The sequence below is a fragment of the Phyllobates terribilis genome, unplaced genomic scaffold, assembly GCF_046119375.1.
Source record: "Phyllobates terribilis strain yellow unplaced genomic scaffold, ASM4611937v1 Scaffold_10__3_contigs__length_209671492, whole genome shotgun sequence".
NCBI classification, from domain to species: Eukaryota; Metazoa; Chordata; class Amphibia; order Anura; family Dendrobatidae; genus Phyllobates; species Phyllobates terribilis.
The window spans coordinates 163,123,484-163,195,572 of record NW_027362770.1 but is presented as its reverse complement, the minus strand read 5'-3'; the positions used below and the strand labels follow the sequence as shown (position 1 = coordinate 163,195,572).

General features: G+C 45.2%; 2 long non-coding RNA genes across 5 annotated transcripts; both read left to right on the top strand.

The window, feature by feature from the left end:
* Nucleotides 1-26,952: 26,952 nt before the first annotated feature.
* LOC141164200 (uncharacterized) lies at nt 26,953-49,385 on the top strand. Of its 4 annotated transcripts, none has more exons than XR_012250876.1 (4): nt 26,953-27,140; nt 35,511-35,602; nt 45,976-46,057; nt 49,292-49,385. It is a non-coding gene; the product is annotated as an uncharacterized lncRNA (long non-coding RNA). The 4 variants fall into 4 exon arrangements; XR_012250873.1 differs by lacking the exon at nt 26,953-27,140 and adding an exon at nt 35,258-35,383; XR_012250874.1 differs by lacking the exon at nt 26,953-27,140 and adding an exon at nt 35,258-35,387.
* A 102-nt stretch (nt 49,386-49,487) lies between these two features.
* On the top strand, nt 49,488-50,275 carry LOC141164199 (uncharacterized). Its single transcript, XR_012250872.1, has 3 exons — nt 49,488-49,585; nt 49,691-49,794; nt 49,891-50,275. It is a non-coding gene; the product is annotated as an uncharacterized lncRNA (long non-coding RNA).
* The last annotated feature ends 21,814 nt before the right edge of the window (nt 50,276-72,089 follow it).

The window sequence follows — 72,089 nt, the reverse complement described above, 5'->3', positions numbered from 1 at the left end:
ATTTTTTATTTTATTCTTTTTTTTTTTAACGGTACCTGGGTCTGGATGAGAGTCCTCTCCTCCACACCCGGGTACCATCCGCACATTAGACCGCATGAAAAGCGCATCAACATATACAGTGATGCGGATTCCATGCGGTCTAATGCAAGTCAATGGCGGCAAAAGAGCAGCGTTTCCGCAAAATTAATTGACATGTTGCGGATTTTTGACCGCAGCATTTACGCTGCGGAAAAATCCGCATCATGGGCACAGCACATGCGGATTTCAATTGGGGAACATTGCTGCCCTTCTGCCATGCGTTTTTCATGCGTTTCCGCGGCGTTTACGCAACTGCAAAAACGCCGCGAAAACGCATGAAAAACGCATCGTGTGAACTCAGCCTAAATGTGGAAAATGCCAAGGACACCACTTTGTTGGAGCAGTTCGGCAGGGTTGTAAAAATATTTCTCCAATTTATTAACTGTGAAATAATGTTATATATTTTTTTTTATTTTAATTCCTTCACACATTAATAGATTCCGCTCGCAGGGGCTGAGGAGCTTTAATGGGGAAGTCATTAATGATAAAGCATTAGGTCTATAATTAGTTCAGCATTATGTCGTCAGGGTAATTAGCAGCTTAATATAGCTGCAGAATATTCCAGGACAGTTCTTGTGTAAACTCTGATAATATAATTTATATATAAATATATATATATATATATATATATATATATATATATATATATAGTATTTATTATATGATAACGATTGTTTTCATTTATATATACACTGCTCAAAAAAATAAATGAAACACTTAACCAACACAATGTAACTCCAAGTCAATAACACTTCTGTGAAATCTACCCATCCAGTTATGAAGCAACACTGATTGTGAATCAATTTCTCCTGCTGTTGTGCAAATGGAACAGACAACTGGTAGAAATGATCGGCAATTAGCAAGATACCCCCTATAAAGGAGCGGTTCTGCAAGAGGTGACCACAGACCATTTCTCTGTTCTCATCCTTTTTGGCTGCTGTTTTGGTCACTTTTTCATTTTGCCATTGCTCTCACCCCTAGAGGTACAGTAGCATGAGGCGGTGTCTACAGTACAACCCACAGAAGTTGCTCAGGTAGTGCAGTTCATCCAGGATGGCACATCAGTGCGAGCTGTGGCAAGAAGGGTAGATGTCTGTCAGCACAGTGTCCAGAGCATGGAGCAGATACCAGGAGACGTGGAGGGGGCCGTAGGAGTGCAACAACCCAGCAGCAGGACCGTTACCTCCTCCTTTGTGTAAGGAGGAACAGGAGGAGCACTGCCAGAGCCCTGCAAAATGACCTCCAGCAGGCCACAAATGTGCATGTGTCTGCACAAACTATTAGAAACCGACTCCATGAGGGTGGTATGGCGGCCCGACATCCACAGATGGGGGTTGTGCTCACAGCCCAACACCATGCAGGATGCTTGGCATTTGCCACAGAACACCAGAATTGGCAAAGTCGCCACTGGCGCCCCGTGCTCTTCACAGATGAAAGCAGGTTCACACTGAGCACATGTGACAGACGTGACAGAGTCTGGAGACGCCGTGGAGCGCGATCTGCTGCCTGCAACATCCTTCAGCATGACCGGTTTGGCAGTGGGTCAGTAATGGTGTGGGGTGGCATTTCTTTGGAGGGCCGCACAGCCCTCCATGTGCTCGCCAGAGGTAGCCTGACTGCCATTAGGTACTGAGATGAGATCCTCAGACCCCTTGTGAGACCATATGCTGGTGCAGTCGGCCCTGGGTTCCTCCTAATGCAGGACAATGCCAGACCTCATGTGGCTGGAGTATGTCAGCAGTTCCTGCAAGATGAAGGCATTGAAGCTATGGACTGACCCGCCCGTTCCCCAGACCTGAATCCGATTGAGCACATCTGGGACATCATGTCTCGCTCCATCCACCAACGTCACGTTGCACCACAGACTGTCCAGGAGTTGGCGGATGCTTTAGTCCAGGTCTGGGAGGAGATCCCACAGGAGACCATCCGCAACCTCATCAGGAGCATGCCCAGGCGTTGTAGGGAGGTCATACAGGCACGTGGAGGCCACACACAATACTGAGACTCATCAGGAGCATGCCCAGGCGTTGTAGGGAGGTCATACAGGCACGTGGAGGCCACACACAATACTGAGACTCATTGTGACTTGTTTTAAGGACATTACATCAAAGTTGGATCAGCCTGTAGTGTGTTTTTCCACTTTAATTTTGGGGGTGACTCCAAATCCAGGCCTCCATTGGTTAATAAATGTGATTTCCATTGATGATTTTTGTGTGATTTTGTTGTCAGCACATTCAACTTTGTACAGAACAAAGTATTCAATGAGAATATTCCATTCATTCAGATCTAGGATGTGTTATGTGAGTGTTCCCTTTATTTTTTGAGCAGTGTATATGACTCGCCCCCTGGGCCGTGGGGCACTCGGGACCGGGCTTCAGGGCAATGCTGGGAGTAGTAGTGGCGACCCGATCCCGTGGCTCAGGGTAGTCAGACCAGTGGCAGTCTTTTATATGTTTTAGGTAATGTCCGACTACGCCACCCGTGGATTGCGGTCAGGGCTAACCGCCACTGCAGTGCAGACCGCTGAGGCCGGTGTTGTGGGTGCAGCAGGGAATAGTACGACTCCCCACGGGAGGAGTGTAGCCTCAGGGCAGCGAGGTGTAGATGGTGGGGGTGATGGTGCAGGGAGTCCCAGTACCGTTAGTGCTGGCGAAGTAAGAAGCACAAAGACAACATGTTGCAGTCCAGGGTCTTTTACTCACAGTTCGTATACTCCAAGCCACTTCTGCACAGGTAGTGACTGCCCGAGCCGTGCCGTGTCCACCAGGTGAGGGGCTCGGTCAACCCCCAGGCAAGTCCGGAGTACGGCACAGGACTCCCTTCTATCCTTCCTCTGGCTCGTGCCCCACCAGTGACCAAGCTTTTGTCCAGCTGCTGCGGATCTACGCGGGTAAACGTGGGCCCCGTTTCCCGCTATCCTATATGGTGCCTTCCTAGCAAGGTTTAGTAGGGGGTCACACCAAGTAATGATCACGACCTCCGGTTCTTGGCAGAGGGTAGTTTCTCCTCCACCAATTTGAGATCCGGTACCCTTTTCTCGCCTGACCCGTCACCCGTAATTTCCGGGGTCCTTAGGGTCCCTTCTACCTTCTTGTTCCTGAGCCCTTCTACACTTTGGGTACTTCTCTTCCTTTTCTGCTCCTTCATGTTGATGTTCCTTTCTGTTCCTGTTCTCCTCTCCTCTCTGACTCCGGCCTTCACTCCAGGCCTGCCAAGTGGAGCTGGGCCAAACCTGAGCCACAGCTCCCTGTCAGCCCTCTCTGGCTGAACTCCTTCTCTCCCTGAACTCAACCCAGAACTAAGATGGTGCCCACCTTATATACCCTCCCCTAGTGTGTGAGCTCAGGTGACCAGCAACCAATGAGCTCCTTCCTATGCTCAGAAACCGTCCCCTTCTGCTCCTACATCACAGGGTGTTCCTCCCCCCTCCCCACTCCAGCCAGGGACAGATTCTGTCGTGCCTGCATTACTGTACTAATGGGAGCACCGTTGAGCTGTCCCCCGGAAATGGGGTGTGTGTGATGCATGCAGCTAACTGAGCCCTGGCCCATACTCCATCCTTACCCGGGAGTGGAATATCACACCTCAGGCAGAGGTGCAATACCCCTGTAGCGGCCGAACCCTCGGGGCGCTACATATATATATATATATATATATATATATATATATATATATATATATATATATTTTGTTTGCTACGTATACCCCTTTTAAACATTTAAAGTGCCATGGAATTAATGTCACTGTAATAATACATAATAATATATATATAGTTTTTCATACACTGGTTACTTTTTCATATGGCCATGGGGGGTCCCTGATACAGTACAGAAGGGGCAATAATGGATAATGATGTTAAATCTTAAGTACAGCAATTATCTTTAACATACATTGTTAAGGCACAGAAGGAAATCCATCATTTATATCTCCTCCATGCTTTATTCTGCAGCTCTGCTTCTTCAGATCAGCTGCAGTATAGAAGCACAAACTCGCTAAAATACATACAGTAATTAATTCACCAAAAAGATCCATGTAGAGTAACACAATAACTGAAAAGGCGGGGAGGAGGGGGATGCTGCTGCAGCTTCTCTTTTACTGTATGCTGTGAGAGGGGGGAGGGAGCAAAGGCAGAAATCATTTGCTTGGGTGAGAGCAGTTCTTATATCCCACCGTGAAGTTCAGCGAGCACAGAGAGGAAAGACTATTAGAATATATTTATTTACTTGCAGGTTGTAACGAGTTGTGCTGATGATTTATATTCCCTCCCAAGCTGACACTTTGGGAAGTTCACATTTTTGGGGTTTCCCATGTAGATGATTTTTGCTACGAGTGCAAGATGGCAGCCAAATGGCAGCTGCTCGGAGTCCAGCAGATTTCCTGTTTCGCTGTGTTCCCTGGCAAGGCTCACACTCTCCACATATGGATGATGGTGAATACTGCAGCCGATTACAGCTGGGGAAAAAGTAGATAATCTAAAATATATATGTGTGTAAGCATTTATGTGTATATTAGTACTATTCATGTCTATGGTATATATGGTATAGTGGTACAATTTATATTTATGGTATAGTAGTATTATTTATGTGTACGTATATATGCATATATATGTGTGTAAGCATTTATGTGTATATTAGTAATATTTATATGTATGTTATTGCGGTACTATTTATGTTTATAGTATAGCAGTATTGTTTATCTGTATGTATATATGCATATATACAGTATGTGTGTAAGGATTTATGTGTATATTAGTACTATTCATGTCTATGGTATATATGGTATAGTGGTACAATTTATATTTATGGTATAGTAGTATTATTTATGTGTATGTATATATGCATATATATGTGTGTAAGCATTATGTGTATATTAGTAATATGTATATGTATGTTATTGCGGTACTATTTATGTTTATAGTATAGCAGTATTATTTATGTGTACATTAGCACTATTTATATGTATGGTATTGCAGTACTACTTATGTTTATAGTATAGCAGTATTATTTATGTGTACATTAGTACTATTTATATGTATGGTATTGCGGTACTATTTATATTTATAGTATAGCAGTATTATTTATGTGTATATTAGTACTATTTATATGTATGGTATTGCGGTACTATTTATGTTTATAGTATAGCAGTATTATTTATGTGTACATTAGTACTATTTATATGTATGGTATTGCGGTACTATTTATGTTTATAGTATAGCAGTATTATTTATGTGTAAATTAGTACTATTTATATGTATGGTATTGCGGTACTATTTATGTTTATAGTATAGCAGTATTATTTATGTGTATATTAGTACTATTTATATGTATGGTATTGCGGTACTATTTATGTTTATAGTATAGCAGTATTATTTATGTGTACATTAGCACTATTTATATGTATGGTATTGCATTACTATTTATGTTTATAGTATAGCAGTATTATTTATGTGTACATTAGTACTATTTATATGTATGGTATTGCGGTAATATTTACATTTATAGTATAGCAGTATTATTTATGTGTATATTAGTACTATTTACATGTATGGTATTGCGGTACTATTTATGTTTATAATATAGCAGTATTATTTATGTGTACATTAGTACTATTTATAGGTATGGTATTGCGGTATTATTTATTTTTATAGTATTGCAGTATTATTTATTTGATTTGATTAAATTGTAGGTTTTTATGTCCGTGTGTGTGTGAATGTGCGAAAACTTATATTACCTTGTTCTCCTTTGTTTCCTGTTTCTGCCAAGGCTGTTTCTAGCCCAATCGACCATTTACACATTTATTCTGTCCCATTGGTATTTTTAGTATGATTGGAGAATGATGAAGAGGATGAAGGGTGGGCAAAGTAATTCAAGGGCTCATTCTTTGATACAGGAGGCCTAAAAAATTAGAAGCAGATTTTTAGGATTTTTATTCTAGATTTCCTGCCATGTTGTATAAGACCACCAAACCAGACAAGCTTCCATTAAAACAATATATTGTACCAGGAAAGAAAAACCTGATATTCTTAAAACTGTGGACTAACACTAGTACCGGGCTGATTTACAGCTGAGAAGATCTCCAGAGCTTAGTCCTGTAATCAGCATTTTTTGTTCTCAAATAAAAACCTCAAGTGCTCGTGATTTATTCCAGTATTCAACCCTGATTTACATTGTGCAGCTTAAAAGGTATTAAAATGCATGAGGCGATCTCTGGTCTGTATCACCGGGGGAGGGCTGGAATGTTGTAGAACAGGACAACCTGAGAACATTTGGAGCAGAAGTCAATGCTGGTTGGGGGCCATCCTGGTGTAATTTACTACTCATTGCTCCATAAAGAGGACCTGCGTAATACCTAGTTACACCATTGGTGGCATCTAGAGTGAATTTGAACACTTAAAGTGGAACCATCATTTTAATTTTTATTTCTCAGATCAATAGTACACATGAAAATAAGCAACTTTATGATATATCTTATCGGAGAAATCTACTTTTTTTCACCTCCTGGATGGATCTTTCACTTTTGATTCAGGGAAAAATCAGTATACAGTAAAAACGGATTTTCCCGTTACTGAGATAGGAGATGACAGTTGGTGCTTATAAGATTCTATGGAGAGGGAAGGAGCTAGAGGCCGACACAGACATTATAGGGAGAAGCTAGAAGCCGACACAGAGACTCTAGGGAGGAGCTAAAGGCAGACACAGACATTCTAGAGAGAAGCTAGAGGCGGACACCAACATTCTAAGGAGGAGCTAGAGGCAGACACAGACATTCTAGGGAGGAGCTAGAGGCAGACACAGACATTCTAGGGAGGAGCTAGAGTCAGACACAGACATTCTAGGGAGGAGCTAGAGGCAGACACAGACATTCTAGGGAGGAGCTAGAGGCAGACACAGACATTCTAGGGAGGAGCTAGAGGCAGACACAGACATTCTAGGGAGGAGCTAGAGGCAGACACAGACATTCTAGGGAGGAGCTAGAGGCAGACACAGACATTCTAGGGAGGAGCTAGAGGCAGACACAGACATTCTAGGGAGGAGCTAGAGGCAGGCACAGACATTCTAGGGAGGAGCTAGAGGAAGACACAGACATTCTAGGGAGGAGCTAGAGGTGGACACAGACATTCTAGGGAGGAGCTAGAGGCAGACACAGACATTCTAGGGAGGAGCTAGAGGCAGACACAGACATTCTATGGAGGTTCTAGAGGTGGACACAGACATTCTAGGGAGGAGCTAGAGGAGGACAAACATTCTAAGGAGGAGCTAGAGGCAGACACAGACATTCTAGGGAGGAGCTAGAGACAGACACAGATATTCTAGGGAGGAGCTAGAGGCAGGCATACATTCTAGGGAGGAGCTAGAAGCCGACACAGAGATTCTACGAAAGAAGAGCTAGAGGCCTTCTAGGGAGGAGCTAGAGGAGGACAGACATTCTAGGGAGGAGCTAGAGGCAGACATTCTAGGGATGAGCTAGAGGCAGACACAGACATTCTAGGGAGAAGCTAGAGGCCGACACAGACATTCTAGGGAGGAGCTACAGACCGACACAGACATTCTAGGGAGGAGCTAGAGGAGGACAGACATTCTAGGGTGGAGCTAGAGGCAGACACATACATGATAGGGTGAAGCTAGAGGCACACACAGAGATTCTAGAGAAGAGCTAGAGGTCGACACAGACATTCTAGGGAGGAGCTAGAGGCAGACACAGACATTCTAGGGAGGAGCTAGAGGAGGACAGACATTCTAGGGAGGAGCAAGAGGCAGACACAGACATTCTAGGGAAGAGCTAGATGCAGACATAGAAATCTAGGGAGGAGCTAGAGGCAGACAGACATTCTAGGGAAGAGCTAGAGGCCAACACCGACATTCTAGGTAGGAGCTAGAGGCAGACACAGACATTCTAGGGAGGAGCTAGAGGAGGACAGACATTTTACGGAGGAGCTAGAGGCAGACATTCTAGGGAGGAGCTAGAAGCAGACACAGACATTCTTGGAAGGAGCTATAGGCAGACATTTTAGGAGGAGCTAGAGGCAGACATTTTAGGGAGGAGCTAGAATCAGACACATACATTCTGGGGAGGAGCTAGAGGCTGACATCGACATTCTAGGGAGGAGCTAGAGGCAGACACAGACATTCAAGGGAGGAGCTAGAAGCAGACACATACATTCTGGGGAGGAGCTAGAGGCAGACACAGACATTCTAGGGAGGAGCTAGAGGAGGACAGACATTCTAGGGAGGAGCTAGAGGCAGACACCGACATTCTAGGGAGGAGCTAGAGGCAGACACCGACATTCTAGGGAGGAGCTAGAGGCAGACACAGATGTGGCACCCCTGAGAGTTCAGTCGCCACAGAGGTACTGCACCTCACCCAGATGTGTGGTGTCTCCTCTCAGGTAAGGAGGGAGTGCTGCCCGGAACACCAACACCCATATTCAACACTATACTACTCCAGGCCGGCTGGAAGGGCAAGATGCACTGTGTTTCTGCTGAGCCCTGTCCCTGGCTGGAGTGGGGGGAACCAAAGGGAGGGAGAACCAGTAGTGGGTGTGGGTGGAGGATGTAGAGTAGGGGAGCACCATAATAGGAGGTATATAAAGGGAAGCCATCTTAGGGTGGCAGAGGAAAGACAGAGAAGTGAGTGAGCAGTAAGGAGGGGAGCAGAGTTTCGTCAGGAGCTCTGCTCCACAAGTGGGGCCTAGTGATAGAGGCCCAGGAGGGGAGCAGAGGAGAAAGGCTCCGTTTTACAGAATTGATCCCAGGGGGTATGGTGAGTGCAGGACGGCACCCCTATGCCCCGAATCTGCCAGGTGTCAGAGGGATCAGGCCGCAAGAAGGGGACCGGCCCCTGGACCAGCCATGTTACTCCAGGTCTCGGCTGGAAAAACCGGAGGCTTCTGCACTTCCAAGGTGCAGTTGCCACAGTCTCACCCTAGTCACCGTGAAGGGCATCAAGTAGGTCCGGGAACTCCAGGTTGCCCAGAGGGACTTCAGAGAACCCGATCGGGACTGAGTGTGGGGAAGCGCAGGGCAGGAGGGAGAAGACCCAGCATGAGAAGTCGGTCTAGCAAGGAACATAAAGAACGCGGGGTTCCGTCAAGCACTCCTGATATATCTGAGAAAGTGCTGAACCCCTGGTCTGGTAGACGCAGTGCTACGCGGAGGCGGACACCCGTACAGGTTACCTGAAAACCTTGAACAAGAACTGTGAGTAAAACTTGGATGACTGCACTCCACTGCCTCCGTCAGTTATTTCAGCTGCGCCATCCCGACTGCACTACAAGCCCCGGCATCACCACCCACCATCAAACTCTACACTGCCCTGAGGCCCGCTCCACCTGTGGGGAGCTGTTCCATCCTAGCTGCCCTATCAACTGCCTCAGAGGTCTGCGGCAGCGCTGGTACAAATTACCAGAAACCACAGGTGGCGTCACGATCAAACTACAAATCCCATATAAACTATCCCCTTTTTGTTGACCGCCCTGGGCCACGGACCGGGCCAGCCACTGTGACATATTCCCCCCCATCAAGATCCATAGGCCCGGACACCGAGTACCCCACTGCCCTGGGGGCGCGTCACAGACATTCTAGGGAGGAGCTAGAGGCGGACACAAACATTCTAGGGAGTAGCTAGAGGGAAACACAGACATTCTAGGGAGGAGCTAGAGGCAGACACAGACATTCTAGGGAGGAGCTAGAGGTAGACACAGACATTCTAAGGAGGAGCTAGAAGCAGACACATACATTCTAGGGAGAAGCTAGAGGCAGACACAGACATTCAAGGGAGGAGCTAGAGGCAGACAGACATTCTAAGGAGGAGCTAGAGGAGGACAGACATTCTAGGAAGGAGCTAGAGGCAGACACCGACATTCTAGGGAGGAGCTAGAGGCAGACACAGAAATTCTAGGGAGGAGCTAGAGGCAGACACAGACATTCTAGGGAGAAGCTAGAGGCACACACAGACATTCTAGGGAGGAGCTAGAGGCAGCCACACATATTCTAGGGAGGTGCTAGAGGAGGACAGACATTCTAGGGAGGAGCTAGAGGCAGCCTTTCTAGGGAGGAGCTAGAGGCAGACATTCTAGGGAGGAGCTAGAGGCAGACACAGACATTCTATATAGAAGCTAGAGGCCGACACAAACATTCTAAGGAGGAGCTACAGACTGACACAGACATTCTAGGGAGGAGCTAGAGGAGGACAGACATTCTAGGGTAGAGCTAGAGGCAGACACATACATGCTAGGGGGAAACTAGAGGCACACACAAAGATTCTAGAGAAGAGCTAGAGGTTGACACTGACATTCTAGGGAGGAGCTAGAGGAGGACAGACATTCTAGGGAGGAGCTAGAGGCAGACATTCTTGGGAGGAGCTAGAGGCAGACACAGACATTCTAGGGAGGAGCTAAAGGCACTCACAGACATTCTAGGGAGGAGCTAAAGGCAGACATAGACATTCTTGGGAGGAGCTAGAGGAGGACAGACATTCTAGGGAGAAGCTAGAGGCAGACACAGACATTCTAGGGAGGAGCTAGAGATGACACAAACATTCTGGGGAGGAGCTAGAGGCGGACACAGACATTCTAGGAAGGAGCTAGAAGCAGACACATACATGCTAGGATGAAGCTAGAGACAGACACAGAGATTCGAGGGAAGAGCTAGAAGCCGACACAGACATTCTAGGGAGGAGCTAGAGGGAGACACAGACATTCAAGGGAGGAGCTAGAGGACAAACAATCTAGGGAGGAGCTAGAGGAGGACAGACATTCTAGGGAGGAGCTAGAGACAGACACAGACATTCTAGGGTGGAGCTAGAGGCAGACACAGACATTCTAGGGAGGAGCTAGAGGCAGACACAGACATTCTAAAGAGGAGCTAGAGGTGGACACAGACATTCTAGGGAGGAGCTAGAGGGAGACATAGAAATCTAGGGAGGAGCTAGAGGCAGAAATACATTCTAGGGAGGAGCTAGAAGCAGACACATACATTCTAGGGAGTAGCTAGAGGCAGACACAGACATTCTAGGGAGGAGCTAGAAGACAAACATTTTAGGGAGGAGCTAGAGGCAGACATTCTAGGGAGGAGCTAGAAGCAGACACAGACATTCTTGGAAGGAGCTATAGGCAGACAGACATTTTAGGGAGGAGCTATAGGCAGACACAGACATTCTAGGGAGGAGCTAGAGGCAGACACAGACATTCTAGGGAGGATCTAGAGGTGGACACAAACATTCTAGGGAGGAGCTAGAGGCAGATACAGGTATTCTAGGGAGGAGCTAGAGGAGGACAGACATTATAGGGAGGAGTTAGAGGCAGACACAGACATTCTAGGGAGGAGCTAGAGGCTGACATTGACATTCTAGGGAGGAGCTAGAGGCAGACATTCTAAGGAGGACCAGTAAGAATAGCGGTACTGTTTATGTGTATGGTATAGCAGTATTATTTATGTTTATAGTAGAGATTATCAAATTGATTCTAAACAAATTGGTTATGAATTTCCCCCAAATTCAGATTCTAATTTGTACAAATCAAGCGAAATGTTGACCAGCCAAGTTGAGAGTGGAAACATCGGAGAGGATAGAAGAAAGCGGACAGGAGGAGGACCAGCAGAGGAAGAAACGATATGGAGAGGGCCAAATAGAAGTGAGTGTAAGGTTCTTTTTAAAACCACTTCTCAGCAGATCCAATTCACACCAAATGTATTTCTCCACCAAGTTTTAGCGAATCTACCGAATTCGAAATTTAGTTTATATTATAGCGGTGTTATTTATGTGCACCTGATGATGGTACTTCTTAAAAATTATGACTAGTGATGAACGAGCACTAAAATGCTCGGGTGCTCAAAGCTCGGGTCGAGCACATTGGAATTATCGGGTGCTCGACCCGAGCAACGAGCCCAATGTGAGTCTATGGGAAACTCGAGCATTTTTCTGGCTGCCCCCCCCCCCCCCCCCCAGCGGTCTGCAGAAGGTCAAAAATTGCCCAAATCGATGGGAACAGTGCTCAATGAAACGTCAGGCAGGCAGAATATATAGGCAGACAGGCAGGCAGGGTATATAGGAGGGTGCATGAAAAACATAGCAGGGCACTTGGAACACACTAGTGCCCTCCGATTTTCATGCACCCGTCTCTTTAAAAAAGCCGGCCGGCAATTCATCAGCGGCATACACCGGTACCCGAAAATTTAGAACAGGAAGAATAGAGCATCACACATAGATTAGATAGATAGAAACATGTCAGTCACATATATAATAAGTACAGTGATAGTGTTGGTTACTGTACTTGTCATTTAGTGTTAAAATAAAGGATTTATTAAAAAAAAAAAATTAGGCGTGGGGTTCCCCGTAATTTTAGTCTCTAGCGGAGGTTAAGCAGACGGCTGGGGCAGATGTTTGAAGCCTGGGAAGGGGGTAATACCCACAGAGCTTCCCAGGCTACTAATATCAGCCCCCAGCTGAATACCTAGCCTTTACTAGCTATTAAAATGGGGGACCCCAAAAAAAAATGACGTGGGGTCCCCCCTATTTTAATAGCTAGCAAAGTCTAGGCAGACAGCTGGGGGCTGATATTAATAGCCCAGGAAGGGTGCCATGAATATTGGCCCCCTCCCAGGCTAGAAACACCAGCCGTCAGCCACCCCAGAAATGGCGCATCCATAGGATGTGCCAATTCTGGCACTTAGCCTCGCTCTTCCCACTGCCCTGTAGTGGTGGCAGTGGGGTAATAGGGCTGGGGTTGATGTCAGCTTATAATGACAGCTGACATCAAGCCCAGGTTAGTAATGGAGAGGCGTCTATAAGACACCCCCATTAGTAACCCCATAGTCAAAGTTAAAAAAAACCACAAACATCCAGAATAAAGTCCTTTAATTGAAATTAAGACACATTCCTTTAATGTTCTAAATTAAACCATACTTACCGTATCACCCATTCCAGCTGAAGCCAACGATCTCCTGCAATAAAAATAAAATAATAAACCAACCTCATCCTTACCTTTCCATGGTTCCCTGGACTGCTCCAGCTCTGCTACATTCACATGACAGGCTGGATCGTAGCAGAACACTGCCATCCAGCTTGCCATGCCGCAGACACTGAGAAGCTCCTCAGTGAAGCTCCTCAGTGTCTCTCTGTGACGGCATCCAGATGAGCCGAGTTCATGTCCTATGGATGCGCCATTTCTGGGGTGGCTGACGGCTGGTGTTTCTAGCCTGGGAGGGGGCCAATATTCATGGCACCCTTCCTGGGCTATTAATATCAGCCCCCAGCTGTCTGCCTAGCCTTTGCTAGCTATTAAAATAGGGGGGACACCACGTCATTTTTTTTGGGTTCCTCATTTTAATAGCTAGTAAAGGCTAGGTATTCAGCTGGTGGCTGATATTAGTAGCCTGGGAAGCTCCGTGGGTATTACCCCCTTCCCAGGCTTCAAACATCTGCCCCAGCCGTCTGCTTAACCTCCGCTAGAGACTAAAATTAAGGGGAACCCCACGCCAATTTTTTTTTAAATAAATCCTTTATTTTAACACTAAATGACAAGTACAGTAACCAACACTGTCACTGTACTTATTATATATGTGACTGACATGTTTCTATCTATCTAATCTATGTGTGATGCTCTATTCTTTCTGTTCTAAATTGTTGGGTACCGATGATGAATTGCCGGCCGGCTTTTTTAAAGAGACAGGTGCATGAAAACACTATTATTTTTTTTAAATAAATCCTTTAACACTAAATGACAAGTACAGTAACCAACACTGTCACTGTACTTCTTATATATGTGACTGACATGTTTCTATCTATCTAACCTATGTGTGATGCTCTATTCTTTCTGTTCTAAATTGTTGGTACCGGTGTATGCCATTGCTGAATTGCCGGCTTTTCATGTTTCACTGTGAGCACTGTTCCCATCGATTTGGGCAATCACTGTAATGCCACAACCACCATGGCTGTGACATTACAGTGAGTGGCAGACAATCCCTGTATGATTGGTGCTCTAAATAGCGCCAGACATGCAGGACGGGGACCCGAGCTCCCGCCCGAGCATCGCGCAAGTACTCGGCGAGCTCCGAGCATCTCGAGTACTGAGATGCTCGGGCGAGTACCGAGCAGTGGCGAGCATGCTCGCTCATCACTAATTATGACGTTTCCTTAAGACATGTCAAAAGTTTTCTAAAACTAAATTATTGCACATGAAAACTTTTTAAACTTTGACCTAAACTTTGTGTGTCATTGGGTTATCTTATCACAGCTGAAGTTTTGCCACAATCGAATGTCATTCTGAAAAGTGAGCTAGACAGACTGATACGTATTTCCTGCACAGAAACATTGAATCTAATATATCAGAACAGAGAACATTTTCTTATGCAAGAGATTACCATGATGTGAATCAGGACGTATTTGATCGACTCGCTCTGGTCTCTTGACCACAAGCTGGGAAAACTGGACGGGTCTTTCCCTTTAAATGTGTAGACTGCCAGGAGTGAGTGATATTGTTGTGTCTGGGAACAATGTGTATTAAGCCACAACAGAGCAGAAATCTCTCTGGATGAGATACAAGCAGCCCGCGCTCTGATCTCCTTCCAAGGTTGCACGAAACTTGGACGCCAAAATACTTTTTGTCACTAGGAATGCCGCAGTGGTTGGCAGCCGTACTCGTTCAATAACTCCCAGTCACAGTCGTTACTATTCAGATACAAGAATATAACACAGATGTTTGACACGTACTACCGCAGGCGAGGAGGAACCGAGAGAAAGCCGGAAAATCCCGAAGAAGACTGGACAAAAGCTGAAAATCTTAAAAAAAAATCAAAAAAATTGTAAATCCTGAAGAATTACAAAAATTCTTCAACCTACAGGCTGGACATCGTAGGAGACAATCAATTTAATTTTCATATTTTCATATACTACAAGCAATCAAAAAATCACAGGCTCATGTCCCTAAGAGGTCTAAAAAATTAATCAAAAATAAAATAAAAAAGGTAAAAAAAAATGTATATACACTGCTCAAAAAAATAAAGGGAACACTCAAATAACACATCCTAGATCTGAATGAATGAAATCTTCTCATTGAATACTTTGTTCTGTACAAAGTTGAATGTGCTGACAACAAAATCACACAAAAATCATCAATGGAAATCAAATTTATTAACCAATGGAGGCCTGGATTTGGAGTCACCCCCAAAATTAAAGTGGAAAAACAGACTACATGCTGATCCAACTTTGATGTAATGTCCTTAAAACAAGTCAAAATGAGTCTGAGTATTGTGTGTGGCCTCCACGTGCCTGTATGACCTCCCTACAACGCCTGGGCATGCTCCTGATGAGGTTGCGGATGGTTTCCTGAGGGATCTCCTCCCGGACCTGGACTAAAGTATCCGCCAACTCCTGGACAGTCTGTGGTGCAACGTGACGATGGTGGATGGAGCGAGACATGATGTCCCAGATGTGCTCTATCGGATTCAGGTCTGGGGAACGGGCGGGCCAGTCCATAGCTTCAATGCCTTCATCTTGCAGGAACTGCTGACACACTCCAGCCACATGAGGTCTGGCATTGTCCTGCATTAGGAGGAACCCAGGACCAACCGCACCAGTATATGGTCTCACAAGGGGTCTGAGGATCTCATCTCGGTACCTAATGGCAGTCAGGCTACCTCTGGCGAGCACATGGAGGGCTGAGCGGCCCTCCAAAGAAATGCCACCCCACACCATTACTGACCCACTGCCAAACCGGTCATGCTGAAGGATGTTGCAGGCAGCAGATCGTTCTCCACGGCGTCTCCAGACTCTGTCACGTCTATCACATGTGCTCAGTGTGAACCTGCTTTCATCTGTGAAGAGCACAGGGCGCCAGTGGTCAATTTGCCAATCCTGGTGTTCTGTTGCAAATGCCAAGTGTCCTGCACGGTGTTGGGCTGTGAGCACAACCCTCATCTGTGGACGTCGGGCCCTCATACCACCCTCATGGAGTTGGTTTCTAACCGTTTGTGCAGACGCATGCACATTTGTGGCCTGCTGGAGGTCATTTTGCAGGGCTCTGGCAGTGCCTCTCCTGTTCCTCCTTGCACAAATGTGGAGGTAGCGATCCTGCTGCTGGGTTGTTGCCCTCCTACAGCCCCCTCCATGTCTCCTGGTGTACTGGCCTGTCTCCTGGTAGCGTCTCCAGCCTCTGGACACTTCGCTGACAGACACAGAAAACCTTGTTGCCACAGTTCGCATTGATGTGCCATCCTGGATGAGCTGCACTACCTGAGCAACTTCTGTGGGTTGTAGAGTCCGTCTCATGCTACCACGACTGTGAAAGCACAACCAACATTCAAAAGTGACCAAAACATCAGCCAGAAAGCATTGGTACTGAGATGTGGTCTGTGGTCCCCACCTGCAGAACCACTCCTTTATTGAGGGTGTCTTGATAATTGGCAATAATTTCCATCTATTGTCTACTCCATTTGCACAACAGCATGTGAAATTGATTGTCAATCAGTGTTGCTTCCTAAGTGGCAGTTTGATTTCACAGAAGTTTGATTTACTTGGAGTTATATTCTGTTGTTTAAGTGTTCCCTTTATTTTTTTGAGCAGTGTATATAGAAAAGTTTGAATCACTTCCCTTTTCTCCATTTAAAAATAATTAAATAATAATAAAAAAATATTAAATCCAAAAATTGTAAAAATTACTGTTTTTCGATTGCCAAAAAAGCAAATAAAAGAGATCAAAACATCATAAGTACCCTAAAATGGTACAATTAAATACTATGACACGGTGCGCAAAAAATAAGCCATCAGACAACTCCATCGAGGGAAAGATAAAAAATTTACCAGTCTCGGAAAAGGGAGACACAAACCAAATTTTTCATTTTTCAACATTCCGATTTTTTTTTTTTAAAACAGAAAAGTTTATTTAAGCCACTAAAATAATAATAAAAAAACTAAATGATTTTGGAAATGCCGTAACAGTAGTGACCAAAACAATCAGGTTATTTTTACCGCACAATGAACGCCATGAAATCAAAACCTCAAAAAACATTTCATCCCACTTGGAATTTTTTTCCAGTAAATTGTATGGTGAAATGAATGGCGTCATTCAAAACTACAACTCGTCCTACAAAAAAAACAACCCCTCAAAGGGCATTGTAGCGGGAAAAATAAAGGTATGTCTCTGGGAAGAAGGTAAGGATAAACCAGAAGAGCTAAAATGAAAGATTGCCAAAGAGGGAAGAGTTTAAATTGGCTGTGGTCATCCTTTTATCTACTAGGTCCATTGCACATTTTGGAAACGCCGTAATAGTAGTGACCTAAAGAATCATATTATTTTTACTGCACAATGAGCGCCATAATATGAAAACCTCCCCAAAAAAACAATGGTGGAATTGTGGTGTTTTTACCATTTGATCCCACTTGGAATTTTTTTTCCTGTTTTCCTGTAAATTATATGGCAAAAGGAATGGCGTCATTCAAAACTACAACTGGTCCCGCAAGAAAAACAAGTCCTCATAAGGCTATGTAGCGGGAAACACACAGTAATGGCTCTTGGAAGAAGGGAAGGATAAAACTGAAGAGCAAAAATTGCCGAAGACGGAAGAGTTTAAATAGGCCGTGGTCACCTTTTAGCTACTGGGCTCCTTGCATTTTGTATTTTCACCCATAACTTGGAGCAACTTTTTGAGTTAATATAAGATGGCAGAATTACTATTGTGAGTACTGACGCGCCCCTGGGCCTGCTGTGTCGCGCAGCGTCTCGCGCACGGGGGCTTACCCGGAACCGGATCAGATGAGGGTTGTAGTCTCCGAGTGGCGGGGACCCGGTCCGTGCCCAGGGAGTCAAACTCAGTGTGTGGCAGTCTTGATAGGTGTTATTTGAGTGTTAACTACGCCACCCGTTGATTTGCAGCTATGGAGCTGCCGCTGCAGGGCAGACCGCTGAGGCCGGTGTAGAATTGTGCAGCGTGATAGTATAACCCCCAACGGGAGGGGTATGGCCTCAGGGCAGCCGACGTGGAAGATGGGGGTAGCAGGAACCACTCAGAGACGGTGCGGTGTAATTCAGGGTCTTTACTGGTAACAACGATAGACCCTCCCGGAGTACTTGCTAGCGAACGGGGCCTGGTCAGTCCTTGAGCAGATGGGATCTCCCCTGGCCAGGCGGAGTTGTAGGCCTCCCAAACTGACTGTACTCTTCTGGCTACATTGCTAGAAGCGGATATAAGTAGCCCACGTCCCTGAGTGTGCCGTGTGGTGCTCACCCGTATGGCCGGTGACTCGGGGCCTTCTAATGGCTTCCGCTCCACGATGGCGGTGCTGGTCCCACGCGTGTGACCTTGCCTTCGGGTTTCTGGGCCTGAGGACCTGAAATCCCCTGCCGGTCGGCTTCTGCTGCTGGGTAAGAGTTAGTCCCCACAGCCTCGGACGCCGGGTCCGGTAAGAAAGCTTCTCAGTCAGGGCGAGCTCTGCAGCTGCCAGCCCCTGACTCGTAGTAGTATTGCTCCCACGGAGCTTCTGCTGTTTCTTCCTATGACTGTTTCTCGTCTCTACTCTCCTTGACTCCTCACCCTGCCTTAGCCCCGGGTTTATATAGGGGAAGTTCCTCCCCTCCCAAGACTGGGCAGGAGGTGTGGCATGCACAGGATCCCTGACCAAAGGACCTCCCACCTGCTCTCAGACATAACATTACATTACTGTGGAAACCAGACCCCTGGGGTGCCACATTCCCCCCTAGTGAAATTTAGTACTCCGGGACTAAACATATTTTAGAAAAACATAACAAGATATAACAACAATAATAGTACAATAAGAAGAAACACATAAAGGTGGTCACGGCATGTCCGTAACCGGGTGCAGTCTTTGAAGAAAAGCAAGGTGTCCATTTCACCAAAACAGGGAGACATAACCAGGTAGGGGTTTGTCCTGCCCCGAGTCCTTAACAGTCTTTAGTCCGTCCTGGGTTACGCTCCAACTATGTACAAAGGATTCCCGGTAAATCCACCAAGGACTCCTACAAATAACTAGAAACACAAAATTATACACAAGCAACAATACACAGGTAAACATAAATAAAACAATTTATACACTTCAAATCCTCCAACGTGCGGGTAACTGGCCTCTAGTGGCCCTAGTGGACCTACGGAGCTGACTGTCTAGCCCTGAACTACAGGGTGTAGGAGCTGTCAAGGGTAAACTGGGCAGCTGTCTACCGGCTCTTTGGCTCACTAGGGATATGGCAGGCTCACTGCAAGCAGAGGGTTGATCCTCCTGGTCTGCGGGTGTGGGGTCTTCTGCCTCCTGGACCGGCTGTTCTTCCAGCTCTACCTGTTGCTCCGTAGGTGCTTGGGATGCTGGTTGGAGGAAGGTGAGTACGGGTACCACAACTGCACCATTGACTTGAGTCCAAGACCGAGGGAAGTCCCCGAGCACAGTACTAACCATATCTTCCCTTTCCTCTACGGGTCGATGGTCTTCTTGTTCCTCTTCAGGGTTCCTCAGTTGTTCGGGACACTTCTTCAGGTGTTCCCGGGATACAATGGCTGTGGTTTCCCCTCCGTCTTTACTGATGGTACAAACCTTCGGGTTCTCGTGGCTTGAGGGCAGTACGGTGTACGGGTCCTTCTCCCACTGGTCGTCCAACTTGTGGAGCCGTCTCTTCCTCTTCAAGACCTGCTCTCCGGGTACCAGGGGAACAGCGGGAGCATACTGGTTGTAAGTTTTCTCTTGTCTTTCCCTAGCCTGACAGAGACTTCGCTCCACGCTCTCCTGTACTCTCCGGTACTGCTGCTGCCTCTCTGTGTCCCAGTCTGCTTCTGGTGAAGTGTCCTCGGGTGTCAGGACTCCCATTTCCAGGTCAACAGGTAACTTACCAGGTCTTGCCCTCATTAGGTAAGCCGGGGTACAGTTGGTGGAACCTACCGGGATGTGGTTGTATAGGTCCACCAGATCGGGCTACTTCTCAGGCCACAGACTGCGTTCTTCCAGGGGCAACGTTTTTAGAAGATCCATTACCACCTGGTTCATTTTCTCACAAAGTCCATTAGTTTGCGGATGGTAGGGTGTCGTCCTTATCTTCCGGCAGCCATACAGATTGCAGAATTACTGGAAGACCTCCGCTTCAAAGGCAGGTCCCTGGTCCGTCAGCACTTGGTCCAGGTACCCGTGTGGACGGCAGAAGTGCTGCTGGAAGGCTCTAGCTGCTGTTTGAGCCGTTAAGTCCTTGACGGGGACGACAACCAAGAACCGGGAGTAATGATCCACGATGGTTAACGCGTAGACGTAGCCACTTCTGCTTGGGGTCAGTTTTACATGATCCAAGGCTACCAGTTCCAACGGTTGCCGGGTGACGATGGACTGCAGGGGAGTCTTCTGGCTGGCACGGTCCTTCCTTCTCAGGTTGCACGGGCCACAGTCTCTGCACCACTTCTCAATGGTTCCCCTCATGCCTACCCAGTGGAATCGCTCGCGCAGCAGGAACTCCAGCTTCTTCCACCCGAAGTGTCCAGCTCCGTCGTGGTATGCCTCCATCACCATGGCTGCGTCTCTTCGTGGCACCACTACTTGCCAGAGTAGTTCATGCGTCCGGGAGTTAACCATTCTGCGGCACAACTTCCCCTTGTAAAGGAACAGTCGACTCTTCTCTGCCCATAGTTGTTTGGCTTCCTCCGGAGCGTCTGGTTCAAGGCAAGCCTCCGGGCGAGTCAGCATCTCCTTCACCAGTCGGACGGCAGGGTCGCTGTCTTGCGTTTCCGCCCAGTTGTAGTGAGGTAAGGGGTTCAACGTAGCAGCCTGCTTACTCCTTACCCGGTGGGAATACTGGATAGTCCCATGACGGTGGAACGCAGGGAGTTCAACTTCTTCCAGTCCCTCCGGATCTTCTCCTTCGTCCGGCAGGTTGGGCATCCTGGACAGGGCGTCCGCGTTGGTATTGGAGCGTCCGGCCCGGTATTTGATTGTGAACTCGTAGTTGGACAGACGGGCCATCCACCTCTGTTCCAGGGCACCGAGTCTTGCCGTGTCCAGGTGTGTCAACGGGTTGTTATCCGTGTACACGGTGAACTGGGAAGAAGCGAGGTAATGCTTAAAGCGCTCGGTGACTGCCCATACTACGGCCAGGAACTCTAGCTTAAATGAGCTGTAATTCTCGGGGTTCCTTTTGGTGGGTCGCAGCTTTCGGCTGGCGTAGGCGATTACTCGTTCCTTCCCCTGCTGGATCTGGGACAGTACGGCTCCTAGCCCGATGTTACTGGCATCGGTGTAGAGGATAAAGGGCTGGCTATAATCCGGGTACGCCAGGATTTCGTCCCCCGTGAGGGCCATCTTCAGCTGGCGGAAGGACTCTTCTTCCAGCTCCTCCCATTTGAAGGGCGGCTTCTAGTTCTTGGCCTTCCGGGACTGGCCTATCAGGAGGTCCTGCATAGGTGCTGCCTTTTTGGTGAAACCGGGAATAAACCTTCGGTAGTAGCCTACCAACCCGAGGAACTGCCGCACTTCTTTTACACTGGAGGGGCTTGGCCATTCCTTAATTGCGGTGATCTTATCAGGGTCAGGAGCCACTCCGTCAGCGCTCACCACGTGTCCCAGGTACTGCACCTTTGGTTTCAGGAGGTGACACTTGGAGGGTTTCACCTTTAGGCCGTAACTCGCCAGAGCTTCGAACACTTCCGCCAGGTGTTTCAGGTGGTCCTCATACGTCTTGGAATATACGATGACATCGTCCAGGTACAACAGGACCGTCTCGAAGTTTCTGTGTCCCAGACAGCACTCCATTAATCGTTGGAAGGTTCCGGGTGCGTTACAAAGTCCAAACGGCATACAGGTAAACTCGCTAAGTCCCATCGGGGTGGTGAATGCGGTCTTCTCCCGGTCCGCCTCTGCTACAGGAACCTGCCAGTACCCGCTAGTGAGATCCAAGGTAGAGAAGAAGTTAGCAGATCTTAAAGCAGCCAAAGACTCCTCTATCCTTGGTAAAGGGTACGCATCCTTGTATGTGATACGATTGATTTTCCGGTAATCTACACACATCCTCATAGTGTTGTCTTTCTTTTTGACTAAAACTAGTGGGGCTGCCCAGGGGCTACAGCTATCCCGGATTACCCCAGCCTCCTTCATGTCTCTAAGCATCCCCTTGGCGTGTTGGTAATGTGCAGGGGGTACGGGTCGATACCTCTCTTTTATGGGAGGATGATCTCCCGTGGGGATGCGGTGTTCTACCCCCTTAACTCGCCCGAAGTCTAACGGGTGTTTACTAAACACTCTCTCATACTCTTGAACCACCCGGTAGACTCCCTGTTTCTGGTGGGAGGGAGTGGAGTCAGTTCCCAAGTGTAGTTGCTGACACCAATCCTCCATTACTTTCTTAGAGCCGTTACCTTCCTCCGGGTGAGATGGAGGCAAGGGTTCCACAGACTGTATAGAGTTTTGGTTGATGGTATATAATTTGGCTAGCGTGGCATACCGGGTAGGTATACTTCCCTCTTCCCGATATTTATTAGGCGAACGGGCATGGCGTACATTAACCACCCCCCGTGCTGTCAAAATGGTGGGCCTACTGTCTGAGTAAACTGGTTCTACCATTGCCTGGTAATCCCTACCTCTCGGACCAATAGCTGCCCGGCACCAAATCATCATTTCACTTTTTGGGGGCATGGCAATAGGGAAAGGGTCACACATTCTTACGCTACCAATCTCACCGCCGGAGAGTTCCACCTGTTGCCGTCGCATCAGTGCCCGGATCTCTTTCTGGAGCGCTCGCTGCTCGCCGGAGCTGGCGTTCTTGGCAACCTGTTTTAAAAGGAAAATCACCTCTGCAAGACAATTTTCAATTACATTAGTTCCTAGCGTTATCTTTGGGTGACTCTCGTGTTTGTCAATGTCTACAATAATCAGTCCCTGTGCTGCCAGTTCGACTCTACCAATTTTAATGGTCGCCTCTTTAAATCCGATCTATGGCACGGGCTGACCATTGCTGGCGATGATACTCAAGTCGTCGTCAGGGTAGCGGGTCATATCCGAGTCATTCCAGTACTGCTTGAAGAGCACGTACGGGATGGTGGTGACCTGTGACCCGGTGTCCAGTAGGGCACTCATAGGGATGCCATCCAGTACCACAGGCAAGACTGGACGTCCTCCGACATATTTGTCGCGCCAGTTCGATGGGCCTGATGATCTTTTTCCTGGGGGTTGGCCCTCTACCCCCAGGTTGTGCCAGTTTAAAGGACAGTACCTTGCCATATGTCCGGGTTGATTGCAGCGGCGGCAGATGGGTCGTCCGTCCTCGTTGTACCGGTCACTGGGTCTTCCTCTGGCCGGTGGGGTCCTCCTTGGTCGACGCCACGGGATGTTCTCCGGTCTGGATGCCAGCTGGATCTTCCCTGGAGTGGAAGCCTGTAAAGACTGCACAGTTCGGGTTAACGCAGCAACGCTTTTAGCTAGCTCTTGGACCTGATGGTGCAGGTCTGGAGCCGGGTCATTGTTCAAAGCCTGCGCATCAGCCCCTACAGGCCCTGCCGACAAGGGCGCCGCCTCCTGGTGGTAAGTGATAGCTGGGCGCCTGTGGGTCACAACGCCATCCGGTGCCGGTTCTCGGAGCACCCGGATGGCTCTGTCCTTGAACTGTGCAAATCCCAGATGAGGGTCCTGTAGGGCCATTGCCCGCAACTGGGTTCGGTGGGCATTGCAATATAAACCCTCTATAAATTGTTCAGTCAACAGCCTGTCCTCGTCTCCCACGCCGTCAGGGTCGGTCTGCTTAACGGCTCTCAGGGCCTCTTGTAGGTTCAGGGCATAGTCCCTTATACTCTCATGGGCCCGCTGTTTGCACCCGTAGAATCTAAGCTTGATCTCGGCTGAGGTGCGGGTATCAAAGGTGTCCCTCAGCCGGGTTAGTATCCCTGCGACAGTCCTCCCCCCAGGTGGCCAGGACTTTACCTCCCTTCGGGCTGCTCCGGTTAATTGGGCCACCAGGATGCTCACTTTTTGCTCTTCTGTGAGGGGGTACACCTGGAAGAGGCTATCCAGCCTTTCTCTAAAGTCCTGCAGGGTATGTGACTCCCCTGAGTACTGGGGTAGCCAGGCTGCCCCCGGGATATAGGGCATGGTGAAAGGCATGACCGCGACAGCGGTGGCGCTGGCGGGGGTTGAAGCGGTGAAGCTCTCCTCCGTATCCGACATCCTTCTCCCCCCTAGTGGACCGTGGCCTACCTTGCGATGATCCTCTTCCGTAGGCCGCGGCTCCGCAGTGGATCGTCAGGGTTGAGGACCTTCCGTCGCGCTCCGGTGACGTCGGCGTCTGCTGGGCTCCTTCCAGGACCTTACGCAACGTCCGGACGTGAGGCGGGGCTTCAGTTCTCGCGGGCTTTTCGGAGTCCACGCCCCTCTTCTTCCCGCGCGGCGTCCTCAAGATGGCGTCCAACGGCGGGAAAACTCCACGGATGGCGGGAAGAAGGCTGAAGATGGCGCCGGATGGCGGGAATCTTCACAGATGGCGGGAAGAAGGCTGAAAATGGCGCCGGATGGCGGGAATCTTCACCACAGGTGAGTTTGAAAGTCTCTTTTTCAGGCACGCAGTACCCGGTGGTTGCGGGCACGAAATCCTGCCGACTACGCCAAAAGTTGACGCGCCCCTGGGCCTGCTGTGTCGCGCAGCGTCTCGCGCACGGGGGCTTACCCGGAACCGGATCAGATGAGGGTTGTAGTCTCCGAGTGGCGGGGACCCGGTCCGTGCCCAGGGAGTCAAACTCAGTGTGTGGCAGTCTTGATAGGTGTTATTTGAGTGTCGACTATGCCACCCGTTGATTTGCAGCTATGGAGCTGCCGCTGCAGGGCAGACCGCTGAGGCCGGTGTAGAATTGTGCAGCGTGATAGTATAACCCCCAACGGGAGGGGTATGGCCTCAGGGCAGCCGACGTGGAAGATGGGGGTAGCAGGAACCACTCAGAGACGGTGCGGTGTAATTCAGGGTCTTTACTGGTAACAACGATAGACCCTCCCGGAGTACTTGCTAGCGAACGGGGCCTGGTCAGTCCTTGAGCAGATGGGATCTCCCCTGGCCAGGCGGAGTTGTAGGCCTCCCAAACTGACTGTACTCTTCTGGCTACCTTGCTAGAAGCGGATATAAGTAGCCCACGTCCCTGAGTGTGCCGTGTGGTGCTCACCCGTATGGCCGGTGACTCGGGGCCTTCTAATGGCTTCCGCTCCACGATGGCGGTGCTGGTCCCACGCGTGTGACCTTGCCTTCGGGTTTCTGGGCCTGAGGACCTGAAATCCCCTGCCGGTCGGCTTCTGCTGCTGGGTAAGAGTTAGTCCCCACAGCCTCGGACGCCGGGTCCGGTAAGAAAGCTTCTCAGTCAGGGCGAGCTCTGCAGCTGCCAGCCCCTGACTCATAGTAGTATTGCTCCCACGGAGCTTCTGCTGTTTCTTCCTATGACTGTTTCTCGTCTCTACTCTCCTTGACTCCTCACCCTGCCTCAGCCCCGGGTTTATATAGGGGAAGTTCCTCCCCTCCCAAGACTGGGCAGGAGGTGTGGCATGCACAGGATCCCTGACCAAAGGACCTCCCACCTGCTCTCAGACATAACATTACATTACTGTGGAAACCAGACCCCTGGGGTGCCACAGTACATTTATACTTTGACATAAAATGTGCCAAATTGTGTTTATTTTTTCTTAATTTATCACATTTATTTTATACCTGTTTTTTATGTTTGTCATGTGCTTGGCAGCTCCTTCAATAAACAGGATGTGGCTTGAAATGTGCCAACAAGGGCCAAAATGTAGGTGCCAAAAAAGTTGCTGGGTACTTAGCTGTGCAAGGAAGTGGAGCACTAAACTAGCCCTTAAAGGGATATTCTGCCCCGTAATTGAGGTTTACAAATTGCCGCTCCTACAGCTCTTTGGCTGTGTTCCCCGACAGTCTTCTCTTCTAGCGTGACTGACATGTGACTACATCAACCAATCAGTGGCTGCAGTGGTCAAGGAGAGTAGAGGAGACCGGTGGGGGACACGACTAAAGGGAAGTGGTTGCGGCTGGGGATCAATAGGGGAATATATTTTATTTTTTAGGTTTTTTTTCAAACACTGGTGTCATAAGTAATGATAGAAAAGGTTGGCATGTGACACCTGTAACCAATCAGTGGCCATTGTGATCGGTGGCAGCCATCAAGGAAAGGAGACCATTGGGATGAAGGTGTGGTGTGGGATCAATAGGTAAGTATATGCTATTTATTAGGTTGTTTTTTTTAAACTTTGGGGCGATAAGTAATTTTAGAAAAGGTTGGCACGTGACAGCTGCAACCAATCAGTGGCCAATGTGATTGGCGGCAGCTGTCAAGGAGAAGAGACCAATCTAATATAGGTGTGGTGTGGGATCAATAGGTAAGTATATGCTATTTCTTAGGTTTTTTTTTTAAACAGTGGGGCTATAATTACATTTAGAAAAGGTGAAGAAACCCTTTAATTCTCAGGATCGATGGGGGTCCCAAGGTGGAGTCCATATGATTTTAGGCCCAAAATAGAGTATGGTAGACAGATAACCAATAGATAGATAGATAGATAGATAGATAGATAGATAGATAGATAGATAATAGATAGATATCTAGTATATCTGAATATCTAACAGCAAGTGTTCAGTTCTTCAGCAGCACTCCCACAGGTGAAATGAAGTACTACATGTTCGGGTCCTCCAGTGCATGTCCCATAATAAAGTATTGAAAAATGAGTTAGAAAAAGTAATCTACTAGTGTAACAGAAATTTTGTAGGAAAAAATGCATAATTTTCCTATAAATAATTGTACACCCGACCCCCGGCCCTGTGTGTTATTGATGAAACACGCCGGTGGTTTACCGCCTCGTTACCCATCATTACATTCATCAATAAAATCTGAAACCCATCCCCCGTCCCATGACAGCTCCAGACGATAAACGTATAAAGAAGCCGTGTTAGTCTGGCGGCAGCCGCCCGGTGTGTGTACGGACGGGAAGAAGTGTAAATCTGTACGGCTGGAAACAGCGCGAGGAGCCGATCAATATATGGATGTTCTGCGTGACAAATGCCGCTGATTCAGAAAGATGATCAGTTTTTTCCTGAGGTTGTATGAGCCGGAGATGTAAGTGCTGGGATTACAGTCTGTACAGGAAAGGTATAAGTGCTGCATAATGTTTGGTTTCCTACACGCAGCAGCAAGGGCACTTATTTTTATAGTCTTCTTAAAGGGATCTGTCACAGTATTAGCCCCTTTAAATTTGATGGGAGCCCATATAATTTACCCAGTGGAACATTAGAATGGTGGATGCTGTGTTATCTACTGTATATAGAGGTGTTATCAGTCATTGTACAGGAGGGGGAGAAGGTGAGCTCTGATATCACCTATTGTGAATGGTGGATCATGTGTTATCTACTGTATATAGAGGTGTTATCAGTCATTGTACAGGAGGAGGAGGTGAGCTGTGACATCACCTATTGTGAATGGTGGATCCTGTGTTATCTACTGTATATAGAAGTGTTATCAGTCATTGTACAGGAGGAGGAGGTGAGCTGTAACATCACCTATTGTGAATGGTGAATCCTGTGTTATCTACTGTATATAGAGGTGTTATCAGTCATTGTACAGGAGGAGGAGGTGAGCTGTAACACCACCTATTGTGAACTGTGTATCCTGTGTTATCTACTGTATATAGAGGGGTTATCAGTCATTGTACAGGAGGAGAAGGAGGTGAGTTGTGACATCACCTATTGTAAATGGTGGATCCTACATTATCTACTGTATATAGAGATGTTATCAGTCATTATACAGGAGGAGGAGGAGGTGAGCTGTGACATCACCTATTGTGAATGGTGGATCCTGTGTTATCTACTGTATATAGAGGTGTTATCAGTCATTGTATAGGAGGAGAAGGAGGTGAGCTGTGACATCACTTATTGTGAATTGTGTATCCTGTGTTATCTACTGTATATTGAGGTGTTATCAGTCATTGTAAGGGAGGAGGAGGAGGTGAGCTGTGACATCACTTATTGTGAATGGTGTATCCTGTGTTATCTACTGTATATAGATGTGTTATCAGTCTATGTACAGGAGGAGGAGGAGGTGAGCTGTGACATCACTTATTGTGAATGGTGTATCCTGCGTTATCTACTGTATATAGAGGTGCTATCAGTCATTGTACAGTAGTAGGAGGAGGTGAGCTGTGACATCACTTATTGTGAATGGTGTATCCTGCGTTATCTACTGTATATAGAGGTGTTATCAGTCATTGTAAGGGAGGAGGAGGAGGTGAGCTGTGACATCACTTATTGTGAATGGTGGATCCTGTGTTATCTACTGTATATAGATGTGTTATCAGTCATTGTACAGGAGGAGGAGGAGGTGAGCTGTGACATCACCTATTGTGGATGGTGGATCCTGCGTTATCTACTGTATATAGAGGTGTTATCAGTCATTGTACAGGAGAAGGAGAAGGTGAGCTGTGACATCACCTATTGTGTATGGTGGATCCTGTGTTATTTACTGTATATATAGGTGTTATCAGTCATTGTACAGGAGGAGGAGGAGGTGAGCTGTGACATCACCTATTGTGAATGGTGGATCCGGTGTTATCTACTGTATATAGAGGTGTTATCAGTCATTGTACAGGAGGAGGAGGAGGTGAGCTGTGACATCACCTATTGTGAATGGTGGATCCTGTGTTATCTACTGTATATAGAGGTGTTAATTAAGTAATTGCATGGGAGGGGGAGGAGGTGAGCTGTGACATCACCTATTGTGAATGGTCAATAGGGCATCAAAAGATGCAAAGAAAGTGTGAATGGTTAGTTGGGAAGGAATGGAATCACCAATGATCTGATAAATTTACTATAATTTACTGCAGAAATTGATGTAAATTTCAGTGTAAATCCCCACTTGCTCTTTGTAGTTGCCTTTGATTTGTGATCCACAGCTGAGCTCAGCCATATTTTTACCAGGTGACAGGTGAGCATTTTCCTCCAATGTACTTCGGTCTCAGACTGGTGTATGCGATACGGTAACATAATTAGTACAAGATTCCAGAGCGGACTGCCGATGATATAAACATCATTCATTCTGATTGTTATGAGACAGATAAAAATATGTTTATATTTCCTAACAACAAGAGTAAGCGCCGTACACACCACGCAGTTCATCATCTGTACAGCGCGGCCGCCCGGAGATTAATGAAGATTATACTAATTCCCGCCAACCGGTGGTGAGACACAAGACTAATGGCTGCAGAAAGCACATTTGTTTTACTTGTGTAAATACATATTTATCCATCGATCTCATATTTATCTCCTGCAATTTTCATCCCCCAGTGCTTTATGGTATCTGCGCTATTAGCAAAAATCTATTTATCTCTCATCTATTTATCTGTCTGTATCCAACATCTTTCTTCCTGTCTCATATCTATAAATTATTTTCTTTCTTTCTTTTTTCTTTCTATATTTCTTTCCTTATTTCTTTCTTCATTTCTTTCTTCTTTCCTTTCCTTCTTTCTTTTTCTCTTTCTTTTTTTATTTCTTTCTTTCGTTCAGTCTTTTTATTTTCCTTTTTCTTTCTTTCTTTTTATTCCATTTTTCTTCCTTCCTTTTCTAGCTTCCTTTTATTCTTTATTTCTTCGCTTCCTTCCCTTCTTCCTTTTTTCTTTCTTTCTTCCTTCCTTTCTTTTTCTACCTTTTTTCTTCCTTTTCTTCTTTATTTTTTTCTTCCCTTCCTTCCTTCTTTCTTCCCTCTTTCCTTTTTTCTTTCTCTTTCCTTCCTTCTTTCTCTTTCTTTCCCTTTTTTTCTTTTTCTTTCTTTCTTTAATTTTATTCCATTTTTTTCCTTCCTTCATTCCTTTCTTTTCTAACTTCATTTTCTTCTTTATTTCTTCACTTTCTTCATTCCTTTTTCTTCCTTTCTTTTATTCTTTATTTCTTTTTTTCTTCCCTTTCTTTCTTTTTTCTTTTTTTCTTTTTTTTTCTTTCTTTCTTACTTAATTTCTATTGTTCTTTCTTTCCTTCCTCCTTTCTTTGTTCTCCTTTTCTTCCTTTTTTCCTTCCTACCTTTTATTCTTTATTTCTTTTTGTCCTTCCTTCCCTTCATTCCTTCCTTCTTTCTTTCTTTCATTTTACTTTCCTTCTTCCATTATTTTTTTTTCTCTTTCTTTCCTTATTTCCCTTTTTTCTTACTTTCTTTGTTTTTCTTTCTTTCCTTCTTCCTTTCTTTCTTTATATTGATGCTAATATTTAATTATTTCTTTATGTCCATCTTTAGTACATCTTTTTTTCTTGCTATTTGTCAAGGCACATGTCTAACAGCAGCATAAACTACATTTGTTTAGTACTGGCGGACACGGACAGAAAAGGGCCTCTGTGCAATGTACAATATATGGGCCCTTTGCAGCCCAAAAGCTCCTAAAAGTGCAAAATTCCACCTGCTTTGGAGGTAGTAGTGGCCCCCTTACCTCTTGGACCCTTGTGCGGCAGCACAGGTTGCACCAATGATATGTCCGCCCCTAGAACCGAGGGTCTGATGTCACTGACTGATTATTAAATGTATTATAAAAGAAAAAACACCAGGAAATTTGTGAATTACATGATGGATGTGACCGCCAATGACTATATACAATCAGAATCACCGACCTAGTCAGGAGCAGAGCTCAGAATCCTCTGGATTCCTTCACAGGGTATCCTGGATGCCTGCAGTCACCACCAGGGGGAGCTCACTGCATACTGTTTAGACATTGAACTCAATAATAACTCTGTAAGCAGTGAGCTCCCCCTGGTGGTGGCTGTGGGGAGGCACTTATTAGTACTATTAAAATAATATTACCATCATTAAAATGTATCGCCTACCTAAAGAATAGGTGGTAACTTGTGGATCCATAGGTGTCCTTTGATCGTGAAACCTGTTATCATATGTCCAAAAGAGACTGAATAGATATCTATGACATAGAGAATGTGGTGCGCATGCAGGGGCTTGGGATCATGGGTAACCCAGAAATCAGACCCCGACTAATCGACGAGTTATCACCTATCCTTTGGAAGAAGGTCACCTGGTGTAAAGAATCTAAAGGATTTGCTGGTAGATGCCACCGGACACTTTACAAGTAATTTGGACAACCAATATGGCTGCCAGCGCATTTCACACAGGGGGCGTCACTGCTTTCTCATAACCCTTCATGGCACATTTGTGAGGTTCTGTAAGGATCACATGGGCTTAGGTGTTGTACTACAACCCTTAACACCAATGATATGGGCTCCTTCCTGTGTGTGCCGGTGACCTCTTTAGACATCTCCCTTTGTGGCCTCTTGTCAAATGACACAGAACTCGGAACTTAGGATTCTCGTAAGGAATTGATGGAATTGAAGGAACGTTCATACAATTGGAAGCAGATACATGACTCATTCATTACATCTTCCGCTTTACATAGTGGTTACACATGGTGGCACTTTACTTATGAGAAGCATTTTAATTACCCAGAATAGTTATCTTGAGCTCTCCAGCTAGCTTTCCAACTTCAGTGCAGTCTCCTTGCCCCAACCTGTCAGCCCTATATTCCCTCAATAACATTCCAGGTTGGTCTTCACGTAGCCTCTATCCCTGTCTTCTCTTGTGCTGTCTCAGGGTCCCCACTAATCTTGTATCTTCAAGCCTATACAATTGAAACTGAGCCCTCCTGTTGGATCTCCTGTCCTGGGCGCCAAGATTTGCCAGCCATATACCAATCAAAAGTTATTGGCTTGCTAGCTTTCTCTCCTTCCTGCACACACACTCTGCGGCCTAACTTGCCTTTCTCTTCCTGTGAACCCTCAACTTTCTAATACAAATTTATCAATCTCTTATGCTCTCCAAACATTTCTCAGAGTGGACAAAACCATCTAATGGTGCATAAAGGCAAACTTACCAGTCCAACATTACAGCCGGAATCATTGGAGTATAAGGTCAAACCCCACCTGTAATCGTACCCGTGAAAACCCCCCAACCTGAGCAGGACCATCCACTTTGGGCAAGAGTTTACATAAATTCTGCCCATTTTAGCCTGGAACAGCTTCAAATTTGCCAGGATTACATAAAAAATAATCAGGACTGTTACAGAAAATTTGAGACCTTTGGCAGCTATGTAATGGTTGTCGCCCAAATTTGCTTCCATAAAGCCCCTTCTTTTATGCGATGGCAGGAAAAAGGGTTCAACAGGAGTAAATATTAAGGGGTTACCACAGATTAAAAAGATTGGGATCAATCAGGTAGTCTAAAAATGATTACTTCTCAAAGGGTGCCAATACTTTTGCAAATCCGTGCAATATTGTTTCCAACATGGATTTTAATTTAAGAGAGGCCACTCAACACTACATATAGTATATCTATACTGTCTGCCGAAAGCAGAGGAAATGCTGATCTGGGATTAAGGTATTAAGGGGGCCGCAGGAGTTTTTTGAAGTTGACTTTTTGTCTGATACCATCTAAAGTTCTAAAAATGAAATCCGCTCTGACAAGATTTATTTAATGATCCTTCCCGGGGCCCCTGGGAAGATCTGATATGATTGTGAGAGAAATTTGTTAAAGAGAAAAAAAAAACTCACAAAACTTGAAAACTTTCCACTCTCAAGGTCGCAGGATTCACCTTGAACTTTTTTTTCCCAGCAGAAGAAGGAAACTTAAAACTGCAGGAAAAAATGGGGGATTTATACTTTAGCAATCGGTACAGCAGCGCGGTGGCCATTATTACAAGCCAAGACATGTGGATCTCCTCCATGCCTGATCACTATTCTCTAAGAGCTGAAATTTTAGGATTTCTGAATTATCAAATAGCGGATTAAAGGAATTACCCTGTATTTTATATGCATTTTTTTTTCAGTTATGTGTATGCAGAGGATTCTGCAAAATCCTGGCAATCAGGGGAGAGACAAAGTCACCGCGACCCTGAGACCAGACACTCCATGCCCTGATTATACCAGGGAAGATCTGCTCCTGGGGGTCATCTCACTGGCAGCCGTAATATCGGCGGAGGCTTCAATCATGAATTAATGGGAACATTATCTTCTAAAAATGCTTCAAACTCATCCATAAAATATCATCCGAAGAGAATGTGTTCCAAGATATAGGCCTTTTGACATAATTTAAAGGGGCATGTGAATACTTTTGCAATTATGTTTTTCTTTTTTTTATTTCTCCAATGCACCTAAGATAAAGAAACAAATCTCCTACCGTTTTATGTATGCAGCTCCTAAACAGAGACTTTTCCCACCGTCATGTGTTATTGTCACGCAAGGTGAGGGAAGGCATAAGTGTACAACGAAGGGAAGAGGGGGATGGGAGCCCAGCAACTAGGGAAAGGGGGGAGTCGAGACCCCTAGGCAGATTAATATCACTCTGTCCACCCTATTGTCCCTAAATAGGTTCCGCACCTATCGCAGAGTAGGAACCTAATCCCTGAATGTCTCTAGAGCTAGGCCGTAGGTAGGGAGGGAACTGGGTGAAAACTAGTCAGGCTCCACTGCAAACTAAAGGCAACAAGGTAGACAAACAAAGGGGATACACTTAGCTTGAGAAGACACCAGAGAGATAACGCCAAATATCCTCCAAGGGTACCAAAGACGAGACTAGCTGACTGCTAGTGCTCCAAGCCTGGACAGAGAAACATAGAACTATCACCGGCGACTCTCTGGAGGAACTGAGAGTTTTTAACTACCAAGCAAGGGTATGTCAATCAGCAGCAGAAGGTGGAGGTCGCTGCTGGGTCCTAAAGGGAGAAGGATATCACTATACTACAAAGATGAAAGGATCAAGAAGGCGTCTGCAATGCCAAGCGCAGTGACCTTCTATAGCCAGATCCAGAGCGACTGTAGGTCTGCATGTACAAAAAACAGTGCTTCATTATTTATTCAATATACATTGGGGCAATACAAATTAAATTGGTTGCAAAAGTCTACATACCCTTCGGTTAGGGAGTAGGATATGATTTTTGACCCTTCTCTTAAGATTTGTCCAGTTCAGATATATAAGATCTTGTTCAATGTCAAGCTCAGCTCTGCTACATCTTCTTCTTTCTATTGATTGTCGAAACCCGTAGGAACTTTTTGTCCTATTTATTTATTTTTTTACAACTGAGTGCGATAAGGATCAGTTGCATAGGAGCTGTGTACACAAAACGGTGCTTGATTATTAATGCTACATACACCTGGGCAATAAAAGTAAATTGATTGTGAAAGTCTACATACCCTTCCGATAGGACGTAGGATATGATTATTGACCCTTCTGTTAAAATTTGTCCCATCTAGTTATATAAAATCTTGCTACATGTCAAGCTCAGCTCTGCTACATCTGATATTCTGATATTTCCATTCTGCTCTGCTACATCTGCCTCTTTATGTTGGTTGTCGAAACTCGGAGGAACTTTTTGTCCTATTTTTTTTTTACATTGGAGTGCGATAAGGATTAGTCTCATTGGTCTGCCGAGGAGCTGTGTACACAAAACGGTGCTTCATTATTTATCCTGCATACATCGGAGCAATAAAAATAAATTGGTTGCAAAAGTCTAGGACATAGGATAAGATTATTGACCCTGTTGTTAAGATTTGTCCGGTCCAGGTATATTAAACCCCCACGTCAAGCTCAGCTCTGCTACATTTGATATACTGAGTTTTTCATTCGGCTCTGCTACATCTGCTTCATTCTGATTGTCGAAACTTGGAGGAACTTTTTGTCCTATTTTATTTTTTACAATTGAGTGTGATAAGGATTAGTCACATTGGTCTGCAGAGGAGCTGTGTGCACAAAACGGTGCTTCATTACTAATGCTACATTCATGGGGGCATTCAAAATAAATTGGTTGCGAAAGTCTACATACCCTTCCGTTAGGACATAGGATAAGATTATTGACCCTTCTGTTAAGATTTGTCCCACCTAGTTATATAAGATCTTGCTACATGTCAAGCTCAGCTCTGCTACATCTGATATACTGAGTTTTTCATTCGGCTCTGCTACATCTGCTTCATTCTGTTGATTGTCGAAACTTGTAGGAACGTTTTGTCCTATTTTATTTTTACAGTAGGTGCCATAAGGATCAGTCCACGTTCTGTTCTTCCGCGTAGCTGAGGTGTGCCGATCAGGTCTGGGTGGTTACGAGACAACAAACACCATTAATTTCTCACTTTACTGCCTTTTATATTACATTTATTGACTCTATAAATACATATTCAACCCTTCAATCATCGCTCCCGGTCCTGCGCCACCATCTGCTCCATAAAGCAGCTCATGAGAAAGTGTCGTTTCTCAAACTCCACTGAAATTTTACAAGTTTCTCGCGGCTTTCTTGGCTGGAGGCAGCAGCCAGCTGTTATCTGTTATCAGTTTCTGTAGGTAAAATAGGAAAAACGTCAAAATACCTCATAATGGATAAAGCTCCACCTATGATAGTCCACAAAAGGTAAATATCAAAACTTTTTGAGAGTTTCATTAATTTTTTTTTTGTTGTTTAAACAGAAAACAGATGCTGACTGGAGACCATCAGCAAGCAGATCAGAAATTCTATGAGTAGGGGATGGAGACCGTCAGTAAGCAGCTCATTAATAGAGGTGAGCAAATCTCATAAAATTAATTTGTTTCGGCGTGAATAAAATTTGAACGTGCCCCCTAATTGTCATCTCTCCAGATCCAAAATATATATATATATATAATGAAAATTATACCCACTTAACATAGTTTGTGGGGGAGCTGGCAGTAAGTGTTTAGTTTGCCTGCGTCGCCACCACAGGAGGAATTATTTATTACATCATGCCTATTCAAATCCATGGGTTGTGTGTGTGTAATGTACGCCAGGATGGGTTTATAACTGATCTCTACTCTGCCCAAGAAAGGAAAATCTTGAACAGAGGACCTTCCTCTATGGGAATGAAATCTATCAGCAGGTTTTTGCTATGTAATCAAAGCACAGCACAGTAAAGGGCAGAGACTCTGATTCCAGTGATGTGCCACTTACTAGGCTGTGTTTTGCTGTTTCAATAAAATCAGTGTTTTATCAGCAGGAGATTATTACTACAGGACTAGGTTTCTCGTGCCTCCTAGTCCAACCATACCCCCACCACTTATTAACAGCTTTCTGTCAATGTACAGTACAGACCAAAAGTTTGGACACACCTACTCATTTAAAGATTTTTCTGTATTTTCATGACTATGAAAATTGTACATTCACACTGAAGGCATCAAAACTATGAATTAACACATGTGGAATTATATACTTAACAAAAAAGTGTGAAACAACTGTATGTCTTATATTCTAGGCTCTTCAAAGTAGCCACCTTTTGCTTTGATGACTGCTTTGCACACTCTTGGCATTCTCTTGATGAGCTTCAAGAGGTAGTCACCGGAAATGGTCTTCCAGCAATCTTGAAGGAGTTCCCAGAGATGCTTAGCACTTGTTGGCCCTTTTGCCTTCACTCTGCGGTCCAGCTCACCCCTAACCATCTCGATTGGGTTCAGGTCTGGTGACTATGGAGGCCAGGCCATCTGGCGTAGCACCCCATCACTCCCCTTCTTGGTCAAATAGCCCTTACACAGCCTGGAGGTGTGTTTGGGGTCATTGTCCTGTTGAAAATAAATGATGGTCCAACTAAACGCAAACCGAATGGAATAGCATGCCGCTGCAAGATGCTGTGGTAGCCATGCTGGTTCAGCATGCCTTCAATTTTGAATAAATCCCCAACAGTGTCACCAGCAAAGCACCCCCACACCATCACACCTCCTCCTCCATGCTTCACGGTGGGAACCAGGCATGTAGAGTCCATCCGTTCACCTTTTCTGCGTCGCACAAAGACACGGTGGTTGTAACCAAAGATCTCAAATTTGGACTCTTCAGACCAAAGCACAGATTTCCACTGGTCTAATGTCCATTCCTTGTGTTCTTTAGCCCAAACAAGTCTCTTCTGCTTGTTGCCTGTCCTTAGCAGTGGTTTCCTAGCAGCTATTTTACCATGAAGGCCGGCTGCACAAAGTCTCCTCTTAACAGTTGTTGTAGAGATGTGTCTGCTGCTAGAACTCTGTGTGGCATTGACCTGGTCTCTAATCTGAGCTGCTGTTAACCTGCGATTTCTGAGGCTGGTGACTCGGATAAACTTATCCTCAGAAGCAGAGGTGACTCTTGGTCTTCCTTTCCTTGGGCGGTCCTCATGTGAGCCAGTTTCTTTGTAGCGCTTGATGGTTTTTGCAGCTGCACTTGGGGACACTTTCAAAGTTTTCCCAATTTTTCGCACTGACTGACCTTCATTTCTTAAAGTAATGATGGCCACTCGTTTTCTTTACTTAGCTGCTTTTTTCTTGCCATAATACAAATTCTAACAGTCTATTCAGTAGGAGTATCAGCTGTGTATCCACCAGACTTCTGCACAACATAACTTATGGTCCCAACCCCAGTTATAAGGCAAGAAATCCCACTTATTAAACCTGACAGGGCACACCTGTGAAGTGAAAACCATTTCCGGTGACTACCTCTTGAAGCTCATCAAGAGAATGCCAAGAGTGTGCAAAGCAGTCATCAAAGCAAAAGGTGGCTACTATGAAGAACCTAGAATATAAGACATTTTCAGTTGTTTCACACTTTTTTGTTAAGTATATAATTCCACATGTGTTAATCCATAGTTTTGATGCCTTCAGTGTGAATGTACAATTTTCATAGTCATGAAAATACAGAAAAATCTTTAAATGAGAAGGTGTGTCCAAACTTTTGGTTTTTACTGTATATTGTACACAAAAAAGCTGCCAACATCTCAACATTCCAAGCTCCACATTGCGAGGGCTGAACAATCCGAGCTCAACATTCTGAACGCTCAACAATCCAAGCTTAACATTCCGAGGGCTAAACATTCCGAGTGCTCAACAATCCGAGCTCAACATTCCGAGTTCAACATTCCGAGCTCAACAATCCGAGCTCAACATTCCGAATGCTGAACAATTCGAGAGCTAAACATTCCAAGTTCAACATTCCAAGCTCAACATTCTGAGGGCTCAACATTCCGAAGGCACAACATTCCAAGTGCTAAACATTCCGAGCTCAACATTCTGAGCGCTCAACAATCCGAGCTCAACATTCCGAAGGCTCAACATTCCGAGGGCTAAACATTCCGAGTGCTCAACATTCCAAGCTCAACAATCCGAGCTCAACATTCCAAATGTTGAACAATCCGAGAGCTAAACATTCCAAGTTAAACATTCCAAGCTCAACATTCTGAGCTCAACATTCCGAGGGCTAAACATTCCGAGCGCTCAACAATCCGAGCTCAACATTTCTAAGGCACAACATTCCGAGAGCTAAATATTCTGAATTCAACATTCCGAAAGCTCAACATTTCAAGAGCTAAACATTCCGAGCTCAACATTCCGAGGGCTCAACATTCTGAGGGCTCATCATTCCGAGGGCTGAACAATCCGAGCTCAACATTCTGAACGCTCAACAATCCGAGCTCAACATTCCGAGGGCTAAACAATCCAAGCTCAACAATCCGAAGGCTCAACAATCCGAGCTAAACATTCCGAGGGCTCAACATTCCGAGCTCAACATTCCGAGCTCAACATTCCGAGGGCTCAACATTCTGAGGGCTCATCATTCCGAGGGCTGAACAATCCGAGCTCAACATTCCGAGGGCTAAACAATCCGAGCTCAACAATCCGAAGGCTCAACAATCCAAACTCAACATTCCGAGCTCAACATTCGAGCTCAAGATTGTGAGGGCTCAACATTCTGAGGGCTCAACATTTCAAGGGCTGAACAATCTGAGCTCAACATTCCGAAGACTCAACATTCCGAGAGCTAAACATTCCGAGTGCAACATTCCGAACTCAACACTCTGAGGGCTCAACATTCTGAGCTTTGCTAGATCTGTAGCAAAGAAAACTGAGATTCCATGACAACTGCTGCACTCAGTAAACTAAGTAACACATCGCTGTCCCTACATCATGCTACTGTCGGATTACATAGCAAAAATCTGCCGTTAGATTCCCTTTAAACCTAGAACTCCATAATGGGGTGTATGAAAATAGTTTTTCCAAACAAGACTTCCCCTTTAAAGTCAAAATGCTTAAAAAAAAGGATCTGTCAACAGTATCTTGTTGATTGTTTCCAGGGAGTTTTTCTATTATATTATCATTTTATATGTCATAGAATTACGTGACTATCCTTTTACCCTTGAAACCATATGACCCTTGTCATCATGTCAGTCTGTTTCACTTCGATCTTGTTTGGAATCATAACTGCTTTGTCAATAGTCAGGAATTTTGCATCTTTATTAGCAGAAGACAAAAAATTTCTCCTGTAACCGTTTTGCAGAAAAGATATTCTAGTAATGTAGCGGCCGAGACTGACGCGTAAATAACACCCATATAGCCGCACATTATTCACACTCATAATTGTGTAATTCGCAGACGTTACAAATGACAAGATGATACTAACCAGTAAAAAATTAATTCAGTTGGCAACTAAACTCTGACATCTACAATCTGGCACCATGAAAGATAGTCACAAAGTACATTTTTACCAACTCAGCGTTGCAGATTTCAGCTTTCAGCAGAATCATTCAGCATTCAGATATTATGGGAGAATTAAAGAAGTTGTCCAGTACTTTAGATTACCCCCCAATGTATCACCCCGGGGCCCCTATGGATTTTTGTAATTAGCTTACTTTGCTGATAATGCCTGTGAGATGCGCTATCAGTGGCCGCTCACAGGCATCACGTGACCCAGCACTGACGTCACGACAAGTGAGGCGTGACTCAGCGCTGGGGTCCCCGCGGTGGCTGCTGGGTTGTGGGCGGGGTTCCCCCCCGCGTCACACCCTGCGCTTTCCCAATGAATGGGGAGAGGCAGAGCGCGCGCCCACGCCCACAGCCTGGCATCCACCTGGAACGCGGAAGACAAAGACCCCCCGGCTGCTGCCAGCACTTGTCGTGACGTTAGCGGATGTCACGTGATGCCTGTGAGGGGCCAGTGATAGCGCCCCTCACAGGCATTATCTGCCACGTAAGCTAATTACAAAAATCCTTAGGGGCCCCGGGGGATACATTGGGGGGGGGGGGGGGTAATCTAAAGTACTGGACAACCCCTTTAAGTGTTTTACATGACATATATAGCGTGTATTTGCTGAACTTTTTACATGTTTTTGACACACATTTTTTTTGTGGATTTTTCGCCACCCATTAGTGTGGGTAAAATATTCTGCAAAAACGCTGCTAATCTGAATCTGGTTCAAATCTGCAAGGAAAAAATAAGCGTGTGCATGAGACTTCAGGAATCTCATTCACTTTGCTGGTGCTGTCAAAACGCTACTTATTTTCTGCAACAAATTTATAGAAAAAAACGCAACAAAAAAAGTAACGTTCACATACCCTAACAAGTCAAAGTGTGTCATCTGCTATCTGCTCAACACAGTCCCTCCAGCAAAGCTGCAGCTGTTGCCATTTCTGAAACAGGCTACAGTGGCATGTAAAAGTTTGGGCACCCCTTGTCAAAATTACTGTTATTATGAACAGTTAGGCAAGTTGAAGATGAAATGATCTCTAAAAGGCCTAAAGTTAAAGATGACACGTTTTCTTTGTATTTTAGGCAATATATATTTAGTATATATTATAATTTTTTACATTTTAAAAATTACAAAAAGGAAAAAGGGCCAATGCAAAAGTTTGGGCACCCTTGGAGATTTGTGTGCTCAGATAAATTTGACCAAGGTTTAATCCCTTAATTAGCCTGTTAGGGTTATGGCTTGTTCACTATCATCGTTAGGAAAGGCCAGGTGATGCACATTTCCCAGCTTTATAAAAACCCAGCCTCCTCTAACCTTATGCAAAACACAGCAGACATGGGTTCTTCTAAGCAGCTGCCTAGCACTTTGAAAATGGTGGAGGCCCACAAAGCAAGAGATGGCTATAAGAAGATAGCAAAGCGTTTTCAAGTTGCCCTTTCCTCAGTTCAAAATGTAATTAAGAAATGGCAGTTAACAGGAACAGTGGAGGTCAAGATAAGGTCTGGAAGACCAAGAAAAATTTCAGTGAGAGCTGCTTGTAGTATTGCTAGAGAGGCAAATCAGAACCCCCAATTGACTACAAAAGACCTTCAAAAAGATTTAGCAGACTCTGGAGTTGTGGTACATTGTTCTACTGTTCAGAGACACCTGCACAAATATGGCCTTCATGGAAGAGTCATCAGAAGAAAACGTCTCCTGCGTCCTCACCATAAAATTCAGCATCAGAACTGCAAAAGAACATCTAAGCAAGCCTGATGCATTTTGGAAACAAGTCCTGTGGACCGATGAGGTTAAAATGGACGTTTTGGCCACAATGATCAAAGGTATGTGTGGAGAAAAAAGGGCAAAGAATTTAAGGAAAAGAACATCACGCCAACCATTAAGTATGGTGGTGGATCAATTATGCTTTGGGGTTTGCAGCCAATGGCACGGAGAACATTTCACGGGAAGAGGGAAGAATGGATTGAATGAAATTTCAGCACATTCTTGACGAAAACATAACACCATCTGTAAAAAAGCTGAAGTTGAAAAGAGGATGGCTTCTACAAATGGATAATTAACAATCCTAAACACACATCAAAATCCACAATAGACGACCTAAAAAGGCGCAAGCTGAAGGTTTTACAATGGCCCACACAGTTCCCTGATCTGAACATCATTGAAAATCTGTGGCTAGACCTCAACATAGCAGGCATGCAAGATGACCCAGGAATTGCACAGAACTGGAAGAGTTTCCCAAGGAAGAATGGATGAAAATCCCTCAAACAAGAACGACTCTTGTCTGGCTACAAAAAGCGTTTACAAGCTGTGATATTTTTAAAGTAGTGCTACTAGGTACTAACCATGCAGGGTGCCCAAACTTTTGCATCGACCCATTTTCCTTTTTGTAATTTTTAAAACGTAAGGATGAAAATATATATATATTTTTTTTGCCTAAAATACAAAGGAAATGTGTCATCTTTAACTGTACACCTTTAGAGATCATTTCACCTTCAACTTACTTAACTGTTCACAATGGCAGTAATTTTGACCAGGGGTGAACAAACTTTTACTTGCCACTGTAAGGCTTCTTCTGTTAGGCTCAAAGGCTTTGGAAAAATATCCACAGTCATGTGTAGGTCCAGAAGACCTTGTTGTTGAAGATCCCTCAATATACTTTGTTCTTTACAAATTCTAGTCTCAGGTCTTGTCTCTAGCACATTAATCAGTGCTCTGTATTTATTGGGTAAGCTATGACTAAAACACGGCTATCTTCTATACCCTCACCCACTGATCTCAGTTGTGTGATCACTTCCAGCATTGAATTTATGTGTTATAAATTACTGTAGAAATTAAGACATACAGACCACACATCCAAATCCTATGCATTGATTTATTATGGCTAAGAAAAATTTACTAAACTGAACACGAGGGTCTTAGTTTAGGAGTCTCATTTTGTAGTTTCCTTTGCAGAAATAACTCAGTACTTGGACTGGATCTCTCCTGCAGCTTTCGCATCGCATCCCACATGCTTTTAGCGGTGTTCTCTGGTTTTATGTGGATCTCAGTCATCCTCCACTAATAACCTTATAATGGCTCTTGCCTGGTTTTCTTGTCCCATTCCTGATTAGTAATCTGCGGTCTTTCTCTGTAGTAATAACCTCCCACAAGTCTTCTCTGGACAGCGACATTTACACTTAAAACTTTCATAGCTGGAAATTGTCATTATTCACTTTGTCCACTAGAAATGTAAGCCCTGAGCTGTTGGCCATTCCCTTCTTTCCATTACTTGTGTATACTGAGTCTGTGGTATAACTAGAGTTCTATGAGTCCAAGGGCAAACTTTGGACCTGAGCCCCTACCAGCTTGTTGGTCAGATGTACGGACACCTGTAATAAAGTCCCCCGTCCTGGCCCCTATCCTGTAATAAAATCCCCCGTTCTTGACCCTTCTTGTAATAATGTCCCCCATCCTGGCTGCCATCCTGTAATAATGACCCCCATCCTGTAATGATGTCCCCCATCCTGTAATAATGTCCCCCATTCTGGCTCCTATCTTGTAATAATGTCCCCATGTTCTGGATCCAATCCTGTAATAATGTCCCCCATCCTATAATAATGTCCACCATCTTTCCACCCATCCTGTAATAATGTCTCCCGTCCTGTAATAAAGTCCCCCATCCTCCTTTAATAATGTACCCGGTTCTGGATCCCATCCTGTAATAATGTCCCCCATGCTCCTGTAATAATGTCCCCCATCCTGGCTCCCATCCTGTAATAATGTCCACCATCCTGGCTCCCATCCTGTGATAATGTCCCCCATCCTGGCTCCTATCCTGTAATAATGTCCCATGTTCTGAACATCCTCCTCATCCTCATCCTCTTCTCCAACACATATAAAACAAAATATTTACAATTCCTCTTATCTGACGTCACGCGCTGCCCCTGACAGGCACGCCAATGTCAGCTGCTGGCCTCTGATTGGTGATTGTGGTGCAGTGAGCCAGTGGTTCTCGGGTTTTTCCAATTGACCAAGATCATGAATGGAAAACAAATTTATGTGTTTGAACTTTGTGTCCGGGCTCCACATGACGGCACAGTTTAACCCTAAGACACACGCAGGGGATTCTGCCGTGTTACACAAGCCTTGGCATTCCTACTGTACTAATTGGTGGAAAGCCTCTTGTGAACACAGCAAAATAAATAATCCATGATATTCCTTAATCCTGAGCTCCTGTGGAAAACCAAACTAGAGCTGAACATTCATATATGCCTGCATATTTTATAGTATATTTTTCTATTTCTGGTTTGGAATAGTCATAGTACCCCGATTACATAGCATGCTACACGTTAGTTAGTATCTGAAAATGACCCCCTAAGGTTATTTATTTATTATTATTTTTTTAGAGGGGCAAACTGAAAAAAAAATAGTCAGAATGCCCTGGACTGTCTATAAGATCTGTCACTCAACTATATTTTCAAATCTGTGGGAACGTCTAGGAGGTTCCTTGAAAAATGAAGAAAAATTGGGGTTGCCAAACCCATCCAATTTCTTAATTCGTCATCTGACAGAGCCCCGACGTCCAATCATATATTTAAAAGATGAGAATTATAGGTGTGAAGAGACTAGAGAAGGTAAAAAGAATTTAAGATTTTCAGGAAAAAATGTTCAGTGATGCACTTTGAAAGACATCTCCTGGTCTTGGTAAAAATTTACAAGGCTTTCCTTTGTTCAGTTTCCTTCTATGTCATCGCCACACTGTCCTTCTATTCTAAGCTCCCTCCTGCATTAAGGTGGACTGGTGGGTAATGGCTAATCAGACTTACAGCCTATTTACAACATTACACCCTTGTGCACTCGTGGTACTAAGTGTATATAAAGATTACCATCTTGGATTAACATCCATTAAAATCAGTTGGAGAATTGGAATTGGGGTCCTAGAAGGAGATCAATCAACCCTTAGATTTTTCAGTTTTTTTATAACCTCTACTATCTTAAGAGGCCATATACCAGTGAAAGCAACTTTCCACTGAAGTGTATGAAGCATGCAGTGGGTCATGCTGTAAGTGGCTACGAGGGGTCACTGAGCCCCTATAGAATCTCACCTCCACATAGACTCCAAAAACAAATTTAGGCCAATTGACTCCCCAACTTGGGTGGCTTTAAGGAGCATAAATCTTTGATAAGGTAATCAGAACTGAGAACTTATACAGACAGCCCATTGATTTAAATTGGCTCTGTGTAATACTCTATTTCTCCTGTGTTGGCGCCACAGGGAAATTGAATACTTTTTGCCAATTCCCTCACAGATCACAGTTGATCGCCTGCATCCCCGCAGGTGTTTAGATTAAAATCAAGTGACCATTCTAACAAGTGGGATTTGTAAAAATTAGAGAACTTCTGTAAAAATAGTTGTAGGACAACATCTATTCCTCCCAACCCCCATGTTTTGGCCAAGGAAAAGAGGAATGGGGAGAGGAAGTCAAGACTTCCCTGTAACAAAGGATTGGGCATGTTGAAATCCAAAAAGCCAGGGAAAAGCCAGATATGGAGATAACCCCATCATACATATGAGACACTTAGAAATTTGGCCAAATTAATGGGTTTGGCTGTCCTTTGTCTACTGTGAATGGCTACTTGGAGGAGATAGCTGCCGGCCAATCAATCAATAGCTACTTACTGTGTATGGGGGGCTTTAGGAGAAAATGCAACTTACATGAAGTGTAGCCCTTGTTAGATTAGCATAATTATGAAGAGTCCTACATTTTCAGAGACAATCTGGACAAATTTCAGGTATGTTTGTGGTTCAAAAGTGGCACGAGCATTTTACCAAAATACTGTAAATGTTGGTGATAGGAAGCCATAGTCCCAACATGAAGACACGTGCAGATTCCAAAGGGTACCCAATCGTTTTGGCTTTTTTGGGAGTCACCACATGAGCGTTGCATGTTTATTGTATTTATTATTTAGGATTTTTTAGTCTCCAAACCGTCAGCATTAAAATTCCCATCTTTAATGAGATCTATATGAGCGTTGTCTGGGAACCCAGCTGGATAAATATTCGGCTGGAGATCGTAGGATGTTTCCTTTACTTTCTCTACTTTTTGTCCTCTCCGGTTTCCTATGGAAGTAGGGTTCTGTTTACCCAACATTTCAGATGTTACAGGGTTTCCTGACTTCTCTTACCATATTTTCGAGTGTGAATAGTAATGTTCCAACAAAGCCAATGGCCGTGTCTGATATCCGAGAGTATTTACAGAAATTTGATAGTAAATCTGTAAAGAATTCTGGGGATTTCCAGGATTTTTCATTGATGGGGTGTCCTAGTGAGAGGTCATCATTGCGTTATTAAGGTTAGACCTCGAGGATCGGCAAAACAAAAATAGAAAATTATGTCAAAAATGGTTTAGAAAAAATTGAGCATTTCAAAATGATTACGCGGGTCGTCATGTTTCCTGCAGGCAAAACCGGTTAGATGGAAAGATGGAGAGGACTTTCTCGGAGGACTGGGCGTCAAGGTGACCCAGCTGAACCACTGCCAAGGTGATTGAGTCTCGTGATTATAAAGGACCGAATTGATTCTTGGAAAAATTTGGCAAATTGAATTTCAAAAGATTCAGCAGAAAAATGTTAAAGTCTGAGGAGTTGAGTTACCCTCTGTTGACGTTTACTACCCTAGACCACCAGGGATGCTGGCATTGCCCCTTCACTAACCTAAAGTATCAAGGATACCAACATTAACTCCATCACTGCTAAAGACCACCAGGAATGCTGGCATTACCCCTTCACCACCCTAAAGTATCAAGGATATGATCATAAACCCCTTTACTATCAAAGACCCCCAGAGATGATGGGACTACCCTCTTTGCTACCTTAGATCATTATTAATGCTGGCATTAATCCCCTCACTACTGAAGACCACCATGGATACTGTCATTAGTCCTTTCACTACCCAAGACCACCAGGGATGCTGACATTACCCTTTTACTACCATAGATTATTAAGTATACCGTCATTAACCTCTTCACTACCAAAAAAACACTTGGGATGCTGAAATTGGCCCATTGACTATCCTACACCACCAGGGATACTGTCATTAACCCTTTCTCTACCCTAGGCCACCAGGAATGCTGGCATTACCCCTTTACTACCATAGATTATCAAGTATACCTCGTCATTAACCTTGTCACTACCAAAAACACCTGCGATGCTGGCATTACCCCTTGCTTAAGCTACACCACCAGGGATGCCGTCATTAACCCTTTCACTACCTTAGACCACCAGGCATGCTTGTATTAACTCTGTCACTTCCCTAGACCACCAGGGATGCTGGCATTACCCCTTCACTACCATAGATTATCAAGTATACCATCATTAACCTCTTCACTACCAAAAAACACCTGTGATACTGGCATTAACCCTTTACTATCATACACCACCAGGGATACTGTCATTAACCTTTTCACTACCTTAGACCACCAGGCATGCTTGTATTAACCCTGTCACTGCCCTAAACCACCAGAGATGCTGGCATTACCCCTTCACTACCATAGACTATCAATGATACTATCATTGACCCCTTCTAGCAAAAACCACTAGGGATGCGAAAATTAAGAACTTCACTACCCTACGCCACTAGGGATACTGATTTTAACCCCATTGGGTGCATTTGACTGCAATGTATGCCACTATCCTTACTAGCATTACGTTAACAAGCTTCCCTTGAAATAAGATTAAAGGTCTCAGAACTTTCAGGCCAAAAGCAAAATTTTGGTTTAATTTTTCGGTCAATTCAGCAGTCAAGAAAGATTATGGGACACACATCAGGTCTCCGTCCATTGTATTTTGGTACATATCTAGCCATAGTAACGTAGGGAGGAATATAAGGGTCAGAACTCAGAGGTAACACCTTGTTTTAGTTTAGCAGCAGCAGGATCAGCCGTGATGATGCAGGAATGTGACACAACTGGTGTGGATTAATTCATGAGCGCTGCTGTCAATCACCTTCTCGGCTTCCGTTTTCTTATATTAAATTCTCTTCAATCCATAAATAACCACAAAATAATTCCATGTATTCCTAATTACAGTGAGCGCGTTATAGCAATTTTCCTGTAAAATCTGTCATTCAGCACCGTTCACAATGTGTAATCTGCACCAATGTGGCAGAGATTAACCACTTAGACAGATGGAAAGGGTTAAATGCAAGCTCCAGATCTGCTGCATCTGTAGCTTGTTTAGTAGAGGGGAAGAGGAGATATGGTTTCTATAAATCACAGGTTGACAACGTTGTAATTCAGGGTCCAGATGTTGCAGCATAAAAAGGGATACAAAATTTATAAATTTCCCAAATAACGGGATCAGTCTCTGCGTAAAAGTTTATGATATCACTCTGAAAAGCAGCACTGTAAAAAAGGTCACTTAATCCAAATGACAAATGGTATAGCTAAGCCTGGCCCCTCCCCCGAGGAGCAATCTGTAATGACAATGGAGTGTATCAGGTGCTTAAATCAAGGTCACTTTATTCAAATGACAAATGGTATAGCTAAATCTGGCCCCTCCCCCGAGGAGCAATGTGTAATGACAATACAGTGTATCAGGTGCTTAAATCAAGGTCACTTTATTCAAATGACAAATGGTATAGCTAAGCCTGGCCTCTTCACCGAGGAGCAACATGTTATGACAAGGAAGTGTATCAGGTGCTTAAATCAAAGTCACTTTATCCAAATGAGAAATGGTAAAGCTAAGCCTGACCTCTCCACCGAGGAGCATAATGTAACGACAATGTAGTGTATTGGGTGCTTAAATCAGGGTCACATTATCCAAATGACAAATGGTATAGCTAATGCTGGCCCCTCCCCCGAGGAGTAACATGTAATGACAATGTAGTGGATTAGGTGCTTAAATCAAGGTCACTTTATCCAAATGACAAATGGTATAGCTAAGCCTGGTCACTCCCCCGAGGAGCAATCTGTAATGACAATGCAGTGTATCAGGTGCTTAAATCAAGGTGACTTAATCCAAATGACTAATGGTGCAGCTAAGTTTGGTCCCTCCCCCGAGGAGCAACATGTAATGACAATGCATAAATCAAGGTCACTTTATCCAAATGACAAATGGTAAAGCTAAGCCTGGCCCCTCCCCAGAGGAGCAACATGCAATGACAATCAGGTGCTTAAATCAAATGCCATGAAGAAGACTAATCCCAAATATAGGCAAATATGGGATGGGTCATGAGGGACATCTTTAGCAGGCTCTCTGAGCTGGAGCATCTATGGTTGACTCTGGTGACACCGAAGTCTGATATTGGAATTCAACTGGGTCATACTATAAAGAAATACATGCATAACTTACTGCTTTATATTCTTTGGCATGGGCACATAAAAAGGTAGGGGCTGTAACTAATTGTCATTTAAGGTAAAACGTTTGGCCATTTAGGAGGCCTCGCTCATGATGTCGTACTCTATCCTGGAAACGAGAACAATACATACTCATCTATGACTGAATAAACCCTACCACTGAATTATTAAGCCCCACCTCTGAGGTAAAGAGGTACAGGCTGTACTTCATCTTCATTGGAGGAGAAATGTGTGACTATGTGGAGAGATTCTACTCATGAAATCTAAATAACCTTTAATCTAAGACTTAACAAAAAACCCAACCCTGAACCATTAAACCCCATCCCTGAGGAAAGAAAGTAGGAGCTGTACTTCACTTTTTTCTTACAGGAAAAATATTTGGCCATATGAGAAATTGAAATAACCTAAAATCTATCCTCAGTGGCAAACGTGACAGAAGATAAATAAGAATCATGAATACTCATCTATGACGGAACAAATCTCACTCCTGGAATTATTAAGCTCCATCCCTGAGGTAAGAAGATACAGGCTCTACGTTATCTTCATTGGAAGAGAAATGCATGACTATGTGGTGAAATTCCACTCATGAAATCTAAATAACTTTTAATCTATCCTCTAGGGAACAATGCCAAACAAGAAAAAGTATATATGAAAATGGATACTCATCTAAGACTGAATGAAACTCACCCTTGAACTATTAAACCCCACCCCTGAGGTAAGAAGATACAGGCTCTACTTTATCTTCATTGGAAGAAAAATGCATGACTATGTGGTGAAATTCCACTCAAGAAATCTAAATAACCTTTCATCTATCCTCTAGGGACAATGCCAAACAAGAAAAGCAAGAAAAAGTATATATGAAAATGGATACTCATCTAAGACTGAATGAAACCCACCCATGAACTATTAAACCCCACCCCTGAGGTAAGAAAGTAGAGGCTGTGATTCATTTTTATTGGAGGTAAAACATTTGGCTGATTGGGAAAATTGAAATGAAAAGAACATATAATGTATTTTCAGTGACAACTGCTACATAAGAAAAATAAGAATTATGTAACAGATTGAATAAACTCTATCGATGAACTAAAAGCCCCACACCAGGTTGAAGAAGGTAAGGGCTGCCCTTCATCATCATTGGAAGAGGAAATGTTTGGTCATATGGCGAGGTCCCATTTGTGAAATCATAATGACCCATAATTCTAAAGTCTATGCAAACTCCACCCCTGCACTATTAAACCCCGCCCCTGAGGTACCCTACAATGAAATTTACATAGACCTAAAGGACAAGGGCAGTGCCCTTGTACACCTATATCTTTTCTTTCCATGTATGTATTTTACACATTGTGTAAACATGTTGAAATAGGAAGATGGGGCCAACCTGTACTTTGCAAGTCTCTTCTATTAACCACATATAACCTTTTCACATCATAGCAACTTTTTTTTGGAACCTTAGTGATTGCTTAGGACGAGAATTTTCCACACCTCATTGTTTCTCCATAATCTCCTCTCCCATGATCTTTTGCTCTTGCTTTGCTTTTTTCTCACAGCTTGCAAATGAAAAACAATTCTGAATAAACTTCTGAATTAATCTTTTGTCTGGCACGCAAAATGCAAAAGTAAAGACCAACAGGGATGTGTGGGAGACGAAACAATGCGAAAATTACAGGTTCAAAAATAGACTCACATTCCTTCACACTCCACAAATGATTATTGCTGTGGAATTTGTCGAGATTGTGGAAACTTTTTTGCCACCACAACCAATTTGGCACTGGCTAGACCAGGATGGCGAACCTAACTAACCACCCTGGTCTATGCTCCCAGGGCAGTCACTAATTATTGACACCTCAAAGGTAGATATGAGTGTTTCGCCTAGAGGTGAACCAAATTTGCTTTGCATTTCACAAAAAAAAAATTCCGATTTGCCAGAATCTGAATATTTTCCAATTTGATTTGCACAAATTGAGCAAAATGGTGGCTGGTTGGTTTCAATAGGGCCAAAAAGGGATTTAGAAAAAAATAATAATCACCCGACTCTCAATGCGCAACCCAATTACAGTCATGTTGTCTTCAATTGTCTGGCCACTTGAGTGATCTTCACATGGCCATTTTTGGCATTTTCTGGAGCCCGGGATCTTCAGCATCCCTTGCGCTGACTTGATGTAATGATGTGCATCATGTGATGTCATGAAGGTGCTGCCTAATCAATGCAGAAGATGCAGAAGATGCCGGGTGCCAAGAAGACGTTGGAAGATGCAAAGCGAAGGCTGCATCGTTGACGGGACTGAAAAAGGCAACTGAACTGGAGTTGGTCTGGTGCAATTGCACCAAAGCCTTGGATGCTAAGTGGGCCTCAAATGCACTTCTGCTTCATAATAAGTGAAACATACTATAAATGACACGACAGTGTGGGTCTTGATACCGATTTTGCATTGGATTTAGAAAACTTTGTTACCCCCTCTAACCTCTCCCATGTTGTCGACTTTACATAGTTCCAGAGGGTAAGATAATAGAAACAAATGGCATTTTTGTTATTTATTCATCATATGGAAACACTACTGGAGCACCCTTTGTTTGTGGTTCTTCTGTTATTCTTCTTGGAAATGTTGATCATTTCTAAATTGGGGACTACAAGTCCCAATGTCATTGGCGATGTAAATGATCACTGCGTGGATGTTTTTGGATAAAATATTGAATATTGGAATATTATTATCATCATCAGCTCAGTAAAAAAATACTAAATTGTATGTCCTAAGTAAAAGTTTGATTCTGTACGGTGCCAAAATAACAATGCCATATCATGTAAAAAAAGCAGAACCCTACAATGTCTACATAACAATTTTATAATTTCCAAATAGCAATACCATATAGTGCGGACATATCAGTGCCAAAAAGCATCGCCTAACAAAGTCAATATAATAGTGTCACACAATTTTTACATAACAGTGATATATAAAGACCAACGGTGCACGTTTCGCCGCACCGTGCTTCATCAGGAGATCTTAATACCACTGCCAATTAGAAGTACAGTTTTAGGGGATTTTTTTTGCCTTCTCTTATACAGATTTTCTGATTTTTTTGGTGTATCTATTTTCAGCCTTTTTCCTGCACCTGTTTTTAGCTTTACCTCTCCCTACGACTTTTTGAATTTTTTATATTACTTATTAATCATTAAGAAACTTTACTCATTATGCTATTATTGTCTTTCTTTTTTACTTTTACTTATTAGGTTTATTATTTGTACATTGCTATTTATTATTATTTATTTATTAGACCCAATAGATATTGTTGTAGGGATTGAAGCTCTCAGGTAGGCATTAGGAAGCGTTCACACAGGTGATGCAGTTTGGTCCAAACAGGTGCAGATTTATTGCTTTCATAAAACTCCAAGGGATTCAAAACTAAAAACAGCTTCTTCTAGGCACAAAGGTGCAAACTTACCAGATTACAGTATATTCTTCCGGAGCAGCACAGAAGAGGCATGATTCCACCAGTCACGGTATCCCCTTCAGCCTGAGCTCCAGCAGCTTCCAGAGCCAAACAGAAATGTTCACACTGAACAGGCTGCAGCTTCCAAGCGGTTCTCTGCAGCTCCAACACACAGACTGCTTAGCTTTCCTAGCTGACCCATACAGTCTCCAACCAGAAAGAGACCCCGGCACGTCTCTCTCTCAGCTACAGCTTACATTTTGGCTGCTCACTCACCAGCAGCACACTCGTCTTTGCTCCATTCAGCAGACTGACCCACACCTAGTGAACACAGGCCCCGGTTCTAGTAAAAAGCTAGGCAGGTGCATCTAATCAAATCCTGCAGAGCTAGGACTTAACCCTGTCCTACCTTGATCTGCCGCAATCTATACACTGTGTTCCAAATTATTATGCAAATAATATTTTCTCAGATTTTCCCAAATTACCTATATGAATTGCAGTCATTGTAATTTTCCAGTCAAATAACTATTAGAGTACAATTGAAAGGTTTTTGTACAAACTGCCTGTAACGGGTCTGGGAGGCGGAACCTCTGAGCAACTTATACAAGGGGGCAGTCCTTGTAAGGAAGCGGGTGGCGACCAGGGAAGACAGGCAGGCAGTCACAGCAGGTGACCGGGACAGTCTCTGGGTAAACGGGCAGGAGGTCACGGCAAGTGACCGGGGCAGTCTCTGGGTAAACGGGCAGGAGGTCACAGCAAGTGACCGGGACAGTCTCTGGGTAAACAGGCAGGAGGTCACGGCAAGTGACCGGGGCAGTCTCTGGGTAAACGGGCAGAAGGTCACGGCAAGTGACCGGGGCAGTCTCTGGGTAAATGGGCAGGTACGACCTGTGACGGCTGAGCCTCCAGGTAGGCTAGCAGGCAGATGGCAGATGAGTGCTCCCAGGTGAGCAGGCGAGAGTCTCAGGATAAGCAGGTGGTCACAGCATGTGACGGCGGAGCCTCCAGGTAGGCTAACAGGCAGGTAGCAGATGAGCGCTCCCAGGTGAGCGGGCAAGAGTCTCTGGACTGGCAGGTGGTCACGGCACGTGACGACGGAGCCTCCAGGTAGGCTAACAGGCAGGTAGCAGATGAGCGCTCCCAGGTGAGCAGGCAAGAGTCTCTGGACTGGCAGGTGGTCACAGCATGTGACGGCGGAGCCTCCAGGTAGGCTAACAGGCAGGTAGCAGATGAGCGCTCCCAGGTGAGCAGGCAAGAGTCTCTGGACTGGCAGGTGGTCACAGCACGTGACGGCGGAGACTCCAGGTAGGCTAGCAGACAGGTAGCAGGTGAGCGCTCCCAGGTGAGCGGGTAAGCTGGTCCATAGACAGACTGACAGGTGTCGAAAGGCAGACCGTCGGACCTCAGGCTAGCAAGCAGGAAAGTGGATGACAGGCAGGAATCAGGCAGCAAACTGGCAGGAAACTGGCAGGCAACTGGCAGGCAACTGGCAGGCAACTGGCAGGTAACAGGCAGGTAACTGGCAGGTAACTGGCAGACAACTGGCAGGTAACAGGCAGGTAACAGGCAACGGGACCTGAGGGCTGAAGCAGAGTAGTGAACAGTGCAACACCATTGCTCGGGCACCTCCATTTTGGAGGAGGTGCCTTATATATGGAGGGATCCTCCGGCCATTGGCCGGGGACTCCTTAGGGCGACGCGCGCGGCCCCCTTAAGAGAGGGGGAGCGCGCGCGCGCCCTAAGCACAGTGACCGGGGGAGAGCGGGCGCTGCAAGCAGAGCGGGAGGAAGCCGCCGGGCAAGGAGCAGAGAGGTGAGGGGAACAGCGTCCCTGCCTAGCAGGAGGCAGGGACGCCGACGCTACAGTACCCCCCCCCCTTTAGGCCCCCCCTTTTTTAGGCCAGACAGAAATTTAGCAAGGATGAGAGGGGCATGGATGTTCTCCCGGGGCTCCCACGTTCTCTCCTCAGGACCAAACCCCTTCCAATCTACCAGAAAAAAGGTTTTTCCTCTTACCCTTTTGGTGGCCAGAATGTTCTCTACCTCAAACTCGTCTTCAGCAGAAACCGGAGCAGGAGGCGTACCTGTAGACTTGGAAAAGGAGTTAAGTACCACGGGTTTGAGAAGAGATACATGGAAGGAGTTAGGGATCCGTAAGTTGGCCGGGAGTTTCAATTTATAGGCCACCGGGTTGATCTGTTTGATAACCTCTAGTGGGCTGATGAACCGAGGCCCTAACTTATAGGAAGGAATCTTGAGCCGGACATATTTGGATGAGAGCCAGACTTTATCTCCGGGACGGAATTGTGGAGGATCCAGGCGTTTTTTGTCGGCGTGTCTTTTCATCCGCTCGGACGACTGAAGGAGTGCGGATCGGGTACTCTCCCAAATGGAGGAAAATTTGCTAACGAGAGATTCCGCGGCCGGATTGTCCACAGAGGTGGAGACAGGAAAAGGGATCCGAGGATGCTGACCGAAGACTACAAAAAACGGGGATTTAGAAGAAGATTCGCTCTCGTGATTGTTGTAAGAGAACTCGGCCCATGGTAGGAGATCCACCCAGTCTGAATGGTGGGCATTAACGAAGTGCCGGAGGTAACTGGTCAAATTCTGATTGATCCGCTCCACTTGACCATTGGACTGTGGGTGGTAAGCGGAGGAGAAGTCCAGGGTGACGTCGAGCAGTTTACATGTGGCTCTCCAGAAGCGTGAGGTGAACTGAACCCCACGATCCGACACGATGTGGAGAGGCAGACCATGGAGACGGAAGATGTGGCGGATAAAGTCTTTAGCTAGCTCGGGAGCAGACGGGAGGCCTGGCAGGGGAATAAAATGAGCCATTTTGGAAAAGCGGTCAGCGACCACCCAAATGACCGTACAACCGGCAGAGACGGGAAGATCTGTTATGAAGTCCATAGCTATATGTTGCCACGGGGCAGCAGGCACAGGCAGAGGAAGAAGGCGGCCGGCAGGCAGGTGTCTCGGAACTTTGTTGCGGGCGCAGGACACACAAGCAGAAACAAAGTCAATTACATCCTTGTGCAGGGTAGGCCACCAGTAGTGCCGGGTAATAAGCTGGAGAGTCTTTTTCTGACCGGCGTGCCCAGCTAGCTTAGACGAGTGACCCCAGTGTAGAATCTTCTCCCGATCGGACTCCGTTACGAACGTCTTACCGGGAGGGAGACGATTTAGGCCCACGGGGGCTACCTGCATTACTCTGGTGGGATCGATGATGTGTTTAGGCTCCTCCTCAAGATCAGACACCAGAAAGGATCGGGACAGGGCGTCAGCTTTGATGTTTTTGTCAGCCGGACGAAAATGAAGAATGAAATCAAAGCGGGCAAAAAACAAAGACCACCGGGCTTGGCGCGGGTTAAGTCTCTGGGCGCTCTGGAGATATGCCAAGTTCTTGTGGTCAGTGTAAATTATTACCGGGTGGAGGGCCCCCTCGAGCAGGTAACGCCACTCCTCCAGTGCCATCTTAATGGCCAACAATTCTCGGTCTCCTATAGAATAATTGCGCTCAGAAGAGGAGAAAAGTTTGGAGAAAAAGCCGCAGGTTACCTTTCTTCCGGAAGAAGATTTTTGGGTAAGTACCGCCCCAGCTCCGGAGGAGGAGGCGTCAACTTCTAGGAAGAATTGTTTGTTGCCGTCCGGACGATGCAAAACCGAGGCGGAGAGGAAGGCCTGTTTTAAGGAAAGAAATGCCTCCTCTGCTTCGGGCGGCCATTCTCTGGGGTTCGTACCTTTACGGGTGAGAGCAGAGATAGGGGCGGTCCGGGAAGAGAAGTGCGGTATGAACAGGCGGTAATAGTTGGCGAAGCCCAGGAACCACTGAATAGCCTTCAACCCCTCTGGTCGGGGCCACTTCTGGATGGCAGACAGTTTCTCTGGATCCATTTGTAGACCTGTCTGAGAGATTATGTAGCCCAGAAATGGAAGAGAGGTCTGCACAAAGATGCACTTCTCATATTTAGCGTAGAGGTGGTTCTGCCTGAGCCTGAGCAGGACCTGATGAACGTCCCTCCGGTGAGTAGGAAGATCCGGAGAGAAGACCAAGATATTGTCCAGGTACACCACCACGCAGGAGTAGAGAAGATCACGGAAGATGTCATTGACCAACTCTTGAAAGACGGCAGGAGCGTTACAGAGACCGAAGGGCATCACAAGGTACTCATAGTGGCCGTCCCGGGTATTGAATGCCGTCTTCCACTCATTCCCCTGACGGATACGGACCAGGTTATATGCCCCATGGAGATCCAGTTTGGTGAAGATTCTAGCCCCCCTCAGACGGTCAAATAATTCAGGAATAAGCGGAAGGGGGTATTTATTCTTCACAGTAATCTGGTTTAGGCCTCTATAGTCTATACATGGATGGAGTGAGCCGTCCTTTTTGACAAAGAAGAAGCCTGCTCCCGCCGGGGAGGTAGATTTCCGGATAAATCCCCGGGCCAGGTTCTCCTCAATATATTCAGACATGGACCGGGTTTCAGCAGCGGACAAAGGGTAGATTCGCCCACGGGGAGGAGTAGAGCCGGGCATCAGGTCGATTGGGCAGTCGTATGGTCTATGAGGAGGTAAAGTCTCTGCCTCTTTTTTATTGAAGACATCCGCATAAGACCAATAGGGAACCGGAAGACCGGGCAGATTGGCTGGGGTAGGAGAAGGACGGGCAGGACGAACGGGAACTAGACAAGTCTTATGGCAGTCCTGTCCCCAGCGAAGGACCTCTCCGGTCTGCCAGTCAAGCACGGGTGCATGTCTCTGGAGCCAAGGCAGGCCAAGCAAGAGGGCGTGAGAGAGTCCAGGCAGAACATGAAAGGAGATGCTCTCAGAATGCAGTATTCCCACCTGTAGAGTCAGAGATTCGGTGATGAGTTGGATGGGATGTGGTAAGAGGCCCCCATCCACGGCGGCGACAGATAAAGGTACGGCCAGAGGTTTGGTGGGAATGTGGTATTTTTCTACCAGGGATTGAGAGATGAGATTTCCAGCAGCTCCAGAGTCAAGTTGAGCCAGTTCAAAATAGCGGTTCTCTCCGCAGAAGATGGAAACAGACAGCATCAGGGATGGAGAGGGTTTACTTTTGTCTAGGGCGACCTCTCTGAGCGATCCTAGACACAGGCGTTTCCCGACCTCTCAGGGCAGGAACGGATCCGGTGCTCCTTACTGCCACAGTAGAAACAGCTCCCCTCGGCACGACGTAAGTCTTGATGGGTCTTGACCATCTTGGTCTGGTCGACCTGTATAGGCTCAGGTGAATGTGCCTGGAGAGTGACGGGTCTCTGGAAGGTAGAGACTAGACGTGGAATCCTCCTCTCACGGGTGACCTCCCTAGCGCGCTCCTGGAACCGGATGTCAATCCGGGTGGCAAGTGTAATTAAGTCGTCGAGAGTGGTAGGAATGTCCCGACCGGCGAGTTCATCTTTAATACGGCCGGACAGACCCTCCCAGAAGACGGACACCAGGGCGTCGTTATCCCAGGCCAGCTCCGAAGCAAGGGTACGGAACCGTATGGCATATTGGCCCACGGTGAGACTCCCTTGACGGAGGCGTAGCAGAGATGAGGCGGATGAGGTCCTCCGTCCAGGCTCGTCGAAGACCTTCCGGAAAGCCGTGAGAAAGGCTGGCAGGTCGGACACCAGAGGGTCTCCTCTCTCCCATAGAGGATTTAGCCAAGCCAGTGCCTCTCCCGTGAGATGGGACATGATGAAGGCTACTTTGGCCCGGTCGGAATTAAACTGGTGGGACTGGTGTTCAAAGTGCAGGGTGCACTGGTTAATGAAGCCCCGAGCTTGAGCGGAGTCGCCTCCGAAGCGAGGAGGTGCAGAAAGCCGGATTCCAGAGCAGGATACTATGGTATTGGTGGTTGCTGGTGGGGCAGTCAAAGTGTCCAGGCGAGTATTGACATTCCGCAGGTGACCCAGGATGGACTCCTGTTGGGACCTCTGTCGGGACAGTTCATGACAAAGGTCCGAGAGCGAGGGAGCTTGGGTGCCACCGGGTTCCATGGCCCGAGCAAACTGTAACGGGTCTGGGAGGCGGAACCTCTGAGCAACTTATACAAGGGGGCAGTCCTTGTAAGGAAGCGGGTGGCGACCAGGGAAGACAGGCAGGCAGTCACAGCAGGTGACCGGGACAGTCTCTGGGTAAACGGGCAGGAGGTCACGGCAAGTGACCGGGGCAGTCTCTGGGTAAACGGGCAGGAGGTCACGGCAAGTGACCGGGGCAGTCTCTGGGTAAACGGGCAGGTACGACCTGTGACGGCTGAGCCTCCAGGTAGGCTAGCAGGCAGATGGCAGATGAGTGCTCCCAGGTGAGCAGGCGAGAGTCTCAGGATAAGCAGGTGGTCACAGCATGTGACGGCGGAGCCTCCAGGTAGGCTAACAGGCAGGTAGCAGATGAGCGCTCCCAGGTGAGCGGGCAAGAGTCTATGGACTGGCAGGTGGTCACGGCACGTGACGACGGAGCCTCCAGGTAGGCTAACAGGCAGGTAGCAGATGAGCGCTCCCAGGTGAGCAGGCAAGAGTCTCTGGACTGGCAGGTGGTCACAGCACGTGACGGCGGAGCCTCCAGGTAGGCTAGCAGACAGGTAGCAGGTGAGCGCTCCCAGGTGAGCGGGTAAGCTGGTCCATAGACAGACTGACAGGTGTCGGAAGGCAGACCGTCGGACCTCAGGCTAGCAAGCAGGAAAGCGGATGACAGGCAGGAATCAGGCAGCAAACTGGCAGGAAACTGGCAGGCAACTGGCAGGCAACTGGCAGGCAACTGGCTGGTAACAGGCAGGTAACTGGCAGGTAACTGGCAGGTAACTGGCAGGTAACAGGCAGGTAACAGGCAGGTAACAGGCAACGGGACCTGAGGGCTGAAGCAGAGTAGTGAACAGTGCAACAACATTGCTCGGGCACCTCCATTTTGGAGGAGGTGCCTTATATATGGAGGGATCCTCCGGCCATTGGCCGGGGACTCCTTAGGGCGACGCGCGCGGCCCCTTTAAGAGAGGGGGAGCGCGCGCGCGCGCCCTAAGCACAGTGACCGGGGGAGAGCGGGCACTGCAAACAGAGCGGGAGGAAGCCGCCGGGCAAGGAGCAGAGAGGTGAGGGGAACAGCGTCCCTGCCTAGCAGGAGGCAGGGACGCCGACGCTACACTGCCTATGATAACAGTATATTTTTAACAAAATAAAAACTCAAACTGCACTCAAAATGCATGTGCCAAATTATTATGCACAGCAGAGTTTTCAACCTTTTCATTTTAATAAAGAACCAAAAAATGGTCATTTTTGAAATTATAAGCATTAGCAGGTTATTACAAACTGAAATCAACCAGTTTTCAACTCAAAACTTTATCCTAGGTGATGTTACATTTGCACATAGGACCCCTTGTTCGAAAGGAGCTTCTGAACTCTCTCGTCCATTGAATTTGTCAGGTTTTGGATGGTTTCTGCTTCAATTGTTTTGCATGAGGACAGAATACCCTCCCAGAGCTGTTGCTTAGATGTGAACTGCCTCCCGCCATCATAGACACTCCTTTTGATGATGCTCCAGAGGTTCTCAATGGGGTTGAGGTTCTCAATGGGGTTGAGGTCAGGGGAGCATGGGGGCCACACCATAAGTTTGTCCCCTTTTATGCCCATAGCAGCCAGAGATGCAGATGTGTTATGTGCGGCATGAGACGGGGCATTATCATGCATGAAATGATCTCGATGGTCCAGATGGATGGAGTGGAGGATGGCTGGTTGATGGACACCCCATGCAAACACGGCTACAGCGCTAACAAGGAGGAGGTGGAGTAATGTTTTGGGCTGGAATCATGGGGAGAGAGATTGTCGGCCCTTTTAGGATCCCTGAAGGGGTAAAGATGAACTCCATAATGTATGTTGAGTTTCTCAAACAGCACTTCCTTCCATGGTTCAAGAAGAAAAACCGTGTATTCCGCAGCAAGATCATTTTCATGCATGATAATGCCCCGTCTCATGCTGCACATAACACATCTGTATCTCTGGCTGATATGGGCATAAAAGGGGACAAACTTATGGTGTGGCCCCCATGCTCCCCTGACCTCTACCCCATTGAGAACCTCTGGAGCATCATCAAAAGGAGTGTCTATGATGGCGGGAGGCAGTTCACATCTAAGCAACAGCTCTGGGAGGGTATTCTGTCCTCATGCAAAACAATTGAAGCAGAAACCATCCAAAACCTGACAAATTCAATGGACGAGAGAGTTCAGAAGCTCCTTTCGAACAAGGGGTCCTATGTGCAAATGTAACATCACCTAGAATAAAGTTTTGAGTTGAAAACTGTTTGATTTCAGTTTGTAATAACCTGCTAATGCTTATCATTTCAAAAATGACCATTTTTTTGTTCTTTATTAAAATGAAAAGGTTGAAAACTCTGCTGTGCATAATAATTTGGAACATGCATTTTGAGTGCAGTTTGAGTTTTTTATTTTTTTAAAAATATACTGTTATCATAGGCAGTATGTACAAAAACCTTTCAATTGTACTCTAATAGTTATTTGACTGGAAAATTACAATGACTGCAATTCATATAGGAAATTTGGGAAAATCTGAGAAAATATTATTTGCATAATAATTTGGAACACAGTGTAATATAACCAGGGATGTGTCCTTCTGTCCGAAGCCTCTATAGACTGAGCATGCTCAGAATGGCACCATGACGACAATATGTCCAGGACGAGAGAGAAAGAAAGAGAAAGACAAATTTGTGAGTACACCCTCATATTATTAGTATACTATATATACAGCTCTCAGCGTAAGTGAGTACACCCCCTGTATTCTCAGTACATTATACATATAGCGCTCAGCGTAAATGAGTACACCTCCCTGTATTCTCAGTACATTATACATACAGCACTCAGCGTAAGTGAGTACACCCCCTGTATTCTCAGTACATTATACATATAGCGCTCAGCGTAAATGAGTACACCTCCCTGTATTCTCAGTACGTTATACATACAGCGTTCAGCGTAAGTGAGTACACCCCCCTGTATTCTCAGTACATTATACATACAGCGTTCAGCGTAAGTGAGTACACCCCCCTGTATTCTCAGTACATTATACATACAGAGTTCAGCGTAAGTGAGTACACCCCCCTGTATTCTCAGTACATTATACATACAGAGTTCAGCGTAAGTGAGTACACCCCTCTGTATTCTCAGTACATTATACATATAGCGCTCAGCGTAAGTGAGTTCACCCCCTGTATTCTCAGTACATTATACATACAGCGCTCAACGTAAGTGAGTACACCCCCCTGTATTCTCAGTACATTATACATACAGCGCTCAGCGTAAGTGAGTACACCCCCTGTATTCTCAGTACATTATACATACAGCGCTCAACGTAAGTGAGTACACCCCCCTGTATTCTCAGTACGTTATATATACAGCGTTCAGCGTGAGTTCACCCCCTGTATTCTCAGTACATTATACATACAGCGTTCAGCGTAAGTGAGTACACCCCCCTGTATTCTCAGTACATTATACATACAGCGTTCAGCGTAAGTGAGTACACCCCCTGTATTCTCAGTACGTTATACATACAGCGCTCAGCGTAAGTGAGTTCACCCCTCTGTATTCTCAGTACATTATACATACAGCGCTCAGCGTAAGTGAGTACACCCCCCTGTATTCTCAGTACATTATACATACAGCGCTCAGCGTAAGTGAGTACACCCCCCTGTATTCTCAGTACGTTATACATACAGCGCTCAGCGTAAGTGAGTTCACCCCTCTGTATTCTCAGTACATTATACATACAGCGCTCAGCGTAAGTGAGTACACCCCCCTGTATTCTCAGTACATTATACATACAGCGCTCAGCGTAAGTGAGTACACCCCCCTGTATTCTCAGTACATTATACATACAGCGTTCAGCGTAAGTGAGTTCACCCCCTGTATTCTCTGTACGTTATATATACAGTGCTCAGCGTAAGTGAGTACACCCCCCTGTATTCTCAGTACATTATACATACAGCGTTCAGCGTAAGTGAGTTCACCCCCTGTATTCTCAGTACATTATACATACAGCGTTCAGCGTAAGTGAGTACACCCCCTGTATTCTCAGTACATTATACATACAGCGTTCAGCGTAAGTGAGTACACCCCCCTGTATTCTCAGTACATTATACATACAGCGCTCAGCGTAAGTGAGTACACCCCCCTGTATTCTCAGTACATTATACATACAGCGTTCAGCGTAAGTGAGTTCACCCCCTGTATTCTCTGTACGTTATACATACAGCGTTCAGCGTGAGTACACCCCCTGTATTCTCAGTACATTATACATACAGCGTTCAGCGTAAGTGAGTACACCCCCTGTATTCTCCGTACGTTATACATACAGCGTTCAGCGTGAGTACACCCCCTGTATTCTCAGTACGTTATACATACAGCGCTCAGCGTAAGTGAGTACACCCTCTGTATTCTCAGTACGTTATATATACAGCGCTCAGCGTAAGTGAGTACACCCCTTGTATTCTCAGTACATTATACATACAGCGTTCAGCGTGAGTACACCCCCTGTATTCTCAGTACGTTATACACACAGTGCTCAGCGTAAGTGAGTACACCCCCTGTATTCTCAGTACGTTATACATACAGCGCTCAGCGTAAGTGAGTACACCCCCTGTATTCTCAGTACGTTATATATACAGCGCTCTGCGTAAGTGAGTACACCCCCTGTATTCTCAGTACATCTTATACATGCTGGATGCATACTTCTGCCTGAAGGCGGGATGGGTCGCTCCAGCGCAGTGAGGCGCCAGAGTCAGCACATGCGCAAACCGCACTACAGCGCCATTTTATTGAAGACACTGTATATGCAAATTCGCAGTCAGTGTCTTTAAAAAATGAGGCAGGATAGCGCGGTATGCGTACGTGCTGACTTCGGTGCCATTAATAAAATTAAAAATGTACCAATAAAAATGCTCGCCACCCGGGCGTAGAACGGGCTCAATAGCTAGCTGTTTATGTAAGGGTTATTTCTATTAACTGGTGGAGAATTTTTTGTAGGTCAACAGTGCCATATAGTGCAAAGAAAACAGTGCCATATACTGTAGTTCCCAAAAAACAGTGCCTTACAATATCCATATAACAGTGCTAAACATTTTGCAAATAACAGTGTCATATAGTTTCCAAAAAGCAGTCCATTATGGTGCCCGTAAAAATACCATGCAGTTCCCAAATAAAAGTACTAGCATGATTTTATATTTAATATTTTATTCATTTTTTTTATACCAAAAACAGCGCCACCTTTTTCCATGGCTGTGTCTGGTATTGCAGCTCCTCCTGATTTACTCACATCACAGTTGCTTAAAGACAACAAGCAGAGGATCTCCAAAACTGCAAGTAAAGTGTAAGGTTCAGATACTTCTGTCCCTGGCAGGTGCCAGTTTCATGGTGGGCGGGGGGGAAATTCTAAGCCACTTTTTTTTAATATCTGATATTTTTTTTCTATTGGGACATCAGACAGTGTGTAATCATGTAACAATGAAAACTTTTGAATTTGGAAAAAAATGGGAAAAAAATAAAATCTGAAAATAAAGATTGTAAATTCTATTCATTTAACAAAAGCGGCTTCCATACTCCGGCACAAAGTGGCCTTTGTGCGAGACGTCAAGTGGGCACAATGTAATCGTTATGTGGGAAATTGGCCTCAGAGTGGAAAGTGCCTTGATTCACACGAACACATTAGCACTATGTTTCGTTAGGTAAAAGAAATCATATTTGTGTCAGTATTGAACCCTATAGCTCTGGCAAAGAAAAAGAGCAAAAAAATATATATATTTCTAGAAAAGCTGGGTGACAGATCCACCAATACAGATGACAAATAGCTGGTATAACAAGGGCTTAAGAATTAATTTATGTTCTTGTGTTGCATGTATTTTTACAGATTTTTGCTAAAAAAAATAATAATTCATATTACAATATTTACACATTTTTTTGTTTCATAATCTTGCAATTTTAACACTGGCCACTGGGGCTATGTTACACACATACTTCCTGTTCTTTCAGGAAAAGTTTTTAGTAGTCTCATTATCATCAGAGGCAGGATTCAATAACAGGTAATACCTCTATACACAGCTGATAACACAAGATCCAGTAATCACAGCTCACCTCCTCCTGCACAATGACTGACACATCTATATACAGTAGTTAATACAGGATCCACCATTCAAAATAGGTAATGTCACAGCTCACCTCCTCCTCCTGTACAATGACTGATAACACCTCTATATACAGTAGATAACACATGATCCATCATTCACAATAGGTGATGTCACAGCTCACCTCCTCCTGTACAATGGCTGATAACACCTCTATATACAGTAGATAACATCGGATCCACCATTCACAATAGGTCATGTCACAGCTCACCTCCTCCTCCTGTACAATGACTGAAAACACTTCTATATACAGTAGATAACACAGGATCTACCATTCACAGTAGGTGATGTCACAGCTCACCTTCCCCCCTCCTGTACAATGACTAATAACACCTCTATATACAGTAGGTAACAGGATTCACCATTCACAATAGGTGATGTCACAGCTCACCTCATCCCCCTATAAAATGACTGATAACACCTCTATATACAGTAGATAACACAGGATCCACCATTCACAATAAGTGATATCACAGCTCACCTCCTCCTCCTCCTGTACAATGACTGATAACACCTCTATATACAGTAGATAACACAGGATCTACCATTCACAATAGGTGATGTCAAAGCTCACCTCATCCCAGTCCCTTCACAATCACCTTTGCACACGCTCATTAGATGCTTTAATACAAAAGAAAGGGGAGGAGTCTGTTCATTGCGGCTAATATAAATGTGCATTTCTTGAAACAACAGGAAGCCAGAGTTTAAAAAATCCCCAATGGCCGGTGTGAGAACCGCAAGATTTCTAATTTTACGTTTTAAGAAAAATTGTGAGATGGGAAAAAAAATTGCAAATTTCACACAAAAATCTGATTTAAAGAAAATTGTCATTTTCTCTTGACACATTCCCTTTAAAGAATAAGGTACATACGCTAAAGAAGAGCTAAAGTGGATGTGAATCATTGTTCTCCCCTTGTATAGAGAAGTGACCTTCAGCCCATTGACTGCGTCGTCTTATGATAAATGATTCTGATTGATAAAAGTATTGTGTTGATAATGCTGAGCAGGACGTGTTCTCCCCGTACTGCAAACTATCTGACGATGTCAGCGCTTTAATAATGATGTCAAGAAAAAGTCGACTTTCTTCATTCCAGATAATAAAATGCTGACTTACACAGGACATCGTTAAAATCTATTACCACTTTTACTTCCCGTGACATCCAGTCTCCCTGACAGATGCAGGCCCTTCTTCCCAAAAGCTGAATTATCCAATAAATATAAAAGTCTGCGCCATATTTGAAGCCTTTTTTTTATCATCTGACAGCCGAGGTAAAGGCGTACAAGTCCTCTTACATCCATATAATCAGTACATCTGTATGAAATGCCTAAACTGTTCAGCTCAATGCCAGAAAGGCAGCAGAAAGGAGTCAAAGATGTCTTCAACCCTGGACTGATCATTAGCTGATAAGATCCCCAGCTGTAGTCAGTAGGGAACTTTTTAGATATTGTTTAAAGGGGACCTGTCACTTGTCATTAATATGTATTTTTTCAACCTAGTGTAAAAGCCTGTGTTCTCCTGAATCCGGCTATGTTTTTTATTTTGTTCCTGGGCCTCTCCATTGCCGAGATATGGCCATTTTTCTTCCTACAGCCAACTGGGCGTAATCCTCAAGTAGCCTCCTACAGAGAAGAGTCTAGGACCATGTCCACTTGGCTGAAAAGACTAGATTTATATTCTGGAAAAAAGATGGTCATATCTCAGGAATGGAGAGGCGCAGGAAGAAAAGAAAAACAACGCCGGATTCAGGAGAAGAGCGGCATTCACACCAGGCAAAAAAAAAGTTGTTTATTTATGACAAGTGACAGCTTTAATTACCTTATAGCACTCCCAAAGCATTATAGAAATTAATTGTCTTCCCATATTATGAACGGATATAAGTCCTCCATAGCGAAAGACACTTTTATAAATACTTTACGGTTTTTGGATGAGGGTCCTGGATGAAGGATACCACCTACTAATTTCTGAAAAAGGCTGCATGAAAATTAATTTATTAAACCAGAAAAAAATTGTTATGGTCTTTGTAAAAACCTTACTCAACTTCCAATTGTGTAAAGAGGTTACAAAATGTGATATGTCCGGTACAGTAGTTGCCTCATCGCCCTTCCGGCCATGCATGGTGTGTATCTAAGGAAGATGGGTTTCAAGGCTCCTTATACTGTGACATATACAGGAATCAACTGATGATCTAATATTCCACAATAACGTTTTTCAAGCCATTTTCTTTCCCCCAAAAAATCAAAATTGTGACTTTTGTAGAATAAAAATGTGAAATTTTTTTTTCTGCAGAGCCAATATTCTGTTAGGAAATGAAAATTTCTGGTGACCACAGTATTGTCTCCATGTCACAAGAACCAGCTCTACAGAATGAAGACTACACCTAGAAGCATCTCATATCTCAGCTTTTTTGGACCCCTTTGAGTGTACCATATGGGAAAGGAAAATTAGGTTGAACAGTACCTAAAATTTGAGGTTTGGGGGGGGGGTACTACTAAGGAGTTATTCCCAACTCGGAAAGTAATTATCAATCGAGAGCTGATAGCTGCGGTTCTGAATGAAGCCATAGCTGTATATTTGCACCAGAACTCCACTTTCTGCTTATGGGATTGCCGGAGTACAGCGCTCAGCTGTCTAATTGAACATTTCTGAACCTAATTTTTGGGATTAATGGGTGTCCCAAGGGTCAAACCAAGAGTAATCAGCAAGCTATCACTTATTCTTGAGTTAGGTTAATCTCTATAATTTCAGAGCTTTGAAAGCCGGACCATTGTTGAGCACACTAGATTGTAGACGCTCCTTGGCCTCCAAGCAAAAAAGGCCCCATAATAACCATATGCCATTTACATCACCGGAGCATACTTAGGCACCAGGGTCTGGTTGTGGCCACTGTCTCTGCCTTCTCTATAACCAGAGCTAGGTCCCTCATTCCTTGGGTCTCATAGTCACTGGAGCTGTGTCTACTGCTCGAAAACTTCTGAGCCAAATACATTTTTTTATGAGAAAAGTCAAAGTGAATGGCACATAAATACATGCAACATATGTCATATATAAATGGCCCAGATGCCCTCTCACCCTCATCCTCATAAGCCTTAAATGAGGTCCAGCTTTGCTTTCAATCTTTACATTCTCCGATGAGATCATCTTTGGTCATCGTGCCGGGTTCTTCTGAGCACACCCATCATAGATTATTTGTTGCCCTTCAGCCAGCACCCTTGCTCTGAGTCACCCCCCATAACATTGCTGATGGTTGAGCTTTTTCCACCTCTCGACTTGGCCAAAATGATAGTCATAATCGACCAATTCTCTGTCGTCGGGACCACAAGCCGGAACTTCCCCCAGATGCTTCCTGATGATTAATATAAAGAATTGTCAGCTTAATTCCGAGAGCCATAATTCTACTTCCAAACGAGTCTCAGCCTTCATTTTCTGCTTTTTCTGGTACACATTGATCTTTTCTAATAAGATTGCAGGAAATTATGTGAGGTGTGATCTTCAGGGGAAAATCCCAAGTAGGCTTTAAAAGTTTAGACTATTGAGGGTGCAGAGGAGACAGTTGTATTTTGGCGTCTCATAGGACCTTAAAAGGTCTTTTTTAGTGTTGAGCGAACATGCTCGACACTGCTCGGTACTCGCCCGATCATCACGCTACTCGGGATGTTCGGCGAGCACCGAGCATTTCCGGGTTACTCGGGCGGGAGCTCGGGTCTCCGCCCTGCATGTTTGGCGCTCTTTACAGAGCCAATGAACATGCAGGGATTGCCAGCCAGTCACTGTAATGCCGCAGCCATGTTGTTTGTGGGCATTACAGTGATTGGCTGACCACACAGCATCACCTCGAGTATTTAAAACCGGGCGCCGCCATCTTGGACACAGTCGCTCCGGATCAGACAGTGTAGGGACAGAGCTGCTGATTTAGGGAGAGATATATCCTGCAAAATAGTTAGTGTAGGGTCTGTAAAGGCTGCCAGATCAAACAAACAGTCCTTCTCAGGACTAATATCCATCCCAGGTATATCAGGCAGGCAGGCAGGCAGGCTGTATAGGAGATGCAGTGGTTATACCAGCAAACGCTGCATTACAGTCCTGTGTGCTGCTCCTGTTGCTGAAATTGCTGGACTTAGCTCCAGGTCCCGGGGGCCAGGAAAAATCCTTTTTTTAATCTAAATCCTCTTTTTTTTTCCTCCTTCACAATGTACAAATACCCATCTTATTAACCTTTTGGTGTCCCCCCTCCCAAAAAAAAAGTGTGCCTCTGATTTTTCAGACACAAATATATCTGTTGAAAATAGTCTGGTGTAGGCCAGAGAAATAGAAGTGTGGTTTTGCAGTTCTATGGGCCATTTGTATCTAAAAAAAACAGTTTGAGTGTGTCGCTCACTGTTCAGCCGCAAATATATATATTTAAAAAAGTCTGGTATATACCAGTAAATTATTACTGTGGTTTTGATGTTCCACAGTAAAACATCTCTATTATCCTGTTTTTGGCATTTTTTGCTGTATAAAAATAATAATAGTGTCTCCCTGATTTTTCAGACACAAATATATCTGTTGAAAATAGTCTGTTGTAGCCCAAAGAGACAGAAGTGTGCTTTTGCTGTTCCACGGTAAAAAATCTCTATTATCCTGCTTTTTGCATTTTTTGCTGTAAAAAAAAAAAATAATAGTGTCTCCCTGATTTTTCAGACACAAATATATCTGTTGAAAATAGTCTGGTGTAGGCCCGAGAAATACAAGTGTGGTTTTGCAGTTCCACGGTACAAACCTCTGTATTATCCACTTTTGGGCCATTTGTATCTAAAAAAAACAGTTTGAGTGTGTCGCTCACTGTTCAGCCGCAAATATATATATATTTTAAAAAGCCTGGTATACACCAGTAAATTATAACTGTGGTTTTGCTGTTCCAATCTCTATTATCCTACTTTTGGCATTTTTTGCCATAAAAAATAAATAGTGTCTCCTGATTGTTCAGACACAAATATATCTGTTGAAAATAGTCTGGTGTAGGCCCGAGAAATACAAGTGTGGCTTTGCAGTTTCACGGTTCAAACCTCTGTATTATCCACTTTTGGGCCATTTGTATCTAAAAAAACAGTTTGAGTGTGTCGCTCACTGTTCAGCTGCAAATATCTCTATTTAAAAAAGTGTGGTATACCCCAGTAAACAATAACTGTGGTTTTGCCATCCCACGGTAAAAAATCTCTATTATTCAGGTTTTGGTCGTTTTTTCCGTAAAGAAAAACAGTAGTGTCTCCTGACTGTTGTGACACAAAAATATATCTGTTGAAAATAGTCTTGTGTAGGCCCGACATCCCAGTGTGGTTTCGCAGTTTCACGGGTTAAATCGCTGTACTATCCAGTTTTGGGCCTTTGGTATCTAAAAAAAAAAGCAATTGGAGTGTGTCGCTCACTGTTCAGCCGCAAATATCTCTATTTAAAAAAGTGTGGTATACCCCAGTAAACAATAACTGTGGTTTTGCCATCCCACGGTAAAAAATCTCTATTATTCAGGTTTTGGTAGTTTTTTCCGTAAAGAAAAACAGTAGTGTCTCCTGACTGTTGTGACACAAAAATATATCTGTTGAAAATAGTCTTGTGTAGGCCCGACATCCCAGTGTGGTTTCGCAGTTCCACGGGTCAAATCGCTGTACTATCCAGTTTTGGGCCTTTGGTATCTAAAAAAAAAGCAGTTTGAGTGTGTCGCTCACTGTTCAGCCGCAAATATCTCTATTTAAAAAAGTGTGGTATACCCCAGTAAACAATAACTGTGGTTTTGCCATCCCACGGTAAAAAATCTCTATTATTCAGGTTTTGGTAGTTTTTTCCGTAAAGAAAAACAGTAGTGTCTCCTGACTGTTGTGACACAAAAATATATCTGTTGAAAATAGTCTTGTGTAGGCCCGACATCCCAGTGTGGTTTCGCAGTTCCACGGGTCAAATCGCTGTACTATCCAGTTTTGGGCCTTTGGTATCTAAAAAAAAAGCAGTTTGAGTGTGTCGCTGACTGTTCAGCTGCAAATATCTCTATTTAAAAAAGTGTGGTATACTCCAGTAAACAATAACTGTGGTTTTCCTCTTCCACGGTTCTAATCTACTCTTTATTACCCTTTTTCCATTGATAGTACAAGTGTAAGCTATTTTACTTCATTTACAATGGGCAAGGTGCGTGGCAAGGGACGTGGAAGTGGACGTTCTGGTGATGGTTCGTGCAGAGGACGGGGCCGTGGCCAAGGTGAAAATGTGCCACAACCAACAGCCACATCTTCTCGCTCCCACTTCTTGACCTAATTACTAGGGAAGCACAGAACAACACCAGTATTGAGAACTGATCAGTGTGAACAGGTTATTAATTGGATAGCAGACAATACTTCCAGTTACCTGGGCACCACCACCTCCGGTCTGTCTTCCACACGGTCAACTCTTAGTAGCCGTGAGTCTCGACCGCATACTCCTCCTCACCCTGATGCTCCTTCCTCCCACCATGCCGAGTGTCGTCAGACAGCAAGTGATCCCACACTTGGACACTCTGAAGAGCTGTTCACTGGTCCATTTCCATATTTGGGCCTCTCGCCTGATACGCTTGAAGTGGTGGAAGAGGAGATCCCATGTTGCGATGCCCAAATATTTGAACAGCCACAGCCACAGGAAGTCGACGTTGGCAATCTGTCACAAGAGGTGGACGATGACGAGACACAATTGCCAGGAAGTGAGGAGGAGGATCGTGGTGCGCAAGTGGAAGAGGAGGAGGTGGTGGATGATCTAGTAACTGACCCAACGTGGAAGGAGGACATGCAGAGTGAGGCCAGCAGCACACAGGGGGAGGGAGGCAGAGTACCCCAACAGGCAGGAAGAAGCAGTGTGGTGGCCGCAGACAGAAGGCAGGCAACCGTTCCCCGTAACACCAACACGAGGGACGTTGCCAGTACAAGCGGTAGGTCTTCCAGAGTCTGGAATTTTTTTAAAGACTCTGCTGATAACCCCAAAAAGGCCATATGTTCCACCTGCCATGCCAGCATCAGCAGGGGTGACAAAACTACCAGCCTGACCACCACCAGCATGATCAGGCACATGGCAGCAAAGCACCCGACTTTGTGGGGCGAAACCCAGGGTCCACGACCAGTGTCAGCGGGTGTCACCACTGCTTCTTCCACTGTTGTGCGTGCAATAGAACCCCCTGTTGTGTGTGCAAGGCAATCCCCTGTCCATACTGCATGTAAAGATGCCCCCTCCTCTCAGTCTTCACTTGTTATGGCAGTTTCTCAAGAAACAGCATCAACGTCCACGTCCACGTCCCACCGCAGCGTTCAATTGTCCATATCCCAGACCTTTGAACGAAAGCGGAAATTCGCAGCTAACGCCCCACAGGCCACAGTCCTAAATTCGCACATTTCACGACTGCTTGCATTGGAAATGCTGCCTTTTAGGCTGGTGGAGACGGAATCCTTCCGCAATCTTATGGCGGTGGCCGTCCCTCGGTACTCGGTCCCCAGCCGACACTATTTTGCCCGTTGTGCCATCCCCGCACTACACAAGCACGTGTCCCAAAGTATCTGCCGTGCCCTCAACAACGCAGTTACTGGGAGAGTCCACCTGACAACGGACACGTGGACAAG